General features: G+C 33.5%; 3 protein-coding genes across 3 annotated transcripts; all 3 read left to right on the top strand.

Annotated features, from left to right (window-relative positions):
- Positions 1-32,947: 32,947 nt before the first annotated feature.
- Positions 32,948-47,942, top strand: LOC124364098. The gene is made up of 3 exons (XM_046819282.1): positions 32,948-33,079; positions 36,806-37,077; positions 47,694-47,942. Exons 1-3 carry the CDS (start codon positions 33,065-33,067, stop codon positions 47,845-47,847), a joined length of 441 nt encoding a protein of 146 aa, XP_046675238.1. The 5' UTR covers positions 32,948-33,064; the 3' UTR covers positions 47,848-47,942.
- Positions 47,926-48,659, top strand: LOC124364097 (NADH dehydrogenase [ubiquinone] 1 alpha subcomplex assembly factor 3). The gene has a single exon (XM_046819281.1). It carries the CDS (start codon positions 47,926-47,928, stop codon positions 48,559-48,561), a length of 636 nt encoding a protein of 211 aa, XP_046675237.1. The 3' UTR covers positions 48,562-48,659.
- A 10,306-nt stretch (positions 48,660-58,965) lies between these two features.
- LOC124365146 (mediator of RNA polymerase II transcription subunit 15-like) lies at positions 58,966-69,550 on the top strand. The gene is made up of 4 exons (XM_046821099.1): positions 58,966-59,293; positions 65,509-65,657; positions 67,775-68,344; positions 69,222-69,550. The coding sequence occupies exons 1-4, from the start codon at positions 58,976-58,978 to the stop codon at positions 69,436-69,438; spliced, it is 1,254 nt and encodes a 417-aa protein (XP_046677055.1). The 5' UTR covers positions 58,966-58,975; the 3' UTR covers positions 69,439-69,550.
- The last annotated feature ends 2,539 nt before the right edge of the window (positions 69,551-72,089 follow it).

Here is a 72,089-nt window from a genome sequence, read left to right as displayed (position 1 = left end):
TCCTGTGTTATGCCGATGGATTCTAAGGCTCTTGAATTTCTAGCTTATCGTACGATACTGTTGTGTTTACTTTAGTTTTGATGTTGCTACCAGACATATTTTTAACTACCAGACTCAAAGGTACTTGAAAATAAAATTCTGTAAGAATTTCTTACTAAATCTACTTTGCAATAATTTTATACTTTTTCATAATTATCTGCTGACGGTGGGTAGCTACCTACTATATTCCTAGCTCTTGACTCTATTATTGTTGCTTGAATCAAATATTGATACATATCTACAGGTTCTAATTCTGTATAATTGTGTATTCTTTGAAATTTTCTCCAGAATGAGTCAATCTTTTATTTCACAACTAAGTTTTCTTAATTATATTTTGAGTAGCATAAGCTTTTTCTTGAATTGGGTGAACTGAATATTTGTATTAACCGTTGCTTTGTCAAACAAATAAAATTGTCAACTTTGATTTCATCACATCTCTAGACAATCTTCACAGTGTACAAACCATTCAAAAAAGAACTCTCCACAGGAGAGGCCGGTCCCTTTTTAGCCATATTCTGCCTGTCCTCAAGGGCCACTGGCCTGTGCAAGGATCTTATCAAACAGAACAAGGAAGAGAGTCGGTACAGTACGAGGTTGCAAACTTATAAAAAGTGAAGCTGTAACAGACATACAGATGTGGATTAAAACCTAAGCTTTCTAACTGAGACTTACAGTCTGACACCATAGATGCTTCAGCCACCACAACTTCTGGTTCTTACAAAACTGAATCAAAGGTAGACAGGCATTGCCTCTTTAAAGCGTCTTTAGGGCGAATAGCAGAGGTCTCACCACAACCTGTATCCCTAGGACTCCTACAAGACAGTAGTTTTGGGTCCATACGTCTGAAGCTCCTTGGTTGTCCTTTGGATCGTCTTTCACACAACGACACCGTGTTGCAAGCTTATTTTCCTGTTGTTTTGCACCTCTTTGTAAAGTATAATTATTACCAGGAAGTTTTTAATTAAACAAAAGACAATTGAGAAAATATCTGACGTTTTATCAATTAATAAGAGGTTCACAATCGCAATGTATTGAAAACAGTGAAGTGTAGTTAAGTTAACACGATGTCTGAATGTGTCGTAAAACTGAAGTAGAGATTTACATCCATCAAGGCATGAAAGTGGAGCTGACGTGTCGACCTGTGAAACTTCACATCTCTCTCACACGCAATGGCAGCGAATGTCTAAACAAATGCAGTTGTTTCTTTGTGCCCGCGACCGTATCTTTCTTTATAAAGCTAAAGGTATCTACGGTGTCTACAATATTTGAAGTGTTTGATATTACCAAAAATAAATCAACCAATTTAACGAACGAAAAAGACTAGGAGACATCTATCATGATTGTAACAGAGATTAGACTTATATTTATTAGAGAAAACACACTTGATGAACGTGTTAATGGACTGTAATGTTGGTAACAGTACAAGTGTGTTCTGTAATGTTGTCATGATTGTAACAGAGATTAGACTTATATTTATTAGAGGAAACACACTTGATGAACGTGTTAATGGACTGTAATGTTGGTAACAGTACAAGTGTGTTCTGTAATGTTGTCATGATTGTAACAGAGATTAGACTTATATTTATTAGAGGAAACACACTTGATGAACGTGTTAATGGACTGTAATGTTGGTAACAGTACAAGTGTGTTCTGTAATGTTGTGTAGAAAACATGAATTCTGAGTTATACTCAACCTACTCTTTTGATTAGAATTATTTGAGTTCTTCTTCCTGACTTATGTACATCGCACCGCCTCCAGGCTGTGAGTGTTGAGTTTAGCTCCAGTTCACCTTTCTGTTAGTACAACGTCTGGAATCTGTCGAAGTCATTTACATACATTAGAAAAGAAGAAGTCCAAGTGTTGAGCCCTGGAGCACTCTATTCACAATTTGTTCATGTGAGCTGTTCGGAATTATCAATAATGACTTTTTATGTAGATAAAAAGTCATTATTGTTGTTAGTATAGTCTGTCTGTAGAGATAGATAGGTAAAAATAAAAATTAGTTTATGGATCTTCATTAATTAATGTGTTTGTAAAATACTGTATTAGTGCACGAAAAATATTTATTTACACCATTATTTAATGGACACCATTGTACGTCAATTGCATTTTAATATCTTGCACTGGGGTCTTTAAGGGGAAGCTGTCAAAGCAATTGGCAAATAATTATTGACCCTAGTAGAGCGTCTCAGTCTTACCCCATACGGCATAGATTAATGGAAATATCTAAAAAAAGAAACACATTCAAAGAGCAAAGAAACTATTCAATGTCAGCGTTCCATTGAACAATTCATACCAGACGTTAGATTGGTTTCTTTATACTGATACGAAAACATAATAAATAAGACAAAGAGAGGTGACGTCTCTCACACGTTCTTGAGAAAGGTTCAGTGTCGTACCCACGGGATAGATAGGGGGATAGAACCCTAAGATTTCTAAAAATAAAAAAAATATTGGTATAGCAACAATGCTTCTTGTTCAGCGGTTTATGCAAGTTTAGATTTATTTATATTTATTCCATCCCCCCTCCCCGGTTTGATATGCTCTTCTGTCAGATCCACCCTTGCCAGACCAAGTCCTAGTTCTACCACAGAGTCAGACAAGGTTCCAAGCACTGTACTGGAGTGCTCGTTGCGCTCGGCGGAAATGCGACTGTTGGGGGGTTACATGCAATGCCTGTCTGAATACTGACGTAATCACAGTGTCATAGTGACAAGACAAGACAATTAGGTAGTTTATTTGTTTTCAGTGACAGAACAATTTACGTCAAGCAAGTTCTGACATGTCTTTATCGTGACGGAGGAAACCGTTAAGTTGTTTTGTCTACAATGCTCGAACAGCGGCACATTCAAGGAGATGGCTCGAGGGCAGGAAACTCCTCTTCCTCTGAAAGATTCCGAGAAAGTTAATTAAATTTTACGTCAAGAGTTCCTATATTGTTAGTAATAATTGCTACATTTTAATAGGTTTATTTTTTTTGTAAGTGCTTCATCACATGCCTTTTGAAACCTGATGCAAAGGATAGATTCCAATCTTTGAAAAGTGGGGTTGTTTTTGTAAATAAAAATAATAAATACCATTCTTATCATCTTTCATTAGTAAATTTTTACAAATGATTTTATAAATTCTTCTAATGTCGTTCTAATTATAATTTTAAAATACAGAAAGATATTTAAAAAGGAATTTTAAAAAACTTGAAAACCAGATTATGTTTTGTAAAGCATATTTAAAGAAAAGTCGCTTATTATGATCTCGTAGGAATAAAAACGAGTAATAAGTAAATATGTAATCGAAATAAAGCACAATTTTGATCATACAACCGCACAACATAAATGTAAAACATTATAACAGTACAAACGATATAACAAAATAGACAGTATTGTTAAATTTGTTAGTTATTTTGTGAAATCTGAATCCAATTATAAAAAAAATATTAATAGAATATTTCGATAGAACTTTTTAAAATTATTTCCAAAAACAAAACAAGATGAATATAAGAAAATATATAAAATGTTATAACTGTTCAAATTTTAAAACAAGAAAAAAAAAAACTTTGTAATTTGTTTTAAATTAAAATATAAACCACAATTGTTGACGTTAGCTTAAAAATGGAAATTGTTTAGTTAATACTTGAGATACTGCTCGAACTATTAAGTTACGTATTTGACTGCGAGGGAGATGGAGGGAGAGGGAGAGAGAGATAGCTCTGTTAAGTCGATGTGTTACCAGGGAGAAACGCATTAACTTTACCACTATATTACATAACCCCTAGCGTCGATATTGTTACCGACTAGACCGATTATCCTTATCTTGCTCCACCCTTTTCGAGGGTTACTTCCGTTCCGTGAACGCGGTCCTCTGGTAGTTTGTATTGATTATAGTACCATGACATTTCACTTCTACTAGCGATTCATTTATTTGCCATTTTCATAAGACATAGTTCGCTCACGGTTTACCTCAGTTCATCACATAGCACAATGCAGGTAAATAGATCCACGTGTTGTTTATCTCAGAACATGTGAGTGCAGGTCGCTTCACGAAAATCTCCCTCACTTGTACAGCACATTAGACTTAGCAAACAATTATGACAAAATATGACTATACACATAGCCTCCAAACACGGTTCCTTAAGGACCACACACTAGCGAAAGAGTTCATGGGCAAAAAGTGAAATAGAGCCGTACTGAACTTGGAAAGATGAATTGGGAAAACATTTTTCTGTTGTCTCATTTAATGCCCCGGAAAAGTTAATAAAATAGATTTCAGAACTGAACCGTCAGTTGTGTTTATGGGTGAAATGAGATAAATTTGGTGACGAAGCCCTATTTAGTACGTTTCATATACAGGTAGGATAACTTTGTTAAATGGCGAATTAATACTTAACATTCCACAATAAATATTAGAGAACTGACTTCTGAAAAAAATGGTATAAGTGAAATCAAAAATAAAAAAGGAATAAGTTCAAAAATTCAATTGTATATGAAACATTGCAGAATTAAAGGAATATTAATTAGTTAGACGATTTTTCTACTAGTAAAAATATTTGTATTATTTTTCTTTAGAATGCGGCGTAGAAAAGATCAGAACTTCATGAACCATCCCGCATGCAGCCCGCCATAGAGCAATAACTTTACTGATGGCGAGAGAAAAGAATAGACCTGGATCCTGGCCTATCTAAAATTTGCAGGCGCTACTACTAGTATGTTTCCGCGCCTTGTGTCGTAATTCCATTATTGTTTCACTGTTCGCAGGGTTGGCTGTGGGGCGAAGCGCCTGAAATTACCGCGCGGCAACACACTAGTACACAGCTGTGCGCCGGCACGGGCCAGGTCTCTTCTTTTCTCTCGCCACCAGTACTGATGTTAAGTTTTATATGTACAGTTTCAACTTAAAAAATTCCAAATAATTGCACATGTGCTACAGGTATACCGTATATGAAGTTTTCATGAAATATTTAAGTACGCACAATAAAGAGTTTGATTTAATGTGTGATGGTGGAAATATTTAATTCCCATTTTCGGTTTCCTGCACCTTTGCTGTCTATTTTTTAATTTTTTAAATGCTTAAGGTGACCCAAAAAAGAAAGGAAAATTAAGTTTTTCAGTAGGATAATTAATTTTTTTGTTACAAAAATATTTTACCGTGAGGTAAAAAAATACTTTTTATATTTAACGAATTTCAACTATACTGTACATATTTGATGAGCTTACTCTAAAGGATTATTTATACTGCTTGAGCTGCACACTCGTGTGCATATACTCACACTTTAGATACGCTTGACAGCTATAATATAATTTTATATAATATAGGCCTAATATTATTGTATTTTTTTGAAACTAGAGTTTGTGCATTAATAAAATAATGATAAAAAATTAAAGGATTGACACAATTTTTATTAAACGTCTAATTAGTGACCAAATTTACTAACCAACTTACTAATTAATTAAGTTGTAAAAGTCATGGGGAGGCATTATTAAGTTCAGTTAAGGCTACAAATTTATCGTTAAAAATCAACTGTCTAGAAATATGGTATTAATTTTCTATACAAAGGAGAATTTATTTAATTGATAACACTTTTTATTAACCAATTAATTTAAAGATATATACATTATGCTAATGTGTGTGTGTGTGTGTGTGTGTGTGTGTGTGTGTGTGTGTGTGTGTGTGTGTGTGTGTGTGTGTGTGTGTGTGTGTGTGTGTGTGTGTGTTCAGGTACATCATCTCAAAAGTAAATGTTTTATTTTCTCCAATAAATATATTTTTTTTATTTTAAGTGGTTTATTTTGGAAAACAATTGTTCTAATATGTTAATAAATGTTAAAAAATTTCACTATCGCATTGAAAGTTTTAAAATTTATTTTTTTGTAATTTTAAAATGTTGAATATGCTTGAATAGACCGATATTGTTTACAAAATGTACCTATACGTGCAGCTTTTTACGTATACACAAAACAATTTAAATATTGCTAACCTTTTTTGTTAAAACGTGCCTTAAATCAAAAACTCTGAAATCTCAGAAAAACTAGTGAAAAATAAAATACTATTAGGCCTTACAGTTTTGAAAATAATAATTGTTATATTAACTTGTTTTTCCTCATATTGTTTTAGATTTGTTTTTGTTGCTACTTTTTTGTTTTCCAGCCTTTACAGGTTCTATGTGAACTAATTCTTTTACTGCGTACGTTCAAACATAACGTAAAACGTTCTGATCGCTATTCAGTGAAACTTGGATTGAGATGAACCGAAAATGACGTAATAATATAAATTATAATGTATAAATGAATACGTAATAACGCTTCTCGGGTATTAAGACGTTCTAGTGTGTATTGTACGTGTGTATAAATACTGTATCTAGTGTTGTTGTAGGTTCGGAACGAGTATCCGGCGCTAAGGACCAGCGAAATGAAAACCGACCGCGTGACGTGTCAGCGTGACTTAACCTAACCAAACTCGATTAACCATTATACGAGCAGTTTAAACGCGACACAGCGCTCGTGTTAACCGCCGGGCCGGCAACCTTGTGTACGATGTGATGAGGGGTGCGTTCTTGCTCCCGAAATCGAAAGTAACAAATAATTTCCATTATGATATAGTTTTTCTGGATATTAATTTTTATTATACAATATGAATATTATACAATGTCCATATTGTACATAATGGAGTTTTTATATGTAAAAATAATTATCTTAGTAATTTTATCCTCTATTCACAGTGCTAAAGAAAACAATTAGTTCGTTCATGGTCTAAAAATCTACTTAATTTTGAAGACTACCAAAATAAATAACTAAATAACAGTTAGATATCTAAATATATTCTTCTATGTATAGGATTTGAACATATACATTCAAGACGGTATGCTTATAATAACAGGACGATAATGGAACGGCATAGACAATTTTTCATGTGGGTGTAGTAGCTTGTAATAATATAATGACGGAAACAACATCTACATCCGTACCTTGCATTCTGCTTCTGGTAGAAGGGGAACAGTGGAAAATGCTTGAAACACGGATTTGAAAAGTTTAAAGTGAGTTTGCATGATAGAATTTTTGTTGTTTTTCAGACTGCAGCCTGAGACGGAATTGCTCATTGAAGCATGTTTGTGTCCATCCTCATGTTTCCCTTAAGGCACAGTAAAAACTGTAAACACAATGTCAAAGAATGAAGCGAGTTTCGAGTACTTTATATTCACATCGCTGTCCATTAAGGTGGGTTTTATAACAGTTTCAATGTATTAATGGTTTAAAACCTTGATTTGTAAAATCTGTAAATAACGTTAGACATTAACATTGTCTTGGACATATTCATTACACTACTGATCAAGGAGTGTAAGTTTAATACTTTCTATCGTAAACAATGTTTATGCCTCTTTACAAACTTCAACTGAAAGTGGCAAAAACTTTTCTTCAACGCCAACGAATATAAAAAAAGAATTAGTGTAATGTTCTTAAACGATATTTTATAAAAAGTATAAATGCTTTAGTTGGTATATAAATAGTTATTAAATCGCGTTTAATCGTTCTTATTACTATACAAACATTTCATTAAACACCTCATATATTTTAGCGTATTTATATATACAATATTTAACAAACTGAACATGAGAAGTATTTGATTGTTTGGAACTCTGTTAAAAACAATCCTCTAAAACCTGCTTAAGTATGTAACTAAATTTTCTAGATACTATCCATTGTGTTTGTCATAATACTCGAAGACTGTATTGCTTCGACTAGGATTTTACAGAATATCAACTAGTCAACGATTTCCACAGCTATTAGGTTTACAAAATATTTTGCGCCTAAGGAAAATAATCTAATATGGCGTATGCAACACTTGAGCAAGAAAATAAAACTAGAAGCTGGTATTTTGACAGGTGTTTCTCCAACTTTCACTGGTCCGTCTAGTCTGCTCGGGCCTCGGTGTTGTGAATATTGCGACTCAGTCCATGTCGTGACTGTCACACCCACTACCCCACTTCACACCTCCTCCAACACCATCTCTCTCAGTCATAATATTGTGTCTTCACCTCATCCTTCCCATTGTCTGGGTTCCTGAAATGATTTGTATGTAACTCTTGAGCAAGAAAGGATAGCTCAAGTAAAACAGGAAGAAGGTATTTTGACAGAGAAAGGGTGTTTTCTCAACTTTCACTGGTCCGTCTAGTCTGCTCGGGCCTCGGTGTTGTGAATATTGCGACTCAGTCCATGTCGTGACTGTCACACCCACTACCCCACTTCACACCTCCTCCAACACCATCTCTCTCAGTCATAATATTGTGTCTTCACCTCATCCTTCCCATTGTCTGGGTTCCTGAAATGATTTGTATGTAACTCTTGAGCAAGAAAGGATAGCTCAAGTAAAACAGGAAGAAGGTATTTTGACAGAGAAAGGGTGTTTTCTCAACTTTCACTGGTCCGTCTAGTCTGCTCGGGCCTCGGTGTTGTGAATATTGCGACTCAGTCCATGTCGTGACTGTCACACCCACACCCCCACTTCACACCTCCTCCAACACCATCTCTCCCAGTCATAATATTGTGTCTTCACCTCATCCTTCCCATTGTCTGGGTTCTATCTAATCAGTTAGTTATTTATTGGCAAATCATCAATCGATAAAACACTTCTTAAAAACACGACCCCTGTTATTCTAGTGAAATTTTTACTATTGTTATTCTAGCTGACATTAAATTTCTTTTTTATGTATTTAAGAACTCACTTTTAAACATTTAATGCCTAGAATTAAAGTAATCTATAAATAAATAAATGTGTTATACAAATAAATAACGCACTCCTTCACGAAATAATAACTGTATTTTGTACTGTTAATGAGTCCGTATTTTGTACATTATTGTTATGAAAAATACAGTATTGTTATTTGCCTACATAGGTTCGTTGAATCAATGATTCCTAGTGTAAACGAACTATCTTCTTGTTTGTTTAACGTTTGTTATTGACATGGAAGGGACATTGAAAGGAAAATATGATATCGAGCATTTGCTATCGTTATATGTTGCAAAATGTATAACACAACGCAACGTTTCGAGGATTAAAATCTATCCTCCTCATCGGTTGGAAAAATAGTAGAAAAGAAGAGAAGAAGAAGAAGGAAAGAAGAGAACTACACACCACTAGAATACTAGAATTATGGTGCTGATTGAGCAATGAATAACTATGATGTAGTCAGTGCCGGTTTTAGCATTGCTAGCGCCCTGGGCGAGATTTCTTCGGCGCCCCCTAACTGTAATTCAGTTACATACGAAAAAAGGCTACTGGCGCCCCTTTTCGTCCGGCGCCCCTGGGCGGTCGCCCACCCGCGCCCTACCCCAACGCCGCTCCTGTACGTAGTGACATTCATTGTGATACGAGTGGTAAGATGGATTATAATGCAATGGAATGTACCACATGTAAATTAGGATATAGTATAATGGAAATATTTAAATTTATCTCAGAATTGTATTAAGATGAATCCTTAAAAAATAAATTAAACTAACGAGGGTTGCGAAAGAAACATAACACACACACACACACACACACACACACACACACACACACACACACACACACACACACACACACACACACACACACACACACACACACACACACACACACACACACACACACACACACACACACACACACACACACACACACACACACACACACACACACACACACACACACACACACACACACACACACATATATATATATATATACAGGGTGTTTCCTAAAGGTGTTCCAATAGTGTGGTATTTTGTTCTAGACGTGAAAATTAGCAAAAAAACTTCATATGGAGGTATGTCCTAAAACTAAAACTCGTTGAAAGTGATTCCGAAGGCCCCGTTGATATGGACACAGGTGGAGGGACACAGCTGTTCACATTAATCAGCTCATTGACTTTAAATCAGCTGTTCAGAGTAAAACAGTTTACAAAACTATACTTCCTGTTGTGTTATGTGTATTATGTTTGGTAGTACTAATCATTTGTTTGTTATTCGATTTTAATGAAACAACCACTGTTATATTTACAATAAAGTTTACCACATTTTAATATTCATGTAAAATTTTCATACAAGGTATCGATTTTGCGGAATTCAACATCAAAATGTATGATTGGCTACCATTTTGAAACGGGTAAAGATAATTTGTTCTTTATACATGTGTATAAAAGTTATGAAATTGACTCCTCACGTATTACACTACACAGCAAACTTTTGTTGTTTTATAATAAAGAATGAGTATCTGATTGGTAACAGCTGGTAATAATTAATCATTTAAACAACAGCTGTTTAAACAGTTTTAAATAATAAATAATCAGCTGAGCATTTATTATTAGATGACATATGTCACCTCACTGTTGAACAAAACAACAAACTGTAAAGATATTGTGTGTTTGTGTTAAGTATTTTAATCAGTTATCTTCATCCATTTTATTAGTGATATTGTGTTGTGTGTTTCATTTATTAGAAATGGAAGGTAATATTCATGTGTATTCAAACTCTGAATTAGCAGACATGCATTTAATATATGGTTTGGGACGCTGCAATAGTACTGCAGCAAGACGTCTGTATCAAGAGAACTTTCCTAACCGCGGGTGTCCAAGCGCAAGATTTTTGCCACTATTCATCAACGCCTATCTGAAACAGGTTCATTGAAGTCTTCGGAGCATAGTAATGCAGGCATCGCCCAATCATGTAGGACTGTTGAATTAGAAGGGTTGATTCTTAATGACATTTCTGATTATCCTGATAAGAGCACTAGAGAATTGTCACTACAGTTCAGTGTCAGCCAATATAGTATTCATAGAATATTACATGAGTACCAGTTACACCCATACCACTTCCAGCATGTCCAAACTCTTTTGCCACAAGACTTCGCTCCCCGTGTTGCTTTTTGTCGATGGCTTCTGGGAAAATGTGCTGATCCAAACTTTTTAAATACAATTTTGTTTACCGATGAGGCTCACTTTACAAGAACAGCTATCATTAACTTCCATAAAAACCACACTTGGGCAGACAGAAATCCTCATGCTATCAAACCTAATCGCCCACACCATCAGTTCTCAGTAAATGTTTGGGCTGAAATCTTAGACGATCATTTAGTCGTATTCGTGCTTCCTCCCAGGCTTAATGGCGTGGTGTACTTGAACTTTTTAAGAGACGAGCTACCTAACCTGCTTGATAATGTACCTCTGAATTTGCGCCAAAACATGTGGTTTATGCATAACGGGGCACCTGCGCACTACTCTCTGGCTGTTCATAGACACCTAAATGAGATTTTCACAAATCAATGGATAGGCCGAGGTGGACCTGTTTCATGGCCAGCAAGATCACCGGGCTTAATCCTTTGGACCTTTACCTTTGGGGACATTTAAAAACATTAGTTTACTCTTCCCCAATAGATACTATTGAATAACTCCGATTAAACATTTCTAATGGAATAGAAACCATTAAGCAGACACCTGGAGTTTTTGAACGGGTCCGAAACTCGATGAGAAGACGCCTGAACGCGTGCATTTTGAACAACGGAGGTCATATTGAGCATCATCTTTAATCTTCCGGTGAGACTTAAAGCGATTGTAGATATGTTTATTGTATTTAAAAATAAAATGTTGAACTAAAAATATGTTTGTTTTTCACCAGCTGTTACCAATCAGATACTCATTCCTTATTATAAAACAGCAAAAGTTTGCTGTGTAGTGTAATACGTGAGGAGTCAATTTCATAACTTTTATACACATGTAGTTAACTTTGCTTATTATGGTTGTTTTCAGAATTAAATTCTCTACAATCTGTATTAGGAAAAACAATTTGTTTATTGGTCATTTAACAATGTTATTGGACATCAAACATTTAAGACTGTATTTTTGTTATTAGATTTTTGGGAAATTTCATACTTTTTCTCAAAAGATGTTCACACTACAACCTCTAGAGTGGTTTTATTTGATTTTTCAGGTGATTTCCCTTATAAATCCATCTTATTTGAGTTAAAAAGTAAGAACAAAACATTTCAGAATCACTTAATTTCACCAGGTGAACTGGAAACAAAGCAAAATCTTTCACCAGCCATTACTCACTAATGGAGCGTTTCCGGACCTACCTTTATATAAAATTGTTTTCTTATTTTTAGCTCTACAATCACGTCTTAAAATATTTTACCATATTTATGACCCTGTATATATATATATTCAGTGGAATTGAAAACAAGATGTTGTTAGAATTTGATTCAAAATTCGTGAACTAGGCAAAAATGTACAAAGAAACAGTAAGTTCATTTTTTTAACTTTACCCAGTCTATAATTCATGTACTTAACCTATTGTACAACAACTGTCTAGCTATAACTCATGTAGTAAAACTACTCTAATAACTGTCTATCTATAATAAATGCAGTTAACACATCATTGCTGGCCTATACTGAGTGAAGATAAGTTATAAATACTATAAGATGATCCTTATAGGATATCTAGCGCATTACGTCACCTGTCCCAGTGAAGGTGTTAATTTTTTTTATTTTGTAAAAAAGCAAAATCATGGTCACATGGCCTTTTCTTACATTTAATCTGACTAAAAATTATATACTCAGATTGACAGAACAGTACGTTGTGTATTTGCAATACATCCATTTCGATAAATACAAAAAATAATGTTGGCCTCTCAAATCACCGTTCTATACCGAAACTACTATTATCTTGTGACATAATTAATCAGGTTTTGGTTAAATTAAAAGTACAGCAAATGTACAGTATTAAATGTACATTCAGAGGTAATGACTACAGTTTATTACTGATGATGGATGGTTTAGAAGGATAACAGACTTTCGAACCCCTCGATTTTTAGTGTTACAAAATAGAATACTACGTTTGGTCGGGAACCTACAACTCCCTACACACCTCGGGGTAGGAGGTTAAGTACACGATGAACTCGCCCAAGTTAGTGAAAGTTAAACCAATTTGCACCGTACAAACACTCAACTTGGTGAGGCCGCGCCAGTGTTGGTAGATGTCGAAATGGAAGGCTAATTAAAGGGTTACGATACGAAATGATAATTTTTTTCTCAGATTATATTATTTACACCTTGACGAAGGTATAACTAACTGTCAGGCACTAAAATAATAAAGTAGCTATGGAGGGAAGGGTTGATTCAATATAAACGTAGAATGTACCTCCAGTTCACCTGCGTCTGGAATCTGACGACTCCTGGAATCTGACGACTCCTGGAATCTGGAGTCACGTTCGTCTGAAAAAATATTAGCGACGAAGTTTTGATGTCGAAACGATGTAGAGTGTTGATTTTAATCTTATTCGTTGCCGTATTTGTTGGATTTGTTGGACGAACATGACTCCAGATTCAAGGAGTGAAGTCTGCGACAGCGTCGGATTTCAGACGTTGCACTAACAGGAAAGTAAATGAAGCTAAATGCAAGAACATTCATACTTAAATAATAGTTATATCATCGTCGGATAAGAAGATAAAGAGATTGAAAGTTGCCACTCTCAGGATCTGTATACGGTTAGCTGACGCTGACCCCCCATGTCGACCCCCCACACACTCAGTGATGCTGACGATTGATTTCTTCCCGAAGCGAAATTCCTTTATCGATTTCAATATACCTGTAATCCCAGCACTATGCATGTGCAATGCAAATTTTCTCTCAGATTGTGGACTACTGACAGTACAACAAATATAAACTGTCAAAAAAGTGTCAATCCATTCTCTTGTGAGTGCGAAGTGTTGTAATGTGCAATGACGTGGTTGGTGATCCAACAACCAGGTGGTAATAACCTGGTCTGTATAAATTTGAGAGTCTTGCCCTTGATAACTTGTTCTGTTAACACTAACCTGGGGGAGGACGTCGCTACAATTGATTAGTTGTTAATGTTCGTGTAAGATTATTTCTATGGCTCACGGTTTTGTGACACCTGAGGAAGGGAATCCAGTCCTAGAAACGCAGTGTTTAATTTTTGTAAAATTAACGTTGGTTAATGCCCGAAAACCTGTTTCAACTTGTGTAATTCGTAAATCAATTTTATACTCGTTTTACTATGTTCTTAACTCTTCCATAGAGTAGGTAATCGCCGAATATCCAGAGTAGTATATAATGCAGGATCTCTTTACGTCTTGAATAGTTAAATAGAATTACTAATATTAAAAACCGGTTCCCTAAATATCAGTTTTTTACTAAATTATTGTACACCATTGTTGTTGAAATTAGTGGCTAAGTTTTTGAATTTATTCTCCATCCACCTTGAATATTTGTACATTTACACTAAAAGGTAGGTATGTAGGTATTCTGTAGTAGGCTAGTGAATAAAACTATTATTAATCTACTTATTCTAGTACAGTTATGTACAAATAACGAAACCGGGCAAGCTTTCCGTGTTACGGTCATGTACTATAGCTGCTGATTGTCGTGTTGAAAGCCTATCTACTGTAGAAAGCAGGCCCTAGGCGAACATCAGTATATCTATGCAAATACGTAGAGTCTGTGTAATAAAACAGTTTACACAATTTGCTAGTGTAAAATTTAATATCTTGACTACAACAGTGACACGCCAAACAATAGTTGCAACAGTTGCATTTGCTATTGTAAGCATACATTTGTTCTTTGAACTCTTGCGTATATATTATAAAATACAAGTTGTATAAAAACGTCTCATCAATCAGAAAATTAAAACTCACGATACCAAACATCTAAATGATATTGTGATTACGTATATTCACTGTTTCCGTTAAATTATTTTTATCCCTAATTAATCATATTGTTTTGGAAATGAGCCAGTTCATATAATTTAATAGTACAATATTTAACTTACTTGTAGTATTTAAACTACATTAAATATTATTTTGGGCCTTTAAAAATCCAATAACTGAAATATAACATCGATTGCCATATTTATTTATAAAATAATTTCTATAGTTGAAAATGTGATACTGTACATGATAATTTTAATAAATAAGGTAGAAGGTATTAGCGAATTGTTATTTTTGTAATAATATCGTAAAATTGTTTTTGGCTGATTAAACAAGTTATAATTATTTTATAAGTGACTAGCAGTTACCCGCGGCTTCACACCTAATTTCGTAGGTTTTCCACGTGTATGACCACTTGTGGTTCGAGTCAATTACATTTCCAGAGATTGCATCGTTGCTACGATCAAGAAATATGTCAAAAAGTGTATATTTATGGCCATTGTAATTTACTACGGTCTTAGTATATTTTATTTTGCCTTGTTTTCCTTATCAAGAAGATATATGCAGATATACACAGGTTTGAGAAGCCTACTTTTATCAAAAGACAACTAAGATAGGTTTTATAACAGCCTTTAAATTTGTAGTCAACGTTAGATAGTAACTTAGTCTGTGATATCTGCATTACAGTACTGGCCAAGAGCTGCATACTGGATATTTGATAAAATGTACATTCAAAAGTATATTTGTACTAAACCTTTCAATTTTCTACGCTCGATATTTTCTTACTATGAGCTCAACAGCGGTTAAAGAAAAGGTTCAAATAAGAAGTGTTGTTAATATCCAGCTTACTCTATGCTTTCAAAACTATAAATGTAAACGATTTGAAAATATTGGTTAAATTAACTACTTTAATCACAAGTTGGTTAACAGACTCTTTCAATTAACTATATTTGTTTGCTGCAATGCAACTTAAGAGTTTAGAGAATAGTGAGGCGTATCCCTTAGGGAGTTTTGAAATAAGAATTGGCCTTGTGTATAACTCTTTCGTTAACCAGGGACCCTAAGAATGAAAATGTAAGATTTCAGTTCACTCGGGCCAGTAGTTGTTTCCGTGCTTAAGTAACACAAATACGCACAGACACCTAGTAGATTTTTATATAAAAGCATAGAAAAGATGATTTAACTAGATGTTATTGAATTTCATCTAATTTATTGATAATAGGTTTCAAGATGTGTGTTTTTGTGGTTCCAAATACAAGGATCTACGCTCATCAATACATAGTATAAATTAAAGTCGCTTTTGTGTTGGTCTCTTTGTGCATCGATATTTTCTAAACTTGTTAACGGATTTTTATATGATTTTTCACTGTCGGCTTCGTTATGAACTAGGGCAGGTTCCTAGATATGATACATCAATATTTTAATCATAGACAGTATAGAAAATTTTGTATAATGCGGAAAGTTTTTACCGCTTTCATTGTTAATGCTGACTGAACCTTACGACTGATAATAGTGATTGCTGGACAACAATTTGATACAAGTTTGTACAACCGTGACAACAGTTTGCAAAAATATCAGAGTTGCATAGATCTTGTACTAGTTGCAAAGGATCTTACAGCTAATAGTATCCTTTGATGCTATGTCGGAGGGAAGCCGGATATTCTGTTAATGCTTGCCAGGTGGACCCAATATATATATTCTTGATCGGGAAAGCAAAATAAAATTAACATGCCACAAAACATACCAAAACCGGAGTAAATTATAATAGCCATAAATGTACATTTCTTTGACCATTTTCTTCTTTATCGTGGCAACAAAGCGAATTCAACATTGGTTCAGGAAAGTACAGCATTCACCCGAACCAAAAGTAGGCTACTCATACACTTACAAAGCCTGACATTCCGTGCCATGCTGCGGGCAACTGCTAGTAACGTCATATTTTATTTTGGCCACCTCCGTCAATCTCTGTTAATTTAGAACGAAGACTACCCCACATATTACTGCAATAGTTAAACGTTCTGTATTTGTTTTTGTTAACATTATTAAGGACTCGATATGACCCTCTGAGGTCGTGTCGTTGTCTTTATATCCGTCTGTGGAAGAAGACGTGCGCGATAAACTAACTGGATAGACCGTCAAGTTCTGTTGTCTTTATTTGTTTTTGTTATGTATTTGTTTTTGTTAAGGACATTATTAAGGGACTACGATATGACCGTCTGAGGTCGTGTCGTTGTCTTTATATCCGTCTGTGCGATAACTCTGGATAGAAAGTTCTGTATTTGTTTTTGTTAACATTATTAAGGACTCGATATGACTCTCTGAGGTCGTGTCGTTGTCTTTATATCCGTCTGTGCGATAAACTCTGGATAGAAAAGTTCTGTATTTGTTTTTGTTAACATTATAAGGAACTCGATATGACCGTCTGAGGTCGTGTCGTTGTCTTTATATCCGTCTGTGCGATAACTCAAGATAGAAAGTTCTGTATTTGTTTTTGTTAACATTATTAAGGACTCGATATGACCCTCTGAGGTCGTGTCGTTGTCTTTATATCCGTCTGTGCGATAACTCTGGATAGAAAGTTTCTGTATTTGTTTTTGTTAACATTATTAAGGACTAGATGCGATATGACCGTCTGAGGTCGCGTTATGTCGTTGTCTTTTTATCCGTCTGTGCGATAACTCTGGATAGAAAGTTCTGTATTTGTTTTTGTTAACATTATTAAGGACTCGATATGACCGTCTGAGGTCGTGTCGTTGTCTTTTATATCGTCTGTGCGATATGGCCCTCTGGATAGAAAGTTCTGTATTTGTTTTTGTTAACATTATTAAGGACTCGATATGACCCTCATGAGGTCGTGTCGTTTGTCTTTATATATCCGTCTGTGCGATAGCTCTGGATAAAAAAGTTCTGGCATTTTGTTTTTGTTAACATTATTTAAGGACTCGATATGACCGTCTGAGTCGTGTCGTTGTCTTTATATCCGTCTGTGCGATAACTCTGGATAGAAAGTTCTGTATTTGTTTTTGTTATACATTATTAAGGACTCGATATGGACCCCTCTGAGGTCGTGTCCGTTGTCTTTATATCCGTCTGTGCGATAACTTCTGGATAGAAAGTTCTGTATTTGTTTTTGTTAACATTATTAAGGACTCGATATGACCGTCTGAGGTTCGTGTCGTTGTCTTATATAGTCCGTCTGTGCGATAACTCTGGATAGAAAGTTCTGTATTTGTTTTTGTTAACATTATTAATGGACTCGATATGACCGTCTGAGGTCGTGTGTCGTTAGTCTTTATATCCGTCTGTGCGATAACTCTGGATAGAAAGTTCTGTATTTGTTTTTGTTAACTTATTATTAAGGACTCGATATAGACCCTCTGAGGTCGTGTCGTTGTCTTTATATCTTTCGTCTGTGCGATAACTCTGGATAGAAAGTTCTGTATTTGTTTTTGTTAACATTATTAAGGACTCGATATGACCCTCTGAGGTCGTGTCGTTGTCTGAACATCCGTCTGTGCGATAACTCTGGATAGAAAGTTCTGTATTTGTTTTTGTTAACATTATTAAGGACTCGATATGACCGTCTGAGGTCGTGTCGTTGTCTTTATATCCGTCTGTGCGATAACTCTGGATAGAAAGTTATCTGTATTTGTTTTTGTTAACATTATTAAGGACTCGATATGAACCCTCTGAGGTCGTGTCGTTGTCTTTATATCCGTCTGTGCGATAACTCTGGAATAGAAAGTTCTGTATTTGTTTTTTTGTTAACATTATTAAGGACTCGATATGACCCTCTGAGGTCGTGTCGTTGTCTTTATATCCGTCTGGTGCGATAACTCTGGATAGAAAGTTCTGTATTTGTTTTTGTTAACATTATTAATTAAGGACTCGATATGACCGTCTGAGGTCGTGTCGTTGTCTTTATAATCTGAGACCGATCTGTGCGATAGCTCTGGATAGGAAAGTTCTGCATTTGTTTTTGTTAACATTATTAAGGACTCGATATGACCATTATAGTCTGAGGTCGTGTCGTTGTCTTTATATATCCGTCCTGTGCGATAACTCTGGATAGAAAGTTCTGTATTTGTTTTTGTTAACATTATTAAGGACTCGATATGACCGTCTGAGGTCGTGTCGTTGTCTTTATATCCGTCGTGTGCGATAGCTCTGGATAGAAAGTTCTGTATTTGTTTTTGTTAACATTATTGAGGACTCGATATGACCCTCTGAGGTCGTGTCGTTGTCTTTATATCCGTCTGTGCGATAAACTCTGGATAGAAAGTTCTGTATTTGTTTTTGTTAACATTATTAAGGACTCGATATGACCGTCTGAGGTCGTTCGTTGTCTTTATATCCGTCTGTGCGATAACTCTGATAGAAAGTTCTGTATTTGTTTTTGTTAACATTATTAAGGACTCGATATGACCCTCTGAGGTCGTGTCGTTGTCTGAACATCCCGTTCTGTGCGATAACTCTGGATAGAAAGTTCTGTAATTTGTTTTTGTTAACATTATTAAGGACTCGTTATGACACTCTGAGGTCGTGTCGTTATCTTTATATCCGTCTGTGCGATAACTCTGGGATAGAAAGTTTCTGTATTTGTTTTTGTTAACATTATTAAAGGACTCGATATGACCGTCTGAGGTCGTGTCGTTGTCTTTATATCCGTCTGTGCGATAACTCTCCTGGATAGAAAGTTCTGTATTTGTTTTTTGGTAACATTATTAAGGGAACGTGTTTCGATATGACCTCCTCTGAGGTCGTGTCGTTGTGCTGAACATCCGTCTATGCGATAACTCATGGATAGAAAGTTCTGTATTTGTTTTTGTTTAAACATTATTAAGGACTCGATATGACACTCTCGAGGTCGTGTCGTTGTCTTTGATATCCGTTCTGTGCGATAACTCTGGATAGAAAGTTCTGTATTTTGTTTTTGGTTAAGCATTATTAATAAGGACTCGATATGACCCTCTGAGGTCGTGTCGTTTGTCTTTATATCCGTAGCTGTGCGATAACTCTGGATAGAAAGTTCTGTATTTGTTTTTGTTAACATTATTAAGGGACTCGATATGACCCTCTGAGGTCGTTCGTTGTCTGAACATCCGTCTGTGCGATAACTCTGGATTAGAAAGTTCTGTATTTGTTTTTTGTTAAACATTATTAAGGACTCGATATGACACTCTGAGGTCGTGTCGTTTCTTTATATCCGTCTGTGCGATAACTCTGGATAGAAAGTTCTGTATTTGTTTTTGTTAACATTTATTAAGGACTCGATATGACCGTCTGAGGTCGTGTCGTTGTCTTTTATATCCGTCTGTGCGATAACTCTGGATAAAGAAAAAGTTCTGTATTTGTTTTTGTTAACATTATTAAGGACTCGATATGACCCTCTGAGGTCGTGTCGTTGTCTTTATATATCAGTCTGTGCGATAACTCAATTATCTGGATAGAAAGTTCTGTATTTGTTTTTGTTAACATTATTAAGGACTCGATATGACCGTCTGAGGCTCGTGTCGTTGTCTTTATATCCGTCTGTGCGATAACTCTGGATAGAAAGTTCTGTATTTTGTTTTTGTTAACATTATTAAGGGACTCGATAGTGACCCTCTGAGGTCGTGTCGTTGTCTGAACATCCGTCTGTGCGATAACTCTGGATAGAAAAGTTCTGTATTTGTTTTTGTTAACATTATTAAGGACTCGATCATGACACTCTGAGGTGTGTGTCTACGTGTCGTAATCTTTATATCCGTCTGTGCGATAACTCTGGATAAAAGTTCTGTATTTGTTTTTGTTAACATTATTAAGGACTCGATATGACCGTTCTGAGGTCGTGTCGTTGTCTTTATATCCGTCTGTGCGATAACTCTGGATAGAAAGTTCTGTATTTGTTTTTGTTAACATTATTAAGACTCGATATGACCCTCTGAGGTCGTGTCGTTGTCTGAACATGCCGTCTGTGCGATAACTCTGGATAGAAAGTTCCTGTATTTGTTTTTGTTAACATTATTAAGGACTCGATATGACACTCTGAGGTCGTGTCGTTGTCTTTATATCCGTCTGTGCGATAACTTTGGATAGAAAGTTCTGTATTTGTTTTTGTTAACATTATTAAGGACTCGATATGACCCTCTTGAGGTCGTGTCGTTGTCTTATATGCTATCAGTCTGTGCGATAACTCTGGATAGAAAGTTCTGTATTTTGTTTTGTTAACATTATTAAGGACTCGATATGGACCCCCAGCCTCTGAGGTCGTCGTGTCCGTTGTCATATGAACATCCGTCTGTGCGATAAACTCTGGATAGAAAGTTCTGTATTTGTTTTTGTTAACATTATATTAACGGACTCGATATGACACCTCTGAGTCGTGTCGTTGTCTTTATATCCGTCTGTGCGATAACTCTGGATAGAAAGTTCTGTATTTGTTTATGTTAACATTATTAAAGGACTCGATATGACCGTCTGAGGTCGTGTCGTGTCGTTGTCTTTATATCCGTCTGTGCGATAAAACTCTGGATAGAAAGTTCTGTATTTGTTTTTTGTTAACATTATTAAGGACTCGATATGACCCTCTGAGGTCGTGTCGTTGTCTTTATATCCGTCTGTGCGATAACTCGTGGATAGAAAGTTCTGTATTTTGTTTTTGTTAACATTATTAAGGACTCGATATGACCGTCTGAGGTCTAAGTGTCGTTGTCTTTTTATATCCCGTCTGTGCGATAACTCTGGATAGAAATGTTCTGTAATTTGTTTTTGTTAACATTATTAAGGAGACTCGATATGACCCTCTGAGGTCGTGTCGTTGTCTGAACATTAATTCCGTTCTGGGGGGGGGGGGGGGGGGGGGGCGATAACTCTGGATAGAAAGGTCCTAGAGACTTGAAACCTAACATAGATTGCTCTTGGTTCAAGGGGGAACCTTATTAGTTTTAGGGTGAAAAGTGAAAGGGCAGAGTGACCGTCTATGCGCCACCTTTCGTTACCCTCTGTAGGGTCCTTCGATACTCTGTTGAATCGGTTTGATCATTTGGATAATCTTATTGGCATTATTATTACATTATCGCAACTGTAAGGTATTACTATAATAATAAATGTTTAATGCCAATAAACATGCTTGATACTTTTTATCAAATATATAAAAATTGTATTTAAATTCAATAAAAATATACTAAATCAAATTTAAATATGGAAAATATAGATATGCCGATGGGTTCTACATTATTCTACACTAAGGAGTATAGGCCTACAGTTTCGTTGTCAACCTCTTAATGGAAACAAAATATTAAATTTCATAAAAAATAAAAATAATTAATTGGATTAATTCGTTTTTTTATAAAGGAAGTTAGTAAAATTCATACTATCTAAAATTGTTGTGATAATTGACAATCTGTCCGTAATTTAGTTTTATAATCAATGTTCCATAGCCTACTTTTTAGTCGTACTGTATTACGTGTACATTGTGTATTTTTTATTTTCAGGCAAACTAAGTAATTTAAATGAAGTAAGTATTAAATTAAATACGTAAATTAAAAGGTTAGCAAGGGATGACAGGAATCAGACTTTGAGATTAAATCAATAAAAGTAAAATACTGTTAAAAGTAAGTATACTATAATGTATAGATAGTTTTCCACAACAAATCCTTGTCATACATCAAATATATTGTTGAGAATTATTTCTCGTTTTTCCAGGCTTCTGAGTTGTTCAACGCTCAATCTTTGCCAGTTTTTAAAAACCCGTATCAGTGAGTGGTTATTAGGCCCTACTATTAAGTATATCGGAGGCGGAGATCATTATCACTGTCGGATACAGGAGACTGTCAGTGTTGACTCTCACCTCACTCCTCTATAGTTTTTTCTATACTTTGTAATGTAGTCCTTTATAGTTTTATAATACATTAAATTATGCCGGCACCATACCGTTCTATTTACAAAATTTGTTGTTGTCGCCACTTCAACACAAATCATTATTTAAATATTTCAAGAAACAATACAGGGCTGTTTTATTCTTTTTTATCAGTTTTTCTAAATTTCCCCAGCATTTTCTGTAATTTTAATGGATGCGGCTTAATACAACTTGGCCTACGCACAGCCAGGTTTGCCCATGTAGGCCTTGTATTGTATATTATTATAGTATCACATTTTGTTTATTTTTATATTAAAATTGTTTTATTTTACTAAATATGTATACATTACTGTTCACGGAGTTATAATTAGCCTATTTTTAAAGATTACTTGTAAAATTTCTGGAATAAACGTCATTCATTTGATTCATATGTACAGTTAGCTAGGACTAGTGATAGGGAGTTACTTCAAATATAACAGGCTAATATTTTTATCATAGGAAGATTTATGTTTATTAGGATAGGTAGAAGCAATTTCTAGAAAATAATCACTAAGTTAACTAACTACGTTGTACTTACTCTATACGATTTTTGAAATGAAAATAAATTATAATTGTTCCACTAAAGTCTCTGGACTAATCCACGCCGGGGGACGGAGACGAGTATGCCTAAGGCTCACCTGTCATGCAGAGGACGGCGTCGCGAAGACCTCTGCCGGGGGAGGACGCACGACGACTGCCGCCGCGACGCCGCCCCCACCCTCGCGTGCCGTCACCCGCGTCCCGGCGCTGCTCAGGCCCACCGTCCCCGCGCGTCGTCGGTAGAAACTTCAAGTAAAAAATTAAGCAAAACGCGGCTGTTAACCGGAATGGCTCAATATTTGCTGACTTTTCACTCACGCGACAAACTGCCACTCCTCTCGTCACGGAACTTGCCAATTATATTAATGGACGTGTTTTGTTTTAAAACACAAGTTTCGGTTTAGTAGATGCTTTCAGTGTGTGTTTATGTGCTACTTCATTGGTTTAACGGTCTTTATAGTAATGGACAACTTTGGGTAACATTTTACATATAAACATTTTTTGGATGAGTTGAATTCTGCTACATACTTTACAATGTAGTTTCGGTTTGTATAAATAACTTTTCACTGCCCAAAATGTCAACAGGACAATGGTCGATGCCTTACTTGTTATGTACGCTATAGTGCGAAATCCTATCCCTTATGACTAGGCTTATTCCAAATGATAAAATCGTTGATGATTAGGATAATTTATTTTTTAACTTCATTTTCATATAAATTTAAGATAGCAGCCTAGAAGAGAGCAGAAATGAATGTTTTGGAGCTCTACGCAAGGAATAGTGGAGTAATTAAAGTTGAATATTTGAACAAGTTTGTATTTGTGGTGAAATAAAAGCGGTACAGTATAAGATAGCAGTCTAGAAGAGAGCAGAAATGAATGTTTTGGAGCTCTACGCAAGGAATAGTGAGTAATTAAAGTTGAATATTTGAACAAGTTTTTATTTATGGTGAAATAAAAGCGATACAGTATAAGATAACATTTTAATTTTTCAGTATGAGTTTTACCTCCAATAACATGCTGATTAATGACTTGTTACATAAAGTATGCTTAAAAAATGACATTTTATAAAAATTAATGAAATTATTTTAATAAAGAAAACATGCCATTCCTTCCAGAGGCACATTTCGCACACGTGATATAAACATATACATATAAACATGTCTTCAACCCTTTCCTTTTGGCCTTATTGTGAGATATCCTAAATTGTATTTTAAATTCCTTCAACATATCACGGAATAATCAATAAAAGTTTTGTATTCTTCATACCTTCAAGAACGGTATCTTAAAGGGCTATACTTAGATATCTTGTGTGATTTCTTCATAAGGACAAATTTTTACCACTAAAGACAAAACATCCGATGGTTCACTGATTTGCTCCTTGCTAAATAAACCTTTCCTACGGTAACAAAAACTTAAATAGTTTATGTTGGGGTCTTTTTACACAAGGGTTTTCACGCCTATGGCGTTTTATTTGATAATACTCGTAATAAACGTTATTATAGGACAACTGTCAAAGTCAATTTGGTAATTTCTACTGACCTCTTCGAGAATTAAGTCATGGACCTAAAAGAGAGTTGCAGCCTTACCTTTGGCTACAGCGAAAGTCAATTCGTCTCGCAGCTCGCAGTTCATAAGCGATGTCGTGATTGGGATTTTCGTATTTCAGTACACCATACAATGACGTCACTAATAACGTCATACGCAACACTGTTCAAAATTGTGTTCCTAAATGGCACAAAATTAGGCAATTCAAAAACGTTATCTTTGGGAGCCAAAAGTGTTACATTCAAAAGGATCTGCCACTAACCAAACCCCCAATCTTATTTTACCCACAGACAAATTCATCCGAGGTATGGCTATTCAGAAAGGATGGTTTGAGACACATTTTACTGTAATCTGTTCAACATGTGTCTCACACATAGAACAATGGTCATTTTAACATTTTAGCTAGAATTTTGCTACAAAGGGAGTGTAACAGCTCAATTTCTTATATTAATTATGGTATTTTGTGAATAGATATTTTAATCCCAACGTTTATTTAAGAAGTAGCATTCTGGAGTTTCATTGATGACAGGTAACTAATTCTATTCATGTTTCAGTCCTAATTTCAAATAATTGAACAAACGATTCAATAATATTGAATAGACTTAGTAAAAATACATGGTTCAATTCTATCTAGATAATGAAGTCATAGTTTCGTTTTTATGGCGTTGTAGCCACATGGACTTCTTTTTACCTGCCTTAATTTTCTCTTATGAAATCTTTTGTGAAGATACAGTTGGTAGGAGGAACCTTGACGAAAGTGCAATACGTAATTACTCTGGAAGTTTATCGGTACAATTATGCTTAATTTGGGCTCAAAACTTTCAGATCTGTAATGTACGAGTTAGTAACTCGTAGTAAGTTATCATCAGACTAAATACGTCATTCGTCATCAAAATAGGCATAGCATTATGAAGTGATATGATGTAAAATAAAAACTTCATCACCTCTACATCAGTCGGATGCAGCTACAACTTTAGTTGTTCTGAACATATCACTATTTAAGCAACCGTGAGAAGATATTCTGTCTGGACCCTAGAGCGGTAGGGTTGTGTCAAACATCGTGTTTAGTCGGAGTGGGCTACCGCAGGCTTCTGTTATTGGACATTATCCATCACCACCGTCAATTATAGCACTTCCAAATTTGTGTTTCATACCCAACTGTTGTCCTTAGCTAGATCCGATATTACCTGGTAAAGTTGAAGATCTGCTAAGAACAACCGATTTGTCAGCAATCAAAAGAATTATTACCGCATACTGCTCAGCTGAAACAACTGCCAACTTCTTTATCTCTACATAAGTTGGATGCAGCTACAACTACAGTTGTTTTGAGAATGTCACTATTTAGCAACTTTGAGAAGATATCCTGCTGAGCCCTAGAGCGGCTGAGTCAATCGTCTAGTCGTGTCAAACATCGTGTTTAGTCGCAGTGGACTACCCCAGGGTTCTGTTATCGGACCTTCACTGTTACCGTCGTCCATTATAGCACTTTCAACTCTGTGACTCGTGACTAACTGTAGTCCTCAGCTACATCTTATATCACCCGATAAAGTTGAAGATCTGCTAAAAACAACCGATTTGTCAACAATCATAGGAATTATCTACACACACTTCAGCTGAAAAAACAAAATTATTCGTATTATTATATTCGACATGTTTAAAAACAATACGGCCGAATTACCTGTGGCGGTTTATAGCTCTTCTCTCTAGGTATCTAGGAAGATATTTCTGTGGACAAAGTACTGTAAACGTGATTTTAACAATTTAGAAAACAAGAGAGCGATTCGGCGAGTTAGATCTTAGAAACGTTTTAGACACGTGTATATACTTTAGTTTTAATGTATGAAATCGCAATTCTATAGAATACCATGGTATACGTTTACATTACCTTATAATATTTAGTACATTTTACATTTTCCATGATTTATTTTATTATAAATGATTGTATGAGCCAGTTTTGCAAAGCAAATGTTATGCACCATTTTCAATTAGGGCATAAAATTAAAGGTAAATGTTTTACTATCCCAAACCTGTCTTGTTTTTTCATAATCCAAAATTATCCACCTAATACATGATGGCTAGGAGAGTCAACTTCTGGCTAGATTGTACCTACCAGTAGAGGCTACACCGGCCATATCAAGTTATTATGCATTGTAGGGCAAAACAAAAGTGCTTTAGAATTCTCAGGCCATTTACAATGATGTTTGTCTTTACATGTTCTGTTTTTCTCACGTAAAATTCCAAAAATTTAAGCGTATAAAGTTTTAAGTAGTTTACGACATTGTGGGAATAATTGTGGACACCATAAATAAGAGTTAATTGAGAACTATTGTCTCATCAGTGTTGTGCAAATTACAAATTTAAACTAATGACGGCCACATGTAAAATCTACCGTTCTTCCGATTGACCCAGTTACGGATAACGAATAGGTTACGAATAAATTACTGAAGGTACAGTTTTCACTCTTATTTGTGGTAATATTTCACGAAAACTATGTTTGGTTGCAATTTTTAAACCTTACAGGACTTTTGTAAGACTTTTTATAACAAAAAACCTTTCTTTACATAAAATTTAAGCAACATTTGCAATAAAAATATATAACTATACTTGAAAACCAATACATCGCCAGAACATAGCATTTCTTTGTAAATAGCAATGTTAAGAATACAATAACACTTTCAAAATTCAACATTAGCCCTCATATTTTCAACCAATTTTGCAAACGTCTTGGTCTATATGCTATGGATCATAAAGTATTGAGTGGAAAGTCCATGTTCAAGATTAGTGTTACAATTGTATTTTTATGCGCTCATACGGACTTTTGCACACAGTTCTGAAATACATTTGTGGTTACTGTTGAACCCTTACTTACAACAAATCTGAAGTCTGGGGTATTGAGTAGTGGACTTCTTTCTTCGCTCAGTAGTAAAACATGTAAATCGTGAGGTTTAAACGAACAGGCATTTCTTGTGGTTTATGTAACGTTGCCAAACAAGTAGGTAGCGGACATAGTTCCCATTTAATGGTTCTCTCAAAATAACAGGGTTAGTGATTTGATATGACTTTGTACACTCGAGGCTTTTTTGCATTTTACCCATTAATGACAATTGTGAGATATCGCAAAAGTCTGCAACATGACAGACTGCCTGGGCTGTACATTTGACCCATTATTGAAAATTGTCGTAAATCACAAAGTCTACAACATGTAAGACTTCTTGGGCTTCGAACGATGCTATTGGGGTGCTTGTAAATCTCTTGGGTATCCGAACGATCTCGAATTCTGTCCGACAATTACAGTCTTTTTGAGTTATTTCTTGGTAATAATGTTATTTTAAGGTCGAAGGCTGAGGGTCTTTATGTGTATTGCATTACACTGCTCTCTCTGAGTGTTTGGTGGGTTGACATGTAGGACTCCTTATGAATATTTCGTGACTGATTCGAACATTTTCTTATGGCCTGGAGGTTGAAGCGTGACCGGCTCTTCTTATGTATGTCATTGGTCGTAGAGTAATCGTCTTGGAATTACACGTTTTTGTTGTTTTACACACTAAAAAAGCACAAACAAAAACACAAATAATGTATGACTCTAATTGGTGGGTATAATTAACACACTAAAATAGAGGGTTATTGAAATGGAAAGTAACAGTTATAGTAAATTTATTCTATTATTTGGCTGAAATCAATGTGATATTTGCGTTAACCTTCAACTATATTTGTGATTGTGCAATGCATTTGAATCAAATGTTTTATGCTTTATAAAGAACTTTCTTAATATGGTTTCACGCGATTTTTAATTTTTTATACATAAACTAAAAAAAAAAAAAATAGAATGTGATTCGTTAAATAATGATAGCAAAGAGACATGGTGAAATAACGTCAGATAAAATGTTGTATTGTTGAGTCGGTGCACAAACTATGAGAATATTATTTAGTTTTGGTATATCGTACTTGTCCATTGGAGGTTCGCATTAATGACTTTTGATAAAATAATACTTTAACTATACCGGTAATATAATAATTCATAACAATTTATACTAAAGTTATTTATATAACTTCCGAGTGTTTAATGTGAGTTTAAAGCCAGTTTTATGTTTCTGTAAAACAAGTTATTCATTTGGTATCGTTTTGCTTCAGCTTTTTATAAGTTATTACACTGGAATTGAAAATATAACTTCTGTATAAAATAATGTTTAGGTTTAAATAAAAATAATTTAAGAAATCTCAATTTCTCAACATGAAACCAGAGAGTTGAACAGATTTACACTTTATATGATTTTTCTCTTTTTTACAGAGATAAAACAACCTAAGATAAGTGCATTTAGGCCATTTAGGGTAACTGTGTTTATTTGAATAGCTCGATTAAGTTACTGTACTTATTGTGCCATCTGGTTTCCTTAATTTATTATCAGAGGTTTCTACTCATAATGCTCCGTTATTGGAAATTTTGAATAGATGTGTTTGCACGTTGAAGAGAACCGTCCGCAGTAGAACAAAAATAAAAGTACTCAGACAATTACAGACCTAGCTTTTTTCTTGTAGTAGGAAATCGTACGTATGTTGAACCCCCACTAGTTTAAAAAAATCAAAGTGCACACAGTTCCAATAGTTCGGATTTTATCGTACCAATTTCGGCATACATAAGGGCATATACGAGTACGTATACAAAAGTATCTTTTTTTTTAAAGTGCCTCTATGTTCAAGTCGATCAAATTTTGGAAATATAACTAAACATAAAAGAGTATAAATCATATACTATAAATAGATCTATCTACTTTTTTAGTGTATTAGGTTTAGTATTTAGTAACCCTAATAGAATAAATACTTAAAATTCTATAACACACTGTAGGCCGACCTGAAACAGAAGGTAGAGTTATTTTATCACTACTGCTGTGATTAAATTTGTGTTTTTTAAATCATGAATAACGATTTAGTAAGTAATAAAATGACATTTCTTTCAAATAAAAAGTATCTTCCGATCAATAAAGGATGAAAAAATTATAAACTATGCTTAGTCGGTCCATGAAGTAGTTACTTTTCATGTAACTAAATATAGTCTTCTAGCAATAAAACCATTCGCCTAAAATTTAATTAACATGAGAAGAATGCTTTTAAGTTGTAGGGTAAGAGTCGTTTGAATGTCACATTCCAGAACTTAGCAGGGATACGTGGCAATTGCAGAACAAGAAATATTTTAAGGTCAATAAAACATCAGCTATTGATAAAAATGTATTTATACAGTATTCGCTTAAGAATTTTGCAATATATTTGCAGTTTTGCACAAGCTCCACAAAAATCTAAAGTTCATAGGGGATTGATTATACATCATGGAAAACTGGAAATTTTGGAAGGTATGAAAGAGTAACACGCATTCCTACAAATCTGATTTTCATTCTTTTAAGCATATAGGTTACATATTGTAATAATTATCCAAAATTGTTTCTTAAAATCCCCAAAAGTGCCCAAGGATCCAAGGTTATGGAGTCCAAAAGTAATAGGGCAAAATCTCGAAAAGTCTTGATGTGAACCTCGTGAAAGCGCCTGATAAAAATTAAATAAAAACTTCTAATCTGTTTCCAAAGCCGTTCAGCATATTGAACATATTCATTCCACATATCTAACGTAACAAACGAAAATTAGGTTTTTATTAATTGCCTTTTCAGAATATGATAAATTTATGCATCCTCCAACACGGATTTATAACTTTTAAAGCGTTGCTTTGTACAAGAAGTAGCGGCCCTCAGGGGCGCACCGCCGGGGGGGGGGGGGGAGGCGAATGGGACCGGCCCCCCCCCAATAGCATTTTATTTCAAAATAATACTTACTTAATAGCATAATATACTTACTTAAATGACACTTAATAGCATTTTCCAGCTAAAAAGAAAAAATTGTCGGAACTTTTAAGTTATTCATAATAAAATTTATAAATTCAAACTTTATATGTATATATATATATATATATATATATATATATATATATATATATATTAATTTGCAAAATACATGGAACTACACATAGAATAATTCAATGTTGTTCAAAACACTAAATATTTCATTTTGCCGTCACGCAGAAATTACGAAAGTGAGATTAGTTTTTACTATTTCTTGTGGTTTCTATTTGTATCTTGTACGTTCAGTAACCGAGCATAAAATGTACTATAGTAATGATTTAGAATCATACGTAACAGAGTATTCCTAAAATGGTACAGATACATGTTCCAGATATTGTTAGCTAAACGAGTCCGGTTACTTTGTACCAGGAACGAAAGAAAACTTATAAAGTATCTGTATCGTAAAAGTACCTTTAGCAGTAACCTGTACCGGTTACTATCAGGTTGCGGTAACTAGCACCCACACTCGGGACAGACAAGTATCCGGTTCAAAGCATCCGTTACAGTAGTCACTACTTGATCAGTTGTCACAGTAGTGATTGAGTTTCCCGAGCTCCGAGCAGTTCTGTAGGCCTACTGAGTTAGTTACAAAGCATCCGTTACAGTAGTCACTACTTGATCAGTTGTCACAGTAGTGATTGAGTTTCCCGAGCTCCGAGCAGTTCTGTAGGCCTACTGAGTTAGTTACAAAGCATCCGTTACAGTAGTCACTACTTGATCAGTTGTCACAGTAGTGATTGAGTTTCCCGAGCTCCGAGCAGTTCTGTAGGCCTACTGAGTTAGTTTTGTTGTCATTTGTTGTCACCACGAGGCGACACCGTCCTGGGCAGTCTGTCGATTTGCGCTTTAAAACGAGCAGTTGCCGGTAAATTAACAAAACCAGCTCAATTTAATATGTATTAAATAGTGGTTTACAAAGTTACATACTCAAGTTAATGACTATTAGCTTTATAACCAGTGTCGAATTTGGTGAACCCCCGGGTCAAGAATAAAAGATAAGATATAAATTTATTAACAACTTTATTTTCATACTATTACAAATTATCAAATTACATATTCAATTACAGTACACTTGTATCTATATCGTATAAACATTTGGTCATAATCGAATCAGAAGCTTCCGAATTATGAATTTTCAAAGTTGAAATTTGATTGATAAGAGCAAAAACCGGTATATTTTTGTTATTATCTATATGAAACTGGAAGTTATTTTTAGTGAACAGTTTTGTATGTAGAAACGCAGAAATAAACAAACTAAATTTTAATATAACTCCCGTTTTTGTAGCCTATTATGTAGTTTGTGGTCAACTTTCAAACTGGATATCTGTACTTTTTGATCCAAGAGTAGACATCAAGATTTAGCTTTGGTCTCGATTTGTGATTTAAACTTAAATGTGTAGGTAATACAATATTTTGTTAATTTCATAATTAAATTTCGTTTTAGTTAAATATACTTTATATAAACTGTAGTTGTTTCAGAATATTTTAATTATCCCTGTATAAATTTACCGATGATTGGTGATTGGTTTTACTTTAAACTATACACTCTGTCATGATCTATACTATACACTCTATACAACTTTCCCTCATTTTATTAGTTCAGAAGTACCATAAAATAACGATTCTAGAACTTAATATTTCAAAATTTTCTCGTGGGAGGACCTATTGATACTGGGAGTTTCTATGCTCCCGACTCCCCGGTGTTTCGAACACCCCCAAAGAAGATTTCTGGGTGCGTCACTGGCGACTATACAGGTATTTGTATATGCATAGCACTTCTGCACATAAACATGTTTGTGAATGTTGAATTTGGTAAAATTTATAACCAAGTTCTAAAAACATTGAATAAAACACCTAACGGATAGTATCACACATAAATAATACGTACCGATTCCCCCAAACAAAAGCTTCACACAATAACTTGCTTACTCATGTATAAATTCACTTAATTTATTACTCGCGTGAGACATCCGCCTGCACTGTTCGGCGGAACAGCGGTGTCGTGGGTCTAGTTCAGCTGAAAGTTTGACAGTTAACAACTATTATCAAAGTATAAATTATCCTGCTATCAAATGAGTTATGACGACTCGTTTCGCACAAGCGCAATAGGCACTGCTGTTATTATCAATAGAAACCGGGCGGCCGCGCCCGCGCCAGCGAGTGTACTGCGTAGTTCAAGTGAGAGTTCGTGCAGAGAGGCGAAAATGGTTATGGTTTTAGGGACAATTGTGCAAGAGAAGAAGGTGTCAAGGAACCCACGAGTGGTCGCTTCAGCTGTCTGCATTTTGGCGTGAGTAAACTGTTAATATCAGTAAACATATTTACTCATGTAGGCACCTACGAGTGGTAAATACTTTCTTCTCCGCAGGAGATTCTGATGAGATGTTATTGATACTGACAGCCGATAAAGCATAAAATCTAGTAAACAAAAGGTAAGCATTTAAAACACCGTGTCTTCGTAGTTCATTTCATTTGATTGCAAGATGTGCACTACTAGGGTGAGTAAATAATCTATGAGATGACAATTAGTAATGTGAGTTAGTTAAATTGAGCTTTGAGGTTATTTGCTTGTTTTGTTCAAGGCCCAAAACATGACCTTGAATTTCTGCATAACAGTCAGTTGTTTTTGTTACGGTACTAAGTAATTGTAACACATTCTTCAATCTCGCTAGTTTAGTATTTGGTTTACTTGCTACAAAATTTCATAATTGTTTAATTATAAATCTATAACAAAACGAGATAAAACGATGAATGCGGAAACTTGACGATAGCTATGACGTGTTGTTTATTCATTTATGCATGCAGCCATGCCATAAATAGCTTGACCGCGAAAGTAAGCCGTGTTCCTTCCAAAGTACAGGCCTTCAGACGCAAATAAACTTACTACAGCGAGATAGCGGTCACATTAGTCATAATGTTTGTCATATTTTTTATTTTAATGTAAATATTGACTAAAAATAAATAAAAGAAACAGCGATTATAAATATAATATAGAAAATGACAAAGCAGAAGTTATATAGAATAAAACTGACAGTAATATAAATAAAACTAAACATATTGACTTATTACTTAAGCTACTTTGGCTTAGCATCCATTTGCGTGAGAGAAATTGTGTTCGGTTAACATAGAAAGGGTTGTTCTTCCCATATTTGGGCGTTCTTTTTTCCAAGTTGTAAAACCACCACTTCTATTACAAAGAAACGTGAAATGTCCGTTTTTGTGGAAAACAAAAAACACGTGTCTTTTAAACTTGTCTAAAGAAAGCATAAAACATGGTTTTTAAAAACTTAGGCAAGGTATTAATATAACATTTTAGCTTTCTATTAGCCATACAGCAGTTACATTCCTGATAACGTGGTATCAATGAATCTTAGTGCCGTTCTGTATAATTTTCTATCGTCTAGAGTAAAAAATATATGGAAAAAAATCAATAGAAGTGGATAAGATAATGAAGGTTCAAGTTTGCATTGCATTCGGAACGACAACGGCATTTGATTGGCACAAGGGATTGGCATCTGTTTTCTGCTTTGCTTTGTCGTCTGCTAGGGTTTGGTGAGTTGCTTGTGTGAATGTGTTAAATTTTAATCCGATTAAGAATATTATTAGTCACAGTATAGTGAACTTTTAAAACAAAGTTATTGTGAAATCAAAATATCCATATTCATGAAAATCAATTTGTAATATTTTTCTGGCTAACCTTACAGGCTGACAAATATTTTTACAAACACTACCAAATAACTAAACAGAGAAGACCATGAGTATCAGGTTCTATAGCCCACTCTGCATTGTAGATTAGATCAATCTTTTTTACTCTGGCATCATATCAACTTTTGCCTTTTAACTGTAGACTTGGTACACAGTTGATTAGGCTGTTGTGGAAGTACACCTCCTTCTCACACATGCAGTGCATTTCATTCTTTTATATATTTAATTTTTAAAGGAATACTGTATATTATTCAGTTCAGTAAATCTCATAAGTTTGCAAAAGGAAAATCTGTTTTAGTTGTGTGTAAGATTACATTGTAACTTTTTAATCATTGTATATTGTATACATTCCACTCACCCACAATGTTTTTATATATGTTATTGAAATATGTTACAACGCATTCTAAAGTTAAAGAAACGTGAATGGAAAGTCTGAATCCGAGGTCTTTGTAGTAGATAAGCAATGATAACTAAGTCTAACTGTACCACCAAGCCAGTCACACAATAGATATTTACTCTTTTCTCTATAAAAACAGTTGAACTATAGTTTGAAGTAAAATTATTTAACGATGAATAAAAAACTTACATAGATTATGTATATTTAAAACATGCAACAAACAAAACATAGTAACATTTAGTTGCTTTTTAATATTTGAAGAATAAACATGTCTGACAGCTTGTGACACATATAATACATGTACATTACATTGGCATTGTACTTCTGGCTATTAGCCTACTTAGTTTCCATACAAGTAAACTTTGGTTGAATTCATTTGGAACAACACTGTTCTTCAATGCACAAAAAAGAGCTGGTAATACAGTTTAAACTTCTGCTAATCCGGCACAATTATTGGAGATATATATATATATATATATATATATATATCAGAGAAATAATATAAATATCATAAATAAACAAACAATCACAGTAAACTCATTTTCGAAAATGTAACTGGTTACACAGGCTGACAGCTGATGGCCATGGTCTGTCATGTGACTGGAGTCTAATCTATATCACCCCAAATCGGCCGAATATGATGCCTAACCTCTTCTCCACACCTGCCTAAACGCTGTGTCCATCACAAATGGAAAAAACATTGTTCTGTATAAAATAATTGATTGCGTAGTTCTGGAAAATGTTACTTTTTGTATAAGGCTGGATTATTAAGTATGCTGAACTATAGGATCCGTGATAAATGAAATTTTTCTGTAATTAATTATAAATAACAACTATATTTAAAATATTTTGTATTTTATAGTTTAGGTACTTCTAATTGACAATTTAGTACCCGGGTTTGATTGTGGTGGTGGCCACTTACTATACTGCAGTCCCTTTTACCAAAAGAAAATTTTCATTATTGTTTGTAGTTATTCTTAACCAAAATGTTTGGTGTGTACAAATGTGTTAATATTCATTTTGCATGTAGGCTACTTATATTCTAACTTTCAACAGTCAGAAATAAACTCTAAGCTATTATGTATAGCCTAAATGAAAAATTGTAACAATATTATTTGGTACTTTGGGATTATACCGACCACACCCAGACATGAATCGTTATTTGACATTTTGCTTCTACTGATTACTAGATTAGCGTAGAACAATATTTCATCAATATAAAACAGGAATTGTCTTATCGCAAACCCCTCCCCATCCTCAGACAGAGGTCAAAGTCGAGCGGTCTAGTAGATAACGTGATTGCAGAGTCTCGCCGCCCGTTCAGCTGGTGCGTCGCTTTGTTGTACTTCCGTGTTTTACCCCTACATTTCTCCAAACACAAAAATTCAACAAAAACAAACATTACCAAACAAAAACTCAACTCTTTATTGAAAAAAACACACAAAACTTGTTTTTATTCTTGATCACACTCCGCCACCCAAAATGCAAGTGCCTCCGGCAATCAGCGTGGGCTTTGGCAGGTGCTGCCCCGCGCTGATGTCAACGAAAGAAAAACATCCCTCGAGATAGTACCTATCAGTAAATATCAAATTCTAGAGGGGCTGATCAGAAATATAAATTGAATTGTAATGGAAAGGCAATTATGTACCGTGCAAAAAACTTAAATAATCATGTGATGCCGCGCTGCCTGCCGTAATCAGGATTCTCGAGAAAGATAAGATAACAGCGACAACAATACCTGGAAATGCTTGTTGATTGATGGAATGTTAGTTCTGTTACTCAACTGCATCGTTTTATAACGTTCTAAGTTCATTGAAAAAAGTTTAAGCGTTGGGGACATATAACGGAATCAGACCCCATTAACAATAATCGTTAAGTTTGTAATTTTGTAATTAAAGAGTTGTTTTTTCGTTCTATCATGTTTGTTTCTATAAATTTAATTTTTGTGTTCTTCATACTGGTGTGGTCGGTATAATCCCAAAGTACCTATTATTTATTACTAAAGATTTAATTATATTTTATAATAATCATCTTTACATGTATTCAACTCATGATTTACATCTGTTCCGTACTTCTCTTCTAAAAAGTTACCAAATATTGATAAGTTGAACTTTTGTTTCAGAGCCAAATACTGGTTTTGGTGGCGGTTTATGTCATCGGCGCCTCAGCAAGACCCCAAGAGCCAATCATAACCCCAGAACAACAGTACGAGGCTGCTCAGAAAGCGAAGTACGATTTCTCAGCTATTGTCGATGATGAAGTGAATGATTTGACACAGTATCGTCAAGAAACACGAAATGGACTCGATGTGCTAGGTTCCTATGGTTATAGTGATGGTTATCTGAAACGAAAAGTGACTTATCAAGCTGATGAGAACGGTTTCAGAATTTTGAGGTAAGATTGAAATGAAAACAGGGTTAGTTATATAGCCTAAGTATTGCCTAACACTTGAGATTAATAACTTTAATAGATGTATTAATTAACATACAGTAGACTATTCTTGGTATAGTTATTAACTCTTTGACTAGTAATCCCGCTACGGATTCGGGAGCGCCCTACGTGCCTCCTGTAGTAATGCCAATAGTTGTGTGGGAAGCTATCACGCTAAACAGTTTTCATAACAATGTTTCGTGATGAATAGTCTCTCACTTGCGATTTAATGCGATGAATACGATTGCGATTTAACGGAATAAATAAGAAACAGTTTTAAGTGGTTTTCGTCGTTCACACTAGATTGCAGTTGCCCTTTTATTAATTTATTTCAGAGCCAATTGACGGTATTCAGGCCATATGACGGTATTCAATCAGTTCCAAGTAATCAGCTGATTCTATTTCTGTTTGTGTAGTGAATACAGGTTGTAACCTCACTTTTCTATTACCGGTTATCTATATTGTAAACATTTTGATGTGTTTATTGCAAGTAAATAAACGTGGCTGTTTGTGTAATTATTGATTACATGAAATGGCGTAAGAAAGACTTACAAATTTTTGGCTAAGATGCTCAGCGCTGCGCCGTGCCTGGACACGATGTGTCGGGATTGCAACGTTCCACTTTGTGTGTCCTACTGTTTCTACACCTTTCAAACCTTCAAAGATTTCTGAGGGGACTTGTGTGCTGTTACTAACTTATAACCTAATCTGTACCTTAGTTTGTTTATGAGAAAACGCTGAATATTTTATTTTGTAAATATAATAACTTTTGTGCATCATTAGATTAATTTCATGTATAAATTCAAAAACATTTAATTGAATGTTTTTCATAACACATCTACTGCATAAACTCAAAACACCTAAAAAAAACAAAATCGAAAATAAAAAAAAATATTCCTTTTTAGGGCACTTGTACTGACAAAAACCCACCAGTCAAAGGATTAAAATAGTTATTAATTAAAAACCTTAGTAGAAAGATTTTGCAGAATAAATTCAGTTTCTATCATATATGAGTATATAAGTTTTAGTTTTGTCTAACAGTCTAGATACCTACAGCTTGTAAAATGCTTTTAACCCTCAAACTGGCAAGCCAAGCTTGACATTTTGTAAAAAATACATTTTTACTTTAAACCTATATGTTTAATACAATATTTAGTGCAGTCATTGAAGCTAAAAATACGGTCTTACCTCCGAATTTTTTTACTGTGAACCGATTTGCATGAAATTTTGGAATTAGGCTCATCTTTACCCTTAACTTCAAAAGTGAAAATGATCTGAACTCCGCCTATTATTTTTTAAGGGGTGTAAACAACCCCTTAATGGAAAAATTGACATTGAACCATTTTATCGCTAGAAAAACAAGTCTAAATAGTAAGTGGTGAAATTGTAAAGTGTTTTTCTAACAAAATTACCTCATATTAAAATCAAGTTCAACCCCTTGAAAATCTTACAACCCTTGCAAACAACCCCTAAATTGAAAAAATCACAAAAAAATACTTTGGTATGACATAAAAAGATGTAAGTATAGAGTAAGTAATATTTTATATTCTCTATAATAATTATCAAATTGTTAACCCACTTTCAACCCTTGAAAACTACCCCTTGATAAAAAATTGTTAAAATTTTTTTTATAAAATGAAAAGGATTTAAATTTTATTCCACACTCTCGAAAATTATTATCATATTCTTAAGATTTTCTACCCTTAAAACTACCCCTAAATTAAAACAGTAAATATATATGATTAAATATTTAAAAATAATTTTATTTAGAGTAAAAAATTGCCATTTATTGAATAAAATATTTTACAAATTATATAATAAAATTCACTCAAATGTATATACATATAAGAACACGTTGGTATGTATTCATGCCTAAGTGTCCAAAATATATGAGCCATATTATGTATATACAGGGTGGAAAAAAAGTATGGAAACGCTTTCACTAATTTTGTATGGCTTCACTTATACAAATTAAATTTTGTACATCACCACTTGTATTAAGAACCTAGTTTTTTGAGACCCCGTGGGACATTTTAATCTTTCAGGGGGAACGGCCCGTGAGGAGTCGGACGAAAAAATCTTAAATGTAAGCATAGGCCGAGTTTGGTAATCAAATTAAAGGTCTAGTAAAGAGAAACTCATTACCGCAAATCGCACTTAAAAAGGTTTGACCCTATCCAGAGTACGGGCCATATGAATTTCATGACAAAGAAATTTAGTAATTTTGTCTTGTGAAGTAACTAATTTACTTTCAGTAGTATGTTTTATGTCGGTTATGTAAATTTGAAAAACATTTCCAACAAAAAATTATTTTCTAACCTCTAAATTTTGTTGGATAACAGTAAATAGGGGTTTTCCTGTCTTGTCTTCAAGAAACTGAGAGTATTCAATAATACCAACTCCTTATCAACATGAGGTCAAGGTCCAGTCCCTCCAGCCCTTTTATCTCAGGCAAACATAAACTGGTTTAGGCAATACAAACAGTACTGTCACAGCAAAACTCCACAGTTTTGTATTTTTAATATCAGCTTGGGTTTTTAGTCTACGTTATAATTTTCGTCCACGTAAGATAAAGTTGAAAGTCTTCACTAGAAGGTACTGCGATAGTTATATACATTTTTTTTACTTAAGTGTTTACATTTTATTCTACTAGTTTTAAAAGCAATGTCACTTAGTGAGTTTTTGAGAGAATCACGCTGCTTATGATGCGTGGGTAATGGATATCTAGTTCGTCCCTATGAAGAAACAGCGCATTTTGTTTGATGACACTTTTCTTGATAGACCCCCAATTAGTAAGTCAACAGTGTTTAAGACAGTAAAAAGATTTGAAGAAACTAGAACAGTCAAACTCTCCAAACATTTGTTGAAAAATCCCAGCACCTCGGCCAGAGTGGCTGCAGAAGATCTTGATATGAGCCATACCTCAGTGTTGAATGTTTTACACAAAAACAAGTATCACCCTTTTAAAGTAACCCTAACCCAAGAACTTGCAGAGGATGATTTTGATCGAAGGACTGAATTTTGTGAAATAATGATGAGAAAGTGTAACGAAATTCAAAATTTTTTAAGTTCGATATTGTTTTTCAGATGAAGCTACATTCTTTGTTAATGGACAAGTTAATAGGCATAATTGCCGTTACTGGGCCGACCATAATCCACACTGGATGATAGAAGGCCACACACAAAGGCCTCAGAAAGTGAATATGTGGGGCTGGAATAATAAACAATAACATTGTAGGACCATTGTGATAGATGGAAATCTAACAGCCGAAATTTATTTCAATATGTTGACAAATAACATTTTGCCAGCAGTGCGTGCTCTTCTTGAGGCAAGTTTTAATGCAGTATGGTTTCAGCAAGATGGAGCACCGCCCCATTACTATTTGCGGGTGCGCAATCTGTTAGATGAAGTGTTTTCCTAAACCGTTGGATTGGTCGCAGGGTACCGTTGAGTGGCCGGCTAGGTCACCGGATCTTAATCCACTAGATTTCTTTTTGTGGGGCTTCTTTAAAAGATAATGTGTATAAAACTAAACCAGCCAACATTGAGGAGCTGACAAATCGTTTATTAGAAGAAGCAAGAAGAATTACACCCAGATGCTTCAAAATGTGACTGCAGTAATTTTTATAATAGACTAGCTCATTGCCAACAAGTGTTCGGAGAGCAGTTTGAGCACCTCATTTAAAAGGTATGGTTATTTTTTGTAATACATAGATAATTTTTAATTTAATTCTTTTGGATAATTGTGTTCCATAAAGTATCATTTTCAGTCAGAACAGTTTACTTGAGACTGTGAAATTGCGGAGAAATAATAATTAATCAAACGTTACTTATGAAATTCAAACGGCCCGTACTCTGGATAGGGTCAACCTTTTTAAGTGCGGTTTGCGGTAATGAGTTTCTCTTTACTAGGACCTTTAATTTGATACCAAACTCGGCCTATGCTTACATTTAAGATTTTCGTCCGACTCCTCACGGGCCGTCCCCTGAAAAGATAAAATGTCCCCACTGGTCTCAAAAACTAGGTTCTTAATACAAGTGGTGATGTACAAAAATTTAATTTGTATAAGTGAAGCCATACAAAATTAGTGAAAGCGTTTCCATACTTTTTTTCCACCCTGTATATACACATTAAAATAGTTTTGGGTCTCTATTATACTGCGTACTTTCACATTGCTCCAAATATTCACACTCCGAAATTTTCAGTTACTAAGTAGAAAAAAATATGATAAGTTTTTGGACCATAACTCCTTCAATTTCCATGCTATCACAATTTATAAAAAACGACTGTAAAGGTAATTAAGAGAGCTACAACATCCTTTATTGCAATATATAGTAAAAAACCTTTTTCTAAAACGGTGAAGGGTTAAAGGGCTTAAGAGAGGCTGTGATTGCGCTGCCACGCGCTCTCTAAACAATCATATATCCGTCAATTTTTGTTTGACAGAAAAAACCAAAAAAACTAAATTGTTTGTCACTAAAATACCTAAATTTTGTATCCCTACACTTTTTACGTATCTGTCGAAATTTTGAGATATGATGAAAAAAGGTGGGTTTTTTTTTTAATTTGAAATTTTTTTTAATCGTGACTTTTTTTGAAAAATATGTGTCGAAGCAGCCAAACTGATACAATCTATCAAACTCTTCATAATAAAGTTAGTTCTAGGCGGAATACGATAAATTTTAATTTTTGTGGAAATGGCACTTATGAAACCCATTGATTTCAAAGAAAAAAACATTAGATGCTCTTCTTTATTTGCAATACAGCTCACTTATTTTTACGTGCAAAAGACTTTTAATAGTGCTCATTTTAAAGGTTATTTCAAGCACTACAAAACCCGTTTTTATTAGAATTCCTAAAATGCATCTGCTTGCCGCTAGATGGCATTGACCACATCGATTAAATTTCAGACAAAATAAAAAAACGGCTTTGATCTTTAATATCTAGCTTAATATTGTACTTATAATACTTTATAAAAAACTAAATTGTTCATTTTTGTACCTGCTACAATTTTGTTTTTTATAAAGTTTTCGATAAAACGTATATTTTTGGAGATATTTGCAAAAAACCGATGAAAAACGTGAAAAAATTGTGAATTTCCAATTGCCAATAACTTGGAAAAGTATTAGATTTTTAAAAAACCTTTATAGATGATTTATTGCTTAAAATTAGGCCTTCTATCGATATCCGAGGTTATTTTGAAAAAAAACACATTCACCCCCGAGAAGGGGTGGCAACCAACCCCAGGGTGGTTGCGGAGTTCAAATCATTTTCACTTTTGAAGTTAAGGGTAAGATGAACCTAATTCCAAAATTGTATGCAATTCGGTTCACAGTAAAAAAATTCGGAGCAATAATGCTTCAATGACTGCACTATATTGATGTCAGGAAAATGTGGAGATAATTAAAGTATAATTTTCCATAAATCGTCAAAAAAAGAGCACAAATCTTTTTTGAAAAGTGGTGGGGCTGCATCTGGTAAAGTGTGATAATGTTGTAAATATTAGAATCTGAGATAGCCAATTTATTCTTAATTTTATCTGGTTTCAATGAATATATATATATATATATATATATATATATATATATATATATATATATTATATATATATATATATATATATATATATATATATACAGGGTGAATTTAAGTTAGTGTTGAAAAATTTTTTGGGTGATACTTCTCAGTATTATAGACCAAAATATGAAAATAAAAAATCCCAAAAAACACAAAATGGGCAAGTTTTTTGTGGTATTGGCCTCTCTTCAGAATTAACTTCATTTAATTCCTCGGGTCTAATATCTTTTTAATGTTTTTGCCGAAAACTTAAGAATTTGATTTATTAGCAATTTGTTTGTATCAAACTTATTTTCAAGACAGTTTTTCTCCATTATTCCCATGTAAAATTTTGGGTAGATTTCAAAAATGGATTCAGAATTTTAAAAAACATTAAAAATAATGGAGGAAATTGAATTTTATTGAAACAAAACATGATTTTTTAACAAAATAGCGAAATTGGTTGTAGTTAAAAGATAGATGGGATAGGGATTTTTTATTTTCATATTTTGGTCTATAATACTGAGTAGTATCACCCAAAAAAGTTTTCGACACTAACTTAAATTCACCCTGTATATAATATATTTATAATAAGTACCACACATGAATTTGTTGCTATGGTTAAAATTGTTTTAAAAAAATTTTAAAAAATGTAATTTTTACACTAAATACTTCCAAAATATACAAAAATTTAGACAATCTTATCCACTACAAAACAATAAATTAATTAATAACTAATTTTCTTGTATTTTTGAAAAGTGGTGGGACGTAACTAAATTTGTTACTATGGATACAATTATGTAAAAAAATTACAAAAAAATATATTTTACAGTAAATATTTTCAAAATATGCTAAAATTTAGCTTAGTATAGCCTAAAACAAAGCTATAACAAGTTATAAACCAACATTTATAAACCATACCCATGATAGGCTATATCACAAATATTCAAAATAGCTAGATGAAATTATTTTTGGCGAGATGTATAACGTGACTGTGACATCACTGTTGCCAAAACAGCAAAACAAATTTTACTATTGAAATCAGCAATTCTTTCTGTTTGAAATGGTATGTAAATAGTGGTGGTAGTGTTTATTTATGTACTATATAAACTCAAAACACGTGCTTGTCAGATCGACATTATAATGTTGATTGCCAGTTCGAGGGTTAAAACAATTTGATAATTTTATTTCTAAAGATAACCATTTTCTACTGCTACTAGAAACTGAGGTAGGTTAATAAAAAAGATAACCCAACTTAACCCTACTGACCCTGCTTGCTAAAAGTGTTTACCAGCACTGAAACTTGTGGTGGAACTTGTTCGAATACTAGTTCACATTTTTTAGCCATTTTAAGATTTTCTTACAACCAATATGTACCGCTGAGGATTGAACCAATAATATAAAATGTAGTAGGCTGGTATGCCTAAAAATATAAAAGAAATGTTAATATTATAAAAAAATATTACTTTGGATTGCATTTTGATTAGATTGTACCTGTGAAAGATTTAAAAACTCCTAATTAGGTACCTTAGAAAAACAAGGCCTTATAATTAAGATGAGGCCTTTTTCTCGCCAATTATAATTAAGAAGTCAATTGCATTTAAATGTCCTGTATTTTGTTTCAGAAAGGCAATATTTTGTGTTTGAATGATACCGGCTTATAATACTGAGTATTATTTTATTTAAATTTCTTTAAGTAATGATTCTTTTTGTATCAATAAGTTTTATATATCATGTTTCCTTCTGTTTATTTGAAAAAATTATTTTTGTGTTGAAGAGAAAATAAATATTCTTATTCTTTTATTGAAAAATAGTTTTGCCATTACTCAACATAAACCACCTGATTATAGCGGTTTAAAATTATTCTCAAAAGGAGAAATTAGTTTACAAGAATTTATTAAAAGTTTGCTTTATTTGATACAGTAATTATTTTCTGTCAATAGATCCTCATACCATAACAAAAGAATCCCAATTTCAGTAATTATAAACTTAACGGCTGGTGTGGCAAAAGAGGAGTTTCACAGTGTTAACCTGTCGCTATTGTCCTGAACAAAACAGTACTAGGTTTCAAGGGGTGACAATGACAAATAACGAGTTATAGAACATTTAAAGTGGAACTGCTTTTCTCACACAGAGTTATATTTCATTATTCTATGGGATCACGTAGTCTTGTTATAGTCAACCTCGTATTGGTTGCTGCTGGCGTCAGTTGTTACGCCATCTTGGAATAAGTAAAATTGCAATAACGCTGAACATTTGAATTTGACCCAAATTAAAGGAATTTTTGATCATTTAGATCTTCTTAGAATAAAGTTCTTTTCAGCCTTACACAAGTTTTTTCCGGCCAACAGTGTGAGCAACATACAAAAGACATCCCTCGAGGTATTACCTATCAAAAAGTAGTACTTATAAAAACAAACTACCTGTCACTAAAAGATCAAATTCTAAATGGCCTGATCACGAAGTCTCCGGCTATAACTATAGTAATTCCACTTTTAATGTTTTAAATTCAATATTTGTCATTTCCATCCTGTTATAACCTTATATTGTTTTGTTCAGGAATGCGATTGCAATAGGTTAATAACGTGAAGCTCGTTACCAGTGTGGATAAAAAATATTTAAAAAAGAGCAACCAATTTAAACCAAACTTTTTACAAACATATAAACAGCATAAAAAACAAACATAAGTTTAATAAATAAAGCAAAACTAACGTAATCATAACTTCCTAATTTTTTATGCACGTACTATCCACTTACTACCATATAGTAACTTCTGATCACATAAACATAGCTTTCCTTAATCTAAAAATAACACATGATTACATGACGAACTTGTACCCTCACTCTGAAAAAACACGATGACCAATTAAAGAGGAATAAAATAATGTCAAAATCCTAATTACAAAATTATTTTCAAACAACAACTTTAAGTTTTTGTGTTGGTAACAATGAAACATGTTTTTTTGACTCTTTTCAACTAAACTGCAACTTAAAACATTCATAACTCGGAAACTTGTGATCTTATTAACACCAAATTTATATGTTAGACATGTCCAGTGTTTTTGATTGTGCAACTTTAGAATTATATGATAAAAAAATGTTAGGATAAAATTAGCATTTTAACGTTATTTTTGCCTGGATGATGAAAACATTTGGCATTGGTCACATAATGGAACTTTTAACACAGGTTTAATTGAACATATTTAGTGAATTACTGTGCCACATGCTCTGGCATGCTGAGGGCATTGTTGCCATAATGATGAATTTTTCTCAACTGCTACACCAATAATTGGTCAAGATCAAAACTGTAGTTATTCACTAAGAAATCACTTCTTTATAAACAGTTTTAGTACTTAATTAGTAATTAAACTCATTTTAGTAGAACATGAAAATTTGGTGGGTAATAAAAGTAGATTACAACATGTCGGGGAGGGGGCCCTTGCCAGTGTTTTGCCCCGGGACCCACCCTGGGTCTTGCCAGCCCTATGTTCACATAATATATCTGAATATTAATCAACTACATACACACTCGCTTATAATAGGACTAATAGGAATGTAAAATAGTTCCTACTGAACAGCTCTTACAAAGGACACTGGCAGGAATTTCTTGATATCAGCATATTTCTCGCAAAGGAATGAGAAAGAGTCAACTTTTGCTAGATTAATAAATTTATTTAAAATATTTCTAAGAATTTAAACATTTGTACCACTGATGTAAAGGAAGTACCGTATTTCAAAAATAATGTTAAACAAAGTTTAAAAGTTAATTATTCAAAATCTTTATAATTTTCCAAGAAACCAAAGATTCATTCCACGACCATTTGGTAACAATCTCTGTGTGCTTTGTAACAAATATATTTTTAAATATCGCAAGTCGGCTTAAATAGAAATAAATTGTATAGCTATAAATTAAATTAATATCAAATATTTATACTAAATCAAATAAATATTTCATAAAAAATGTAAATTTTAGATACAATAGTTTGAATAAAAATGTATTTTCATTCACAGAATAAAATAGCAATCTTGAAAATAACTAACAAAGTTTAATAACATTTTTTCAAATTGTTAATAATATATTCTTTCCAATTTATATTTAAGTTCCTACATGACTTTTACTTTGTTACATTCCAGATACCTACTTGATTATTCAAAATACATAAATTATGAAATAATTACCTTGAATTAATTAATAGTTTGAAATTAAATTAAAATAAATAAGAATTGCTCACTGTGAACAGAGTTTAGGTGAAAGGCCGGTATTGAGATGACATACTTACCTCTCACTCTGTAGGTTCACCAAGTTAACAGTAGCTAGATGGACCTAGGCAATAATGTGTTTAATTGTGCATGATTGATTTTTCCTATAACCAAATTTAACCAATTCTATAACTTATCAACAGTACTATTACACACAGAATCTCACATTTGAAACTTCCAACTAATTTAATTTAATTTTGACATTTCAATTTTGACAAAATAATATAAAATTGTAATAATAAAATGTACAAATGGTACAGTATTATTTGCTGAGTTTTCACATTTGCATAGTCAATTTACAAACAATTGACTAATTTTAACCCAGGAACCGTCGATTATTCGATGTTGATCATGTGATGTCATTATACAGAAAGTGTTGATTTGTATTTTACTGATAAATTCTTTATTACCGATCAAATACCTTTAGATTATACATCAATTGAAAACGTTTGAGTTGTTTTTAGTGTGTAGAGGTCTTTAATTTTCTTAAATCCTGTTTCTAGTTCCCAATATGTACAGTTCTCCTTTTACCCTAATATGTCACAGTGAATGAGTCATTGGTGGCACAGGCACGCTCCTGGACATCTATGGGGTTGTGTACATGTGACACATTGGTTTTTGATGTATCCAGTAATTCAACAGGAAAGTATAAACCAGCCAGAAGTAAATCCAACTGGGGTAAATCGCGCGATTAGTCCTTAGAAGGGTAACTATAAAATAACATATTTTGTCATTCACGTTCATGTTTATTATCTGTTCCAGTGACGAGTTGGAGCCGTTGTCTGGTCCCAACGTCAAGCCCGAGGGAATTGTCTCAGTCAACACTCAATACGACGGAATTGGGATTGAATACAAAGTCAAACATCTCCTGCCAGAGACAGTGCCCAACACAGGATATCTGCGTCCCCGGTCATGATAGTCTCGGGAATCACTATCGTTTTGTGACAAACTGTGAACATTTTATTTTACTTGTGAATATTTTTTTAATTATAAAATGGCTTCATTGATAAACTTTTTGAAATATCCCCTCAGAACTTTTAACAAGTCTGGTGTTGTCATTGAAAAGCACATAAGAAGGTTCTCCGTAAATTCCTCTCAGCTGGCAGCCTACGAAGCGGACGGGAAAACTACAGTTAATATTTTGAATAGTGAGGAGGGTGCTTCTATGATGATCAATAGTTACAGTCTACTAGGGTTTCGTCTCAACAACGGTATTTTCGTAGTGGGTCCGGTAGCCATGTTCCCTCGTACGGTGCTCAGTTGGAACGTGAAAGATGACTACGATGTAAACGAAAAGAGCTTGTCTTTGTTTCTCCATCTGGCACCGAAGTTGGATGTGCTGGTCATCGGCCTCAGTGATGCGAGGAATCAACAACTCCTGATGAACGTGCGGAAGGAAGTGTACGAGATGATGAATCGGTGGAAGCCAGAGGATAGAATGAACATTGAAGTTTTGCCGACGGAGAAAGCTGTGACAACATTTAATTTCTTAAATGCTGAGAAACGTTTTGTAGGCGCTGCACTCATCCCCCCCACACATTACAGTGCTACTCTAGACGATGAGTTCCGTACCGCTTATCTCACCAAGAAGAGGGAAAGTAAAGAGAATGACATTTTGCTTGGAGGTTAAAAAATTACCTTTTCCATATTAGGCTGTGGTATAGACTGCTACTTTACTTAAGAAAAGTTGTATTTACTTTGTAAATAAAATGCTTTAGTTTTGTTGTACATTTCAAATCATTATTTTATTCGACATCTCATTTAATTTTTGTGAACTTCCAATTTTATATGAAAACTAGCTGTTACCCATGGCTTCGCACGCTAATCTTAAGAACCGAAGTCCTTATATCACTTAGTAAAAGCAATTAATGCGCGATTGGCTGCGGGTAACAGCTAGTTCATCAATAAATTCCTAGTATTTTATAACGAAAACTCTTGATTTTCACCCATGGCTTCGCACACGATTTCCTACAGAAAAATTGGGACATAGGAGGCATATTTCTTTTGAACGTCGTTATTACCCTTCTGAGATAAATGATAGTCACTGAAATATACTCATGATCTATTTAAGATTTAAATTTTAAAACAATCTCAATATGCACCTGTGAAATAACTGGAATTTTTCTCCAATATTCTATTTTTTTGTATACAATTAACTATATTAGACCATCGTGGACAGGAGTCAAAAAGTCGGAATTCATTAGCGCACATACAATGTAATAAATGATGGCGCTCAATGTAATTTTGAAACGAAAATAGGCATATTTTAGGTACATATTATTACAGTCTAATGATTATGAGCTTCAGATGTTTTAAAGCGAAATTGCGTATGGTTTTTATTTTAGGCTTTGCGCGTGTATCACTTCTGGATCGAATTAGTTATATCTCCGATGCCATGATTGAGCTTGCTTTGTTGTCTCGATCGAGAGAATATGTACGCACGGAGTTTTGAGAACCAAACTTCTGTCAAAAAAAACAACTAAGGTTAGTTTTATAACATTCTTTATATTTGTAGCCAACGTAAGATAGTAATTTTGATATCTGCATTGTTCTTCTGATCAAGCACGAGCATGGTTTATATTAGATAAATATTGCAGTTAAAGGTGAATTTTTACGTCAAATTTGAACTGTATTATCTGGATGGTAAAGTCTATGTTTAACAGTGATTGCAGAAACAGTTGAAACAAAATTTGCTGTTTCTCTTAAGCTTACTCTAAGCTTTCAAACTATAGGTGTAAAGAAATTTAAAAATAGTAATTAAATGATATAAACATATATTTCTTTTGTCGCATTATATATGTTTACAAAGAACAGCTGATTAAATTTGAACAGGCTCTTTCATTTAATAACATATGTTTGCTGCAATGCATTTCTTACGGGTATTTCTGTAACTTTTAGAGACCAGTGGGGCGGAATCCTGAATCGGGAACGGGATAAAAAGTATCCTATGTCCTTCTCCCAGTTCTTAGCTACCTCCGTACCAATTTTCAGCCAAATCGGTTCAGCCGTTCTTGACTTATAAATAGTGTAACTAACACAACTTTGTTTTATATATATAGATTTGGTTTACTGTAGGGTAGACTCCCTCTTTGATGTGTGTCATCATACATTTCACTTACTGGATGGTTTGTGATACACCAAATTTTTGTCCAAAATTGGGATTCTGCTGGTGAAAGCTGCTCTACTATGGGATAAATTACCCAACACTTACAATGTTCAAATTACTGTTTTAGGTTAAAAAAACATTTTTCAAATACAAATTTTTTAAAATTTGTATTTGCGGTTTCAAAAAGTGTGGTTTGAAGAACTTAATTAGTCTAACACAATATTGTTGACCTAAGGCATTCTGTTGAATTATGGCATTGATATAAGTCCTGTCAAATTATATTGAAAATGTTACTGATAAAAATAAAGTAATTGATCTAGGACTAAATTAGATGATCTCAGGAAAGAGAATAGTGTTTTAAACAGCAGGACTGATCAATTGAAACAAACTATGGAAAGGGGAGAAGTAATTTTGAAAGTCAGGTAAATGTTTTGAAGTCTATGGGTACTGTCCTTAAATAGAAAATAGTTCATAAGAGCAATTGATTAATTTTAACAATACTTTCGTAAAAATAAAATAAAATAGTTGTTTAGGAGAATCAAGCAAATTTGAGCACTGAGCTGTGTGCCATGTTCGAAATGAATTGGAATCAGCAGAAACTGGACCTTAATCAGCACCTCGCCTAGCAAGATGCTGCTGAGAAAGAAAATGCAGAACAATTTCTGATTTATAATCCTAGATTAAAAGTACTGTTACGGTTAACAAAAATCTGCTATTGCTAATCAATATTCTAGTTCACTAAATAAGTAATACTAAAACTTGAATGACTCACTGAGTGCCAAAAATGATAGATACCATAAACAAATAAAAAAATCGTAATTTTAAATTAAACTCACTTAAACTACAAGCCAAACAATAATCAATGAACGAGGTAAAACTAAATGATCCTCTGCTGTTTGAACAAATGTTTTCTTCATATCTAACTCAATTGATAAGACACAGGTAAGTTACCGCGAGTGAGATCAGGATGCTTCCGGCCTTCTCAAATAGTAATACTATTTTTGTATGTAAGAATAGCAGTGCTGATTTCAAAAAGGAGGATGAGGAGTTTATTGTGCATTGACTGGGCGAACAATAAATATTATCATTTCGGTTTTCTAAGGGGATTAAATAAGGGTTCTGTCCTCAGAATGCAAGAACATTTCTTCCACAAAGTTTGTGGAAATGAAGTTTCCTTAGCAAACTAACAACTATGAATTTGAAATTAATGTTGTAGCCAGTGGTTTATGTAGAAATCTATTTTAGGGGATGTGACTCACTAGATGATTTAGGAAGTATAAAAGAGGCACACCCTCCAAATGAGGTCGACTATCTTATTCACAGCTTTTAAACCTCATAAATATGTGTTTTAGCTTAAAACAAACTACTGAATGCATTTTTAATGTTTGTCTTTCAAAATTTCAGGGAGAAAGGGCTTTTGAGTCTCCTGAGCTTATATAAGCCCATGGTTCTAGCGAATGTTAAACACATTCTTAACTGTTTTTTTTATCAATTGTGGGAGTGACATTTCTTTACATCAGTGGATGGTCAATTATTTAGTTTATGTGAAACCACAAAGTTGAGGAGCTTAGCTTAAAAAAAGTGTATACAAAATGGCTATAAAGTAGTTTTAAAGCGAGAAGGCTGTAGAGATTGGACACCATTGTTAGCACTCCAATAAAGACTCCTTCTATACGTTCAAATGTAATGGTGCCATTTGTAATATTTTAAATGGTTACCATTTCTAATAAATTCACTGTTTTGTAAAATTAAAGAAAGAGTTTACAAATAGTTATAGTAACTTGAACAAAAAGGGTCTAAAGAAATGTGAAATTTAATTGTCTTTTTAGCTTCCAATTTATTAAACTAGATTTAAAATATATAAAGTAATAACGGTATGAATATTTAATCGATTAAACAGGCGTGCATTGTTGTATAAAGTCAAAAATTGTTGATATTTATATTACATTTTTTTAAGCACTAAAATTTTGTATATTCTGTTACAATTTGCATGAATATATCTATCCATATCTAAAAATAACTGGAAGAAGCTAGATATACAATTTTAATAAAATCAACTCTAAGAATTCTGGTATACGTACATTTGGTAAGAAAATCGAAACTTTATAATTTACTACATAATCAATGTGGAATCCTAAGATTAAATAGTTACCCAAATAAATGACTAAAAGCAGTTTTGTATCTTTTATAACCAAAATGTGTCAGATACCATAGTACAATATATAATTGCAATAGAATTCATTTGAACTAAACCTGAGGTCTCTGTTAGTGTGTTTAGAAAGTTGTTTTTCAATTTTCGTAAATAAGCAGAACTATTGAGATCCAGCTGTATCATCTTTGTACTTAACAAGTGCTTTCTATTACATAATAATATTACATTATATATTACATAATATATTATAATAAAATACGTGCAAATAATAAAGATAATGATAATAAAGGTTAATTGTTTTAGCACAGAACCTTGGGGAACTCCTTACTTATGTATGTCTGATCTGATCTTGTCAACAGACACATCTACATGTAAGTACAATTTCAAAATAGGTTTATGTTGAAACCCATAATTATTATCTTAATGTAATTAATACATCAGTATAGTTAATACAGTCAAAGACCTTGCTCAGGTCACTAAGAGTAACCTAAGAAAAGGGCTTATTATTATAAGAATGCTATAAAAATTTTCGTCCAGATCTATTGGTAGCATCCATTGAGATTGGATTCTCCTTTCTGAAACCAAACTAAGAACTCAAGGAATTAGCTTCCAAAAATAAAAGAAGAAAAGGAAAGCAATTCTAAAAATTTCTTGAAATCATTAGAAATATAAAACTGTATTGTATTTAATGATAAAAAATAATTTAAATTTATTTTTCTAATACTGGGTTTTGATACTTGGCAAAAACTGTTTGGATTTTTCCAGCACCTTTTTCAAAATGGAGCAGACTCATTTGATATTAAGTTCCTGTGTAAAAATCCTATCTTACCAAAATGATAACAGTGAAATCAGTTATTAGTTGAATGGCTCTATGGTTTTTAGTAAATCATTTAAAACATACACAAATTGTCTAAGTTAATTTTTAAAAGTATTTAAAATAATTTAGTACATCTAGAAATTTCCTCTTAGTCTAGGAGCTGAGAGCCAATATACACTGTATTGGTACAGGCACACAACCTGTCTTTTCTTGAAGAGGAATTTTTTTTGTCAGCCACATTAGTTTTGTTGGAAGTTGAAACAGAAGGATATTGCTGATAGTCCAGGAGCTGAAATTGAATTTGCATTGAATAAGCACACAACATATTTTTTCTTGATATGAATAAAGGAATTTCCCCTAAGAATGAATTTGTTTGTCTGTCCCACTAGTTTTAATGGAGGTAGAAATAAGAGGATAACACGAGAGTTAAAAATATGAAACTATAACTTTTTTCAGATTATAATTTTGCTAGCCTGACACACTTCAAACCAACAATCAGACACATAAATACATTTTAAATCAGCATCAGCTAACCATAATACAGACCCTTAAAGTGGCCAGTACATGTATCTAGTTCTCTTAGAGTGATGTAATTTTAATGTGTTATTTGCAATATTTGAAACTCATATTCGATACGGGATAGCCGCCTGGGGAGGAACAACTCAAGAGAACCTACTGCGACTTCAGAAAAAAGCTATAAGGATTCTTAACTGCCTGGGCCCCAGAGACACATGTAAAGAAGCCTTTAAGAACCTAAAAATCATGACAGTGATTGCCCTCTATATTCGGGAGGTTATACTGTATGTTGATGGGAAGAACCTACCTCGAGCTGCTGACCACCACGACTACTACACCCGACATCCTGCAAACTACCCACTACCAGCCCACCATCTTACACTGTATGAAAGAAAACCGTCATATGCTGGCAAGAAGCTGTACAACATATTACCACAAGAACTAAAAGCTCTTAAAGGAATGAAGCTGAAGGCATCGCTGAACAGGGATGCTATAGGTCAGGGAAGTCAGGGGAAAAAAACAGGACTGGAAATCAGGGAAGTCAGGGAATCCGGTCTCAAGTCAGGGAATTTCGACGTTGGTCAGGGAAAAATATAAAATCCCTTTACACAAATAAACTTACTGCTGCCGCCCCGAGTCCAAGCCTGCAGACGACGTGGCGCATATTTTACTTCTGTGTTGTAAAAGATCATTTAAGTCAGTCTTTTTGTACATATTAAACTGTGTTCACTTTATTTTTTGCTTTTTTATATTTGCCACCCTGTTAGCCTCAACACCGCTTTTTTTCACCCATTAATTGCCAAAAACCCTGGGGATTGCGTCGAAAAAAGTCAGGGAAAAATGAAAAATTTGGTCTGGAAATCAGGGAAAAGTCAGGGAATTTCATTATTGGACTCCTGTAGCAACCCTGCTGAATGACTGGCTGACATCAAGACTCTTCTACACCCTAGATGAATATGTGCACTGGAAAGACATTCAAGAGTGACATTATTTTTGTATACAATTTGAATTGTATCCACTGTAAACTGACGCTATACATTTCTATAAGAAATTTTGTAATAAAGAGTTTCTGATTTCTGTCTGAAAGTTGGCTTCAAGGTATACATTTTCTTATGAGAAACACATTTTATTAACATTATTCTATTTTATTAATAATAGAAATAATTTGACTTCAAATAAACAAAGTCAGTCTATCACCTTCTTTTCTTTGCAAATTCAGTTTCATAATCAGAAAACCAAAGTGATGATCAGGAAACTCTGATATCAGAATTAAGTAAGGCGAGATGTGTCTAACCTGCCTCAAACTAAACAATAAGGTAGATAATAACTTAGAATGTTTGGAATTCTGTTATTTTAAACAACACTCATGTTATTAACAATAGCAAAAAAACAATGCTATTATAAAACCTAAAAAAATCTTATTGCAGGTTTTGTTTAGTGTGGACAGTTTTTTTGTTCAACACACAATACGTTAAAAATGTAAGTTAATATTTTTAAGAGATTGACTTATGTTACTGAAATTACAATGAGAATATTTACATAGGTCATCAGTATAGGAGTGGAACTTCAGTATTCAGTGCAGTGTTTATATTGTTAACTTACTGAAAAATTAGAGGGTCAAAAATGAACCCTTAGGGCATACCAAATGTAATAAGTATTCAGTCATATCTGATATGGTCAATTATACATAACACAACTGTTTTTATCTTGATAATATCATAACCACCTAATAACTTCAGTAGACTATCCTTTATGATTCAACTGTTTAACTAATAGAGGAAAATTAACTATGTTGAAAGCTTAGAGAATTCAAATAACAGTAAAGCTTTCATAGGCTGGAGATTTCCATAGATAAGCAGGTAGTGATCAAATGCTCCTGAGTGGAACTAAATAAATATTTCCCTAGCTAGTTAATAGTGTTTCCAGAGGCAGAGAGTATTTTCAGGGACCTGCAAAATCTAGATATGAGTTATCCCAGAGCCTGGAAAATTATAGATAGGTAGAGATATTAGTGGATAACCTATTAGTATGTAGAATAGGATGTTAGTTTTTATAGTTTATGTACAGGTTATATTGCCCAAACAGTATTATACTGTCTGTGTACCAGAGACCAGAGACATTCACAGCTCAAGTGGTTCAGGACCCAGATGCTTGAAAATGTCTTGTTTCTTATCATGAATTACCTGAAAAACAGCTTTAATCCTGTTACAGGTGAGTCCAAATAAATGTTTCCATAATTTTATATTTTAATGAAAAAATTTAAATGCTGACTACTGAAGACTATCTTGTTTTTGTATTTTGAAAGCAATTTAATGTTAATTAAGTTATGTAATATTTACTAATTATTTTTGGCAGTAATGCTTCAAGAGGAACCAGTTATCTTTAAGGCTTAGCTTGTATACACACAATTACAGCACGTTAATTTAGTTTCCTAAAAAATAACTAATTGGTTAATCAATAGACAAAATCTGGAATTTTCCAATAAGACACTCACAACACTATTTGTTACAGTACACAGAGAGGTGGTAACTACGAAATATTCTTCCCACCTGTATAAAAAATTTCCGAAACTTGAAAACAGTCATGACACAAAATGTTAACCATTTGTTTATAATTTTATTCAAGAGTTTTACAAATATTTAGCTTATTTCTTTTCTTATTGGTGTATCCATTTTTTTTTCTTTTGCTTTCTTGTATTAAATAATATACTTTAATTTTAATAATTTCATACAATATTTTGTATATTTTACAGTCAATATCATTCACAGTTACCACTTTATTTGTTTTTTGTTCTTCATCTCAACAACATTAATACTAGGTGTTGCAAAGGTCCCACCTACCCTAGAAAATATTCAAATCACTTTTGGGTGAGTACAATACCCCAAATACATACTCCAGGATACCTCCGAAGACATTTTAGATAGATTAAAATATTACCTTGCTTACCCCTCATTTTGTAATTTAAAAACTTGTAATGAAATAAATTTCAAGTAATACCAAAATATTAAAGTAAAATAATTAAAGAAAAGGTAAATGAAGGTATTTTTTAAAGTTAGGTATGATTAAATGACTGAGCTTTAAAGTCTTGATGAGGTAAAATTATTTTGACTACTCTAACCAAAATGGGAACAGTTTAAAAATGAAGGTAAACATTTAAATTGGTTGCTAATTTGAATGAAAAATTAGGAATCCTCTAGTTTTGATCATTCTTCTTTCACCAGGATCTAGAAAACAAGTATAGCTGCCACACTATTGGCTTGCTGTTACAAAACGTTTACTCCTTAAAAACATTTTAATAGCTAGCCCATTTTTTAAAATATCATTTTGAAACAGTACAAAAAAAGAAAAATATCGAAAATCAGAGGCACTTAGTCGATTCCATTCAATATGGAGTCCACTTGAAGTTATAATTTATCTTTGTACAAGTTGTAACTATTTTAGAATGAAATTACTTTTTGTATCATTGGTGACTTACCTGCAACTTGAAGCCGTACTTGCCGAATCATCAACATTTTTGTTGCCCCGAACTTAACATTTTGGGGAAAAGTAACTTTAAAATCCATAAAAACGGTGATATTATTACACATGACCAAAGATTTCAATATTCTTAACTATCAATTATAACTAAGGAGTGATAGCATTACTGTAAGACAAAAATTATAAAATGCTGTTGAGAGCTGATTAAAATAATAGTATTATCTATACTTTTCCTATTTGAAGTGTACCATACGTAAGTTCTTGTAATTTCAGTTGTAAATAATACAAACTGGAATGGCAGGCAGGTTAATTAGGTATATGCTAAAGCATTTTCCTTTGAACTAAAACAATGGTTGGGTACTATGCACAAGAGTTGGTACCTAGTTTCTGAGTGGCTGCCATTTTCAACAACAAATTTAAATATGTCATGCTATAAATATATTTTATAAACTTCAGTATTTACAATTTTTAACTAATAGTGTGATAAACTATACAAACTGGTCATGTTATTACCATTATTGTTATTTTGTTCCTTTACTAGTAGATTTTATGTTTCTTACCTCACCACAGCAATATTGCACAGAAATCAACTAAATGACAACTTAAAACCATTTAAGTATTATTTCAAAATTAAGTATCAAAATCAGCAGATTGATTAGGACTTTGTAAAGTGAAGTTAATATATAAGAATATTTGGAATTAGCACCATATGGTTGATGCCAGAAACTAGTAGCATATATAGAACATTATTTTGGGGGGTGGGAGGGGCTGACACACAGGGTGGCTTAGGAGGTATACAATATCCTCCAAAATAGAGGCTTGGGACTGTTGAGTTTTAAAATCTCATATAACTTTTCTACCTTTAAACAAACTACTAAGTGGAATTTCAATGTTTGTATTTAAAAAATTCAAGGTGCGCTCCTTATATACGCCTATGCTGGAATAAGTTTAGCACTTCTAGTGAGCTAGAAAAGATACCAGTACTATAACATGTGAAGGCTTGGTATTATAGTACCTTGTATTAGGTATTGATTTTTAACATGGACTATCGTCTCATTTTATGTTATTTGTTCCATTTTGAATTCTGTAATGTTTTAGAATAGAATTGTTATAGAAACATGGCAATACATTCATTTTAAAATTGAAATTCAAACAGAAAAATAAAGATGGAAACTCAAGAAAGAGTAAATACAGTGCAATCAAGTGGGGGGTATCAGGGGTCCTTCCAAGAAATAATTTTGAAATTTAGGCACAAATATAGAGGATTTTAAGGAATTTAAACTATGATTTGGAAAATTAGTAGTTCATTATTTTGTAACTTAAATGTATATTACTGTACATGTGCATACATGAAATTATTTACTCATTAATTTATTACATTTCCTAAATAATTTGCAGATGTTATTTAAGATCAATTAAACCATGGGTGTATATAGGGGGGGGGGCTCCATGGACTCAAGCTTTCTCCAAAATTTTGAAAGAAGAACATTAAAATTGCACCCAGTAGTTTGTTGTAGGTCTTAAAGCTCAACAAATTCCCAAGGCAAGATTTCCGAGCTCCTCTCTTGGAAGGTATTTTATGTAGTATTTATGGTCAGCTTGATACGCTATTTCATTCCATTACAGCGGCTGTTCAAACTTTACATAAATTCACAATTCTGTTATTTATGAAGACAGAAAAATAAAAGTACTATGGAACGATTAAAACATTTCCTAAAATCTAGTTATAAATATCTTATTTTATCTTGAATGGTTTTCGAGATATTAAATAGATGTAAATTCTATGAGAAAACATTAGTAATTTTAGTTTTCATAAAACCTACCTACTTCTTCGGACTGAGGCGGAGAGAGTATAATTATATTGGAATCCCTACGAAATATCTTTTTTAATACGACTCTTGAGTCTTGGTAAAAAAAAAAAAAAACTATAACATAATCTAACTACCTAAATAACTCGTTGGCGTTCTAATTTACAAATGATTACTCAATCAATGTTGTTTAATTGTCATTGGAATTCTCAACTGAGAGATAATGACTTTTTATTACTGAATCCAAAGCTAAATTCCAATGTTTCTCATACAGCACAATATAATCGATTAATTCAGTTTAGATTATTACTAATTGGAAGTGTACGTGATAGCAGTTCAAGAAATCAGTTACTCAATGGTTATCCTGAGCACTTCCTGACTACTAGAATAGTAACGCTCGCGGGGGCGGGTCGGTATTTAAGGAGAGAACACTTTCCCTCCTGCTACCATAACGAAACCATGGATCAACGGTGGACGTTATTGCAGGTAAAGTAGCCTACTATTTACATTTTTAGAGCTGTGTTTAGATTTTAAAAATAAATCCTCTCGGTCTCCAATGCATAATTTTTATTTTGTAATCTCCCCATAAACATATCATTCGGACCTTGCCGATGAGACGTGAGAATTTGGAGTCTGATTTTTCAGTCGGCAGGTTAGTTGTACCGAAATCCAAGTGATTCAGATTTACGTTAAAATGTAGACCACTTACATTCCAAAAGGACTAACTTTTTTGAAGGATTAGGCGATCTTAGGAAATAAATGGGCACCGACATTCATTATATACGTTATTTGACTCACATTTGCTCATGTCTACCTCCGAAGCCAAAGGAATGTTCGAAGATCAAGCAGTTTTACAATGACAACGTTTCCGAACTTGTATTTATTGATTATATTTTTGCTTCTCGTTCCTCCGTTACATTTCATCGTCGGAACTGTAAATGCGGCGAGAGCTCTTAAAATATGCGTACTCTGACGACGTAGCCTACTTCTGAAGTTACTGATCACGCTAGGACGTACCAAGTTAGACGTGGGGCGACCTATCGTCACTAGACGCTTACGTACGTGTTCAGGGATTTAACAGATTATTGATATGATTTGTTAGGAATTGTGCACTGTCATAAACTGCAAAAAAGAAAAGATTTTTGTCATTAAACCAAATTGATTAAAAACTACAATTTTTGGATTTGAAAACTTGTTTATTTAAGATATTATTAAATTTAGCGAAATAAAATTATAGAACTATATTTTCAATGTTGTTCTGCTTTTATAATAAGGCTGTTCAAAAATTCCAAGTCTGGGACATTTTGCTGCTTTTGTCGCGTCAGTATGAAATATTGGGCGGAATTTTTGCATCAATATTATTACGAAACTGTTTAAACTAAATAGGCCTACGTATGTAACGTAGCATTACTGCACATTTTATAAATTACTATTCTGAAGCGGTTTAACGCCCAAATCGTATTTAAATTTATCTTTCTTTTTATGCGACAGTGATACATATAGGATTTATGGTGAGGTAGTGGATTGGTCTTTTATTTTTAAATAGTATAAAGTGTTACGCATCGGGGATATGGTGTATAAAATATGGCATTTTGTTACAGCGCCAAATTAAAAACGGCTTAAAATACAGATGTATATTCGTACAACGTATTATTGAAATGCACACATCACAAATTTTGTTAGTGGAGTTTACAAAAACGAGTAATAAAATTGTAATTTCTTATTTGTTAATAGCGCTAACAGATTACGTTCAGCAAATCAAGTAATTATAAAAAGAGCAAGGCGCATAGCGCATACATTGATACATGCGTCTGTGGTCGTTTCAATGACGTATTCTGAAACTGGAGAAAACTTTGTATTTGTACTTCCTTCTAAGGTAATCCTGAAATTTGAAAAGTTTAGTTATAATCTGACTATCTATAGCTTTGCAACGAACTAATTTTACTCAACTTATTGTACAGATTTAAAATATCAAGTCTGATTTTATTAACATCGTTTACAATTTACTCCTATGAAATGTGAAATGTGTTGGTTAGTTACAACTATTCAGTGACTTGATAACATAACTATGCGTGAAATTAACAATATGTTGAAGTGAAAGATTATAAAGCTCTGTACTCAGATAATGTGGAGCGGTGTGACAGTTTTGGTTTAAAAACTTAAGTAATTGTAATACAGAGAATTAATGAAGCAGGCACGAATTCGGAACTTATTACCAATTAAATTTTTTAAACTAGTTGTTTCCCATTGATGTGACGAGAATTGTAATATTTAATATATACTCTTTTAACAAACAGGTATATGATTGTAATTACTTGATTTTAATATTACAAATCGAGTCAGGTGCTAGAGAGGTTCCTATTGGTATATTTATACAATATTCAAATTACAAAACATATGATAATCGAGAATGCTGATATAAAAATATAAAATGGTTTAAATAATACTAGAAATAAAATACTAAAATTAATAAAAAAATAATTTATAATAATGTGTGTTTTTTATAAAATAAAACTTAATTATATTATTTATAATTTTTATTAATTATTTATTATTATATTTATATTATTATTGTGTTTTTATTTGAATGACAATTCAAGTTAAAACACTGGATTCCCTTTACTGCACTAAATAATTTCACCCCTCATCAGATTTATAGCATCCCATAGAGAAATCTGGGAAGCCTCAAAGACTAAGTCAAAAGTACAAAAACAGTTTTTAGTAAAGATTATATTTTAGACAGTTTTTTTATTCCACAAACGCTGGTTACAATTTTTCCGTTTGATGCCAATGTACATTTACTGTAAATTCTAGCACAAGAACTTGGTGCTGATCAATATATGAAACTAAAAATTTAAACTTTCAAATACATCAACAAAGAGAAACCCCTGTACTATAATAACAAACAGCATTGCCATATTTTGCTTGACTTTAAACGAATGCCCTACTAACAGCTGTTGAAAAGTATTTCACGTTTCTATTGTGAAACCAGAGACATGTGAAAGTTCGGGATTTCAAGCAGTTATTTTCGGATCTTCACTTTCGCTCATGTTGCAACGAAACTATTTAGCTAGCAAGATGTTCAAAACACATTTCCAGTTATTCAGCCAATCAGATCTATGTCGACATTCGGTTGACCTCTCCTTGTTGTAACGGATAACCTCAAATACAGTTAATGTTATTTCTACCCCATGAAAGCCCTAATGAACTGTATATTATAGGGGAAATTTACTGACTCTAATTTTCACCAATTGGAAATATTCTAAGACACACTATAAAAGTTAAAAAATAGAGAAACCCAAAATATGAAGACAAAAACTAATATCTAAGATTACATATTGACACAGCCATGAATAAAAAAACCCGTTAACAATATCATACAATATTAACTTTCTACAGATCAAAATATAAGACTATATTAAATAATTATTACGTAATTATGAACTAAACATGAAGTAGTAACTATTTATTATTGCTTAACTGTACTGTCTTATTGGTTGTAGTGAATTCGAACTTGTTTGTTTTAAAGTAGTACAAAATCAAATATTGTTAAAACATTATTATAACCTAACATAACATTATTATATAGTGTTTTAAACATATTTATTTCCTTTATGTACATTTATTTATTGTAACTTATGTTAAAATTTTATTTAACTACAATAATTACTAACAAAATGTGTTTATTAATTTATTCAAAATAAACCAAAGTAACAATCACTATTATTTTAATTTAATATTATTAGCAGATTAGATTACACGATAAATACTTTATATGTACATATTATTCAATGTTCATTGATATTAATTAGGTCATTATGTATACATTTTTATTTATATAACACTCTTTTGAGAGGTATTTGATAATGGGAAAGTATGGAATGTTCTCCATGTTTCGGTACTTTGCTTTTTGTCACATATGCTTGTAAATAATCAACCACGTGTATTCTGAGGGCAAGTTTGATTACATATGGGTAGTTTATTGTCAGCAAGTAACTAGGACTTGACTTTTGGGGGAGGAGGAATCTGATTAAGAGCAAACCACATTTTGGTATAGAATAAACATCAATTTAAATATATTAGATAAGCTAAAACATTCAACTACTGCTTTTCAAACAAATTGGATTGCTGTTATGTTTTGAGGTTGAGTGGTAGAGAGGGCTAAATAGCCCTAACTCCGCCTCTTAAATAAAGGCATATTTCATATTTGTAAATTTTGCAGGTTTTTTGGGAGAGTCCTATCCCCCTCATCCCTTTCCAGTTCCGCCACTGATTAACATTGGTTTATAGTTATAAATTAAGCTATAAGTTTTAAATCTTCTCAAATAGCCTACAAATAATTAAACTATATGTAATACCAACATCAGTTTTAGTTTTGAGTAAAGATTATCGTAAGGATTCCACCCCGTATTTAGGTGTCAGCCCCTTCTTCTCTCACACATTATGTACTACTCCTGATGATATCTATGGTTTCACATTACCAGGTGCATAATTGTACATGAAGAAAAGAGTTCGGTGGTGTGCGCAATGGACAAGCATCAAGAATCTTTATTGCCAAAAAACAATTACAAAAGGTTTACGTTAAAAACCTCAGACAATTAAGTTTAAAATATAGTTAAGCTACTCTAACTTAGATTTATAAAAAACATCTACTTTATAAAAACAACATTTTACAAAAATGGCCCTTAGCTACGACTGGAAACTATTATAATCTAAATTCTTAATATTAACAGGTAGGCAGTTGTACACTGTTATAGCTGTGTACCCAAAGCTCTCCCTGGCATTGCTGTGAGATGGATACTCGGTCCTCAACCTCAACATACATTTATTTCTGGTATCATAATTATTGTGTACGTCACTATTATATGTAAAATTATGTACGTTTCTCCAGTCATACATAAATAATTGAAAAATATAAATACATAGAAAAGTGATGCTACTATTTTGAATAAATAAAGATCTACAACTGGTTCTAGCTGGTAGAACTACATTACACATATCTCAAACAGCCCTTATCTGCAAGGTGAACATGGCTGATGGTAATAATGGCTGACCTGGGTTTTGTTTGTAAAGGTTTTCTCTAATCCTAACACAGGAGTGCTGAAATAAGTTAGGAAAAAATATATTAAGTTAGAAATAAGGATATTTCTAACTTTTATCTTTGTTCATCCTCAACACTATTCAGTGACTAACGATAAATTAATCATTTCTCTACGAAAAGTCGATAGATATAAAGAAAGGCATAGCATCATATAGTTTTTAGCAATCATGTTGAAGACAAAAACATTATCTGCAATTAACTATGTATACAGGGCTGTGATTAGTTCTGCAATCAAACTGTATATTTTTCAGTTCAGTTCTCAAAGATGGTTTGAACCACACAATTAGAATTATTCTTCCTTTGAATTCTTGGATGGTAAAGACCTCATATTAAAGTTCCAATATGGTGTATTGGCCAGACTTTGTCGAGCATTCCATGCGAATGGTAACAAATTTTGTAAACTCATATTCTTCACTAAATTACCTATTGCATTAATACAAAAAAAAATATCTATGATGAGTGCAGTTTTGCTTTAGAAATGTAATATTAACATACCATCAATACAACCAAGATCATACCTGTGTCGGGCTCCGTGAGATATGTTATAGCATCCCCCTTAGTTGTCCACTATTAAGTTCTCTAAGTTTTAGCCGAACCTCACTGTGCCATAAAAGAATGATAAATGTGTAGCTAGCAACGGTGCTATACTTCAGTCCATGGGCGTAAATAAGAGGGGAGCTCGGGGGAAAGTCCCCTCCCCGAAATTTTTAAAAACAAACATTAAAATTGCACCCAGTAGTGCAGGGGGGAAGATTTCAGAGCCCCTATTATTGCATGGTATTTATACTTCCTAAAACTATCCAGTGTATCAGACTCCCCTCCCCGAAATTTTTAAAAACAAACATTAAAATTGCACCCAGTAGTGCAGGGGGGAAGATTTCAGAGCCCCTATTATTGCATGGTATTTATACTTCCTAAACTATCCAGTGTATCAGACTCCCCTCCCCGAAATTTTTAAAAACAAACATTAAAATTGCACCCAGTAGTGCAGGGGGGAAGATTTCAGAGCCCCTATTATTGCATGGTATTTATACTTCCTAAACTATCCAGTGTATCAGACTCCCCTCCCCGAAATTTTTAAAAACAAACATTAAAATTGCACCCAGTAGTGCAGGGGCGAAGATTTCAGAGCCCCTATTATTGCATGGTATTTATACTTCCTAAACTATCCAGTGTATCAGACTCCCCTCCCCGAAATTTTTAAAAACAAACATTAAAATTGCACCCAGTAGTGCAGGGGGGAAGATTTCAGAGCCCCTATTATTGCATGGTATTTATACTTCCTAAACTATCCAGTGTATCAAACTCCTCTCCCCGAAATTTTTAAAAACAAACATTAAAATTGCACCCAGTAGTGCAGGGGGGAAGATTTCAGAGCCCCTATTATTGCATGGTATTTATACTTCCTAAACTATCCAGTGTATCAAACTCCTCTCCCCTTAAATAATTTTCTATATATACCACTACTTCGTTTATCCATAATAGTTCATAGTGCACCATAAACCATACATGACTGTTTTTGTAGTAACCCTCCTTGGCAGTGTTCAGAATCCAAATGTAGTTCCTAAATTAGATAACACAAGGAATGCCGTGTTCACAGGTGGTCCTGCTGTCACTGGTGTCTGTAGCATTGTGTCAGACAAACTTCCAGACCTCTCAAAGGTTTTCATCCCCCACTCAAACTCAGCACTATCAGCAAGATCAGCAGTATCAGCAAGGGCAGCAGCAGTTCCAGTCTGACGTCCCCAGGTTGGTCAACTAAGTCAAGTCTTTTTAATTAGGTTGCAACTTTCTATGCTGACTAACTCACACACATTCTTAAAGTTAAATTCTCTAGAGAAGAGGAAGAACATGGGATCAAATTATCTTCTGTCAAATTGTACCTAAATTGAGCTTTGCTGGATGGCGCTGAAATGTCAGAGTCAAAGTTGTTTTAATTCAAATTTCATAGAGAAATGTATAGGTGTCAAAATGCTAAGACTGAAGAAAGGTACAATGTACAGAGTGACAACACACCCACCTACATAGCCTTTGTTGGTGGTGCGGAAATGTCAACTAAGCTTTGGATCTGTAGTTGAGCATTAGCTAGGACTTCATAAACCAAAAAAAAAGACAAGGCCTGTAACTCTAAACATAGTAATTGTGACCAAAAGGGAGTAAGAAACAAATTTAATCTCTTTATTTTCTCATACTTGGTCTACGAACTATGATTTCCTAAATACTTACAAGTGAATGTCGTTTTGACCATTAAAAAAATTCCCTTAAAATTTTGTTTCAAAAAATATTTAGAATCTCAATTATGATATGACCTTATTGAATAGCAATAGCCAATATTTTAATAAAGATTAATGTAAAGATTTTTTGAAAACTAACTACACAGAGTATTTTAAATAGATTATTATATCACAATTTAAAACAAATCGGATTGCTTTTTATTTATATTTTAAATTTTCTATGGGCTCTTGGGGAGATTCTATCCCCACATAGTTACACCACTAGTACATGTGATATGATAACCCTTATCAGTACTATTTAGCTTGTTTCATTAACATTTGTTTGAGCAAGACGATACCTGTATTGTTTTGAACAAACTTCTTCTTCAATCGAATTTTAATATACCAGTTTGATCGCTAAGATAGCCCTCGTGTCAAGTCTGAAATCTGATGCTGTTATAAACTTGACTCCTGGAACATGTTTGTCAGAAGAGATTAAAAAGTCAGCAAAAAGTACTTCAAAACATACCCTTTGTATCATTTTGACATCAGAGACACCTAAACCACTAATATGGTGTAGTCTAGGTGAAGTATCATTTTCTCACAGTTATACAATTGAAATAGAGCTGAACATTCGCATTTAATCAACTCTGCTTATTGTAGCTACATTATGTAAATGCAATTATTATTACTGTATTTTATAATTAATTTATTAAAAAGTAAATTAAGCATCTTTAAACCTTCTACAAAAATGAGTGCATGTCTGTGTCCTTTATGCATTACCACACCATTCATCCAGTCACCAAGAAACTTAGGGAAGTTTCTGCCATAGTACATCTATCATACAGACCTCAGGGGCCTGTCGCACTCACTGGTCTCTAAAACTGCAAATATTCTACAACTGTGCACCTCATGAGACAATGAAAACACATCAACTAAATTACACTATATTTTGTAGTATAGATGTCTTTGATATCAAAACGATGCAATGACTCTAGATTCTACGAGCAAGGTCTGTGACACCTTCAGATTTCAGACGATGCACTAAGAGAAATGTGAACTGGATCTAAACTCAACATTCACATTGAATCAATCCTTCCAACCATAGTAACATTGAAGGATGATTTTCTTTTTAAAGGACATATTGATAGTTCACACTTTACTAATAGGATTACAAAAAGTAATCTTGTTTTTAATATTAATTATGATCAAAAATAAGTTTTCATCATTGTGTGAGTGAGTTTTCACTAAAACTTGTTTTTTATAGTTTTTAGTGTATAATTAACTAGAGTTTTATAACATTTAAAGGACTTGGTATAGTGAAGTAATGTAATATAGTTCTTAGAGCATAGCATAATTATTATTGTCAATTTGGTAAATCATAAAATTGATTATTGTAATCAGAGATGACATTGCTTTAAGTTATAACTATTAAAGATAAGATTTAATAGAATTAAAGTAATTTGGAAAATCTTTGGAGTTAGAAGTAAGTTGATATTACAGTTATTTATTACAGCCAAAAACCCCTTCTTCAGACATCCCAAATACAAGCAACTACATACATTATGACTATATTGAAACATAGAAATATCTAATTATGTGAAATTTGTGTTGCTAAATACATTCACATAGTTATATTTTGACTCTGAACAGGTTTAGCGCACCAGCCATACGTAAACCTGTAGTGACCGGTCAACAACCGCAGTTGAGACAGCCTACACGCACCCAGCCTGCGCTGAGACAGCCACAGAGGCAGCAGTTTGAGCAGCAATACCGACCTCAGCCTGTTCAACCTCAGCCTGTACAACCTCAGCCTCAGCAGCAAGTGATATCGCAGCAGCAGTTTTTTGACCAGCCCCAGACCAATACTCAGCCCGGACATTTCCTGAACGCTCAGCCTGTCCCCGTGGAGACCCCCAGGAGACCACAGACCAATGTAGCTCCTGCTCCTGTGAGGAACCTGGACACCGTGGGGTCGACCATCGGCCAGAACCTGAAGCCCAAGTCCAAGAGCACCTACGATGCGGAACTGATTCGTCATCAAGCGGAGAACGCCAGGTACTCATTCTCTGCTGCAGTGTCCGATGGCATCAGTGATAACGAGCACATCAGAGAGGAGACCAGGGACGGACTCAAGCTGAAGGGAGTCTACTCGTACTCGGATGGATACTTCAAGCGAACTGTCCATTACCAGGCTGATGAGAATGGATACAGAGTTGTCAAGTAAGTATACATTATTCAGCCAACTCTTCTTAAGACTTCATAAATCAATGGTTAGTACTTTAGGTACAATGTTATGTTCTAGCAGTTACTCAGTTCAATTCATGTCAGGAAATACAGCAAACAATTAAGCTCATTTACAGAGAACTGAAATTATTACAAAAACTTTTACTTTTCATATTGTTTGTTATTAAAAATATTATATTTTCCAATATCTAAAAATAATTCTGCACACCGTTCTGCCCTTTTTTATCACACTTTTTACACAATTACAAATTATCTGTGTTGTTATTTCATATGTATTTTTCTTCTCTCTGCAACTTTCTATTACAATTCAATCATAAAAATATTCAATGAAATTTTCAGAAAAAATATCAAGTTTAATAGAGCAATAGAACTTTCTCTGATCAAGCTTTATTTAACATTTACTCAATCCTATTATCAAACTTGATCAAATCTATTCGAGCAGGTTTAATAAATCCCATAATATTTTTAACAAATTACTTAATCATTATTGATCAGATTAGCTCAGGCTCTGATGGGATTTGAATTAATATTGATCAGGCCTGATTGAAGATTTACGTACATGGTGTCCTCATTGTACACAAGAATTAAATATTCCTTTATTTAATGAAATTTAACATATCTTTTATGGCAGACTTTTGTGTAAACAGTGTTTTAATTTGTATCTGTGTTTAGACCTATTGCCCGAAGATTAGAACTTCATCCTTAAATATACCAAACTTAATGAAATACTTTTAATAAGACAGGAAGAGAGCTTCTAGTGTGCTCCAACACCAACTCTACTGCTGAACTTGTATGTGAAGATTATAATATTAACGAAAAGCTTCTTGTATTATAAATTCAAATTTGTTAACAGAGAAGATGTGGAACCAATTGGAGATGGGCCCCAGGTGAACCCGTACAATGGAAGGGCTGAAGTGTCATCCAACATCGAGGGTAACGTACTGCAATACTCAGTCACTCCTGATGACTTCTACAACCGACATCTTCATCAGCAGCAACAGACTCAGAGCGGCAAGAGAACTCAGCAGCAACAGCAGCACGCTACTCAGCAGATAGAGCAGCAGTTCTGATTGGCTGCTTCTAAACCTCCCTTACTTACAATAACTCAGTGTGATATAACGATTTGACTCAACATTACAAAGTGTAAATATATTGTAATTTCAGTACAAATTTTCTTTCTGATTTTCTTAACACTTTTTAAACAAAATGTTTTATATGATTAATAAAACTATTTTTCTACAATTTTTCATGTGATTTTAAAACACTTGTTTAAGAAGACTGTATTTTTAAAACTGCAGTGAAATTGTTCATTCTCATAGAATTACTTTTGAAATCTTATGACACTTTATTGCTGTAAATCTTCTATGATTGTTCCTACAATTATTTTTATATCATTTATGTATTTAATGGAAGTTATCTACACTCAGTGCTCTGAGATTTTAAAACATTTGCCAATAACAGTTCAGTTTAATATTTTCATTCACTATTGGCTTGACATTACTCAAGGGGCTGGAATTTTTAAAATTTATATCTGTCGATACGTATCTTGAGAATGAACTGATCTCTGGACCTGAACTTATGAATGAAGCTTTATTTCTATATGGGCAACATTAATTTTGTTAGCAAAATTTAGCTTTGATTTTGATTATGATACATGTCAACTCCACGAAATTTTAATGTGTTAGCAAACATATTTATATTTGTTTTATGTGTATCCACGATGGTAATAAGATAATCACAGATTAAATAAATTTTTAAAATTAACAATCTGAGTACAATCATATAACATTTTGATTTAAAATATTAACTAAAAGATTGAAGTTTTTGAATGATTACAGTTTTACTCACTTTTAAACTTTAATTGCCCAATAAGGAACCATAATGTAATAACCTAGTTACTCAACGGTTGAATTGAAAAGTGCAAAGTGAAAATCTTTACACGGGTGGTTATTATAGCCGAATTTCCAGCAGGTATAACCACATTATTTTGTTCTTTGTTATTAGGATTGGCTTAGCAGTATCTTTGTGTTCTCTTGCATTATGATTGTCCTCTAAGTATAAGATGAACCGTAGTATTTTTAGCTAAAACTTGCATGAACTTAAGGACAAAATTGATGACAGCCATATACAGATTTTAAGGTCACCAGTGTCTTCCCTTTACAGAAGCCGAAAATTAGTGTTTAAAATATACATTAATACGAGTAAATTATTCAGATCTTCCAAAAGTCTAGGAATTATAAAACTTATGATAGTAAGGAATCAGTTTCTACCCTGGATAAAATACCTGTCTGTCTGATATATGAAGGCCATTCAAATAGTATTTGGATTGATATTATTAAACAATTGTTTGAGTTATGGTTTGGAGACTTATCGTCCCTCAAAGTTGTTCACTCAAGATGTCACATACTTTGTCTAGCAACATTTCCATTGCTGAAGAAAATAAAGCATTTTTAACAAGAGAGATTAGAAACAAGAGGTTTTCTGAAGTCTCCTGTTTTAAACACCATATCTTATCACCCCCAAGACTTCCAGTAGCTCCAAAACACCTTTTGTGAACAACACCACTACCTCCAGTAATCTAATCTACAATCACTGAAAAAGCATATTAGCAATTATACATTGATAAATTCAAACACAGTAACACAAAATAATGCATTTAGTGTTTCTCTATAAATAGGCAGCCAAACATAAAATAAAAATAACTCTAATGGCAAAATGCTACAAACGACACAAGATGTTAATACACTTCTCGGAACACTGAATATTTCTTGGGAGCCAAAGCAACCCAAAAGGTCATTTCACTCTCTTATTTTGGCACTGAAGAACAACTAAAAGCAATCCTGCCAGGCCGTCTAAAAATGCTTTAGTACATAAACATGATGAGAGTATGGAAGATTTTGTTCAATCAAACAATGAATTTTGAAAAGGTCAGATAAATTGTGACAAACTCTTGAAAACAATCTTATTTGTTAATCCAACAAAAACATAATATATTGATCTTAGTCAAAGATAAAAATGCAAGTTTCAGCACGAAGGAAGATTAATCGTAAACTCCCTTTTACATTGACCAAAATCTTCCACCAGAATGTTGACCGCATTGCAAACAATATTGAACATCTAAACCACGTACTGGACACTTATAACCCTGAAATTCTGGGTGTCACTGAGCATGGCATGAACGAAGGATCTTACTCAAACATTCACTCATTAAACTATAACCCTGTAACTCAGTTCTGTCGAAAATATTAGAAAAAGGGAGAAGTCACTATCTATGCTCGTGATAATCTTGCAAACCTCACTGAACAAACACTTAGTGAAGAGCTTATATGTGAAAGTGCAGGTGTTGATAAAATCCAACAAAAGGGATCTTTATATTGTAGGAGTTTATCGACCACCTGACGCATGCCTTCAGGAAGCTTTAGCGCTATTGTCTGATTCTGTCAGCACTATTCCATGAGTGCAGATATATGCTTTGTGGGGGATTTCAACATTGATGGTGCCCGCAACTCTAAAGGAAATACTATACTAAATGAGTTGTTAGTCTCACTTGGAATGTATACAATCTCCTAACCAGCAACAAGAGTCACTCACACAACTCAGTCTTCAATAGATATTGTTGAATAGGTGTTATTGTAAATGTAACATCCATGTACTCTTAACATTCCATTGAAGAGAGTTTCACTGCCAGTCTTGACTCTTAGTCGGCTCAACAACAATAGCT

The sequence above is a fragment of the Homalodisca vitripennis genome, chromosome 6, assembly GCF_021130785.1.
Source record: "Homalodisca vitripennis isolate AUS2020 chromosome 6, UT_GWSS_2.1, whole genome shotgun sequence".
Taxonomy (NCBI): Eukaryota; Metazoa; Arthropoda; class Insecta; order Hemiptera; family Cicadellidae; genus Homalodisca; species Homalodisca vitripennis.
Note: the sequence above shows the minus strand (reverse complement) of the source record. Positions and strands in the feature narration are given on the sequence as shown.

Excerpts from the sequence above, each read along its gene's own strand:
- LOC124364098 (XM_046819282.1), top strand. Across the intron at positions 37,078-47,693 it reads AACGGTTTCAGAATTTTGAG|TGACGAGTTGGAGCCGTTGT; the intron begins GTAAGATTGAAA and ends TATCTGTTCCAG.
- LOC124365146 (XM_046821099.1), top strand. The coding sequence starts at position 58,976 with ATGATTACTCAATCAATGTTGTTTAATTGTCATTGGAATTCTCAACTG. Across the intron at positions 65,658-67,774 it reads TTCCAGTCTGACGTCCCCAG|GTTTAGCGCACCAGCCATAC; the intron begins GTTGGTCAACTA and ends GACTCTGAACAG. Across the intron at positions 68,345-69,221 it reads AATGGATACAGAGTTGTCAA|AGAAGATGTGGAACCAATTG; the intron begins GTAAGTATACAT and ends ATTTGTTAACAG.
- LOC124364097 (XM_046819281.1), top strand. The coding sequence starts at position 47,926 with ATGGCTTCATTGATAAACTTTTTGAAATATCCCCTCAGAACTTTTAAC.